The following is a 72,089-nucleotide window of genomic DNA, read 5'->3' as shown; positions in this document are numbered from 1 at the left end:
ATCAATAATCGATCGAGAAATTGATGAGACAAAATCCAAGAATCTAACGCATTAATGATAAAGCTTCCAGAAGAGTGGATTTTTCTTTTAATAATAAATTTGTTGGAGAAATAAGAGAGTTGAATTTTGTTTTTGATCAGTTTATCAATAAGAACTACTCAAAGTTGAGTTTTTCTCTTATATTGCCTCAAACCTTTGATAGAATCTAGGTTTCGAGAAGTGTTGTGAATCTCTTGTTGATTTACTTTGTGATCCACAACGTCACGTTGCATTAGTTGGTATCAGAACCCAAATTACTTTTCATGGTGCCACGAGGATGCGGAAGGGGTAGATGATTTGTAGACCTGAACAACGTGCACGAATGCAAAGAAGCAACACTTAAGGAGAAACATGCGGTACGTTTATAGCAAATCATGGAGGAACACTTAGATGAACGATTTGAGTGGATCGGGGCCAGCAACCACGCCCAGATTAGAGGTCTCGCTGATCAACTTGCCAACATGAACGGCACAAACGATCGTTGCCGTCAACAACCTCCACGTTTCGTGGATGAGGATGGCATGGTTACCTTTCATGAGGTGAAATCTCAACGAAGGAAGATACGATTTGACACACAGAGTCTACGGTGGACCACCTTGACCATTATCCGCGATCCTCAAATTCATCTGCCAAATCCATCTTATATGGAAGAGGAATGTGAAATTGTTGATTAAGAGTTCCAAGAAGACGAGTTCATTGATGAGGAGTTCAAACATGGAGATGTTCGCAAAGATGTTGAGCATGAAGATGTTGAAGATCATTCACAAGGATTCATGGATTGTGATTCTCCACCAACCTATGATAACGATAGCAATGATGACGATCTTATGAGAGGTTCTTTGTCATATGATTAAGATGAAGCATCTGTAGTAGATTGAGTTTCTCCACTAATCTATGGCATCTATTCTAAGAAAGATGAACGGTTGGAAAAGGTAAATCTTTTAGATAATATTAAAAATTTGTTGATGAGAGTTCTATACATCATGTGCTTGATGATAGCCCTATAAGTGAAGTTTTTTATTTGGATGTTAACGAAGTTGATTTTCTTGGGGTATAAAATATTTTATCAAATTCTCTTGATGTTAATGCTTTTGAAGATTTTTACGTGAAGAATAATTTTATGTTTGAAAGTGAAGAGATTGTTGATCCCTTTTGAGAGATATTCATGGCGCATGAACGGGAGAAGATATGTGACAATCGTGTGAAGCTAGACTTCTTTGAATCTAGTGCGAAAAGTTTTCAAGTTGATCGTCGCAATCTTGTGATGATTAGGGAAGTATTATTTCTTGTGGGATGTTACATTGTTTTGATATTGAAGAGAAAGGGATGGAATATATTGATTTGGGCATCCGAAGGATCGAGGCAAGAACCATCAAAATTCGAAAGCGAATTCTCTCCAACTTAGGGAGGATGATGTAGATTGAGACGATTAATCTTACTACTATAAATACACAGCTTGCGTTGTAATAAGGGAGCTGAATTTTGTTTTGATGAGCTGGAAGGAACTTCAAGGTGAGATGCATGGCATCATAGTAGGGAGATTTCTCTAGTTTTCCCGCCAAAAAAGAGCCAAGGTGGTAGGGTAGAACTCTTTACTGGGGAGTGTAGTCTCATTTGCAATAAGGTTCCCTGGTGGTGCTCACCCCACCCATTATCAAGTATATGACTTAATTATAATATAATATAAAGAACTGAGCGAATGAGAATATGTATGGTATTACGATATATGTGTATGATGTTTTATGATGTGATTTATGAAGGATCTCATTCTAAAGGTATTAGTATGCACATGCTACCGGTAGAGGCAAGGGTTTTTCTTATCTTCCTTATTTACTTCATCAATTACAGAAATGTTTTAAAAGTGCTATAAAGCCAAGAGTAACTGTTATTGTAAACTCGAGGTAGGAAAAGATAAGTCGGCTAATTTCGAAAAAGTCATTGGGTTTTACTTGCTGATAATTGTTGACTCACTCATTTTTGCCTATGTTATCATGGGGTTCTACGATTGCATAGATTATGTTGATGTTGCAAGTACCAAAGACGTTGAAGAGGACGCAGAAGTTAAGTACTTGAGTTTTTATGATTGAGGCCTTAGGTCGTCTAGGAGTCTATTTATTGGATTATAGTTGTTAGCCTCCATTTTGTGTATATCATTCTTTGGTATGTTTATAAACACTTACAATGTATATGGCTAGTATCGCATGTGTCACTTTTGTATAGCCACATATATACTATGTAAAAACAGATAGGCTTTATAATCTTGGTGTTTAATGTCAACTGTGGTGCTACTTCATGCATTATGTTAGATATTTTCATTGCTAGAATGTAATTTTCAATATAAAATGTTATTATGATAAGATGAGATAATAGCGGTAGGTATGTGTCAGCGTGTGTATATATATATATATATATATTGAAAGTGTGCTGGTTGCTACAACTTGGGATCGTAACATACCATAACGCTTTCGAATACGACGCCCATGGCAGCCCCACTCTATCGGCATTAACACGATGGTAGCACATTTTCTTTTGGTAACTTCGCTTGTCTATCAATATATCAATATTCAATGACTTAACATTATGCTCATACATAATACCAAGACATTTTAATCTATCCTATAGGCCACCCCCTCATAGACTCGAACTCATAATATGGTATTGCTTTGGTATCAAATGATACAAATCTCAAGTAGAATTTACCATTGAAAACTGGCATGAAAAGGGAGGATACCCAATAGTTTATATGCGTATGGTTAAAATTGCAATTAACGGATGTAAGATACTTAGGATCATAACACCCTTTATATCAAAGGCGAAACTAGACATTTAAGTGTAGGAAAAAAAAAGTGGGGGTTAAAAAGTTAATTTTAGATGGGATATTACATAAAATTTAGGAGCAATTTCAAAATTTTGAGAGGGCTTTTCTGGGGTATGTTAAGCCCATTGGTAGTCCATGGGCTTGGGATTTATGAAGTCGTAATTTGCTTTGAGATTGATGTTATCATGGAATTTATTCTCCTCAAATGGTTTATAGTTTAAGAAAATTTAAGCAGTAGAAGTGTCAGAATGTTTTCGCGCCCATAAATTAATTAGAAATAGAATAGAATATAAATCTGACAATTTATCCCCACCAACGTCAAGACAAAACAAGTGACAAAGCTTCACATGCTTCACAGTCTCATAATTCATTGCAAAAGAAACAGGATGAATATCCACATTATAATATTATTTAATCTCCACAATACATGTTTAAGTTGGGCTTTCATTACAGGCCAGATCAGTTACTGTATTTGTTTTAGTACATGTGCTGCAGTACTTTCAACGTTTTAGATTTATTTCTAAATTTTTTATAAGAAACTGTAAAGTGAAAACATTACAGTTACTGCTGTAGTTTTTTTTTTTTTTTTTACAACTCCTACTCCAAATAAGAAAATAAAAATGAAATGACCAACCATACCGGTAGTCAAGCGTTCTCTACTAAGCTTCGTTGGAAAGCCTTGAATGGCTTTGTCGAGGTAAACTCAGATGCTGCGGTAGATAGAAATAAAATGAAGATGAATATTGATGTTATTATTAAAAACAACATGGATGAAATACTGACTACGCTATCTGAACAAGGACTCTCTCCAATTCAATTGTACTGTAAGGGATCCGGTTGGTTGTATTTTAAAGGCAGAATTATCCTTTCACATTTTAAGGACAATTATGCCCTTTAAATACAACTTACTATTTGTACTGGAGGGGGTTCAATTGCACGCTATCTAAGCCATATGATTACATAATTACATCTGATATTGCAAAATCCACTGCAATATTTGAATTGAATTTCTATAGAGTGATTCTAAAAGGTAATGATTTCCAAATAGTGAATACGCTTAAAATAGATGGGCAAAATTAAAGTAAATATGATTATCTCATTTGAGAACACTCAAAGAAGATAGACTAGACTGCAAAAGTGACATATTAATTATGCTATCCGTAATTTAAATGGTACGGCTCACTGACTTGTTAAGGAAGCATTATATCTTAACGAGAAGCAAAGTTTTCTTGAGAAAACCCCCATGTATTTTAGATGTTATCTTTATGGAGCAACATACTTAATTGGATATTTATAATATGTGCTCGATTAAAAAAGAAAAAAAAGTGTTCTCCACTAATTAGGAACATGAGGTGCCTAATTCTCATTAAAATTAATAAAATACGAACCTTACAGATCTAGATGTACAAAAAGAGAGAAAATAAAAGAGGTGGGGAGAGAGAAAGAGAGAGAGAGAGAGAGAGAGAGATTGCCATAGTCCCATTAGCAACACCACAATACCACCAAAAGGAATCAAAAGTCCACCTTTTACACCAACTAGGAGGGAGAAGAAAAAAACAAAACCTAGGCAAGATTGTCTTTAGACGAACACCTACAAAACAACAGCAGACTCACATGGATAACCACCTGTGGACATTGAAATCCAGCATAATCTCTGACAACCCTACCCCACCACCATCACAGCCACTCCTTTTTTTTCTCTTCAACCCCACCGAAGCATCAAGGCTGTAAACAACAGGGTCATAAAGAAAGAGAAGAAGGTAGTAGTGTCTAAGAGTCTAAGCCCACCGTGACTCTCATCTGTATTGATGCCAGCTCCTGACGGCCCTACACCAATCCCTCCTAGCACTCCATTTGTAGGTGTTGCTGTGTACGGACTGGTTGTTGTGGGCGTAACAGTTGTAGGTGTAGTGGTGGTGGAAGGAGTTGTGGTTGAGGGTGTGGTGGTGGATGGTGTTGTCGTCACGGGAGTCGTGCCGGTGCCGGTGCCGGTGCCAGTGCCGGTACCGGTGCCTGCAGTGCTGTGTGAAGAAAAAAAAGAAAAGAAGCAAGATTCATCAAGTCAACCTCAAGAACCAGAAATCCAGAAGCAAGCACATCCTCAAAACTTCAACAAAAACATAGGTTGAATTGAAAAACATTGAAGAATGTCAAAGACAGAAGCTAAATAAGTATTAAATGCTCATTAGCTCAAAATACTGAACAAAAACGACATGGCAAGTTTGAAATATAAACTAGTTTAAGCTTTGTTAAATCCAACCTTACTAGATGTTGGAAGATTAGATTAACTAATCGGACCTTTTACAAACCAATTGGCTTTTAAGAGGATTAAGGCACATTCTAGTTCATTTCTATAAGAATATGGAACTTGTATTCAATCAACCAAAAACCACCAATTCACCTGGTCTTCAAATGTTTGATACATTTCCTCTAATGCACTGAGAAAATAATACAAAAAATTATGATGAACACAAGGGTTATGTCACATAAATGGGTACCTTTTGTTGGTAAATACATGAAACACCAAATAAGAGGTTTTTTTTTTTTTTTTTTTTCCATGAAACCAGTTTTATCTTTCGGTTTGAAAATAGTTGCAATTCCTCCAACCAGATTCTCATTTGAACTCAACTAAAACACAATTATAGACGTCATGTTTTACTAGCATGTTTCCTGCACATTACATTATTTTCAAAGATCAATAATATACTATTGGCCCCACTTAAAGAGAATTGTACAAAAAGTTAACATGATTGATTTTAGCAACATTATTTTGCTTGCGGTTCAAGATTACCAACACTTTAAAGGAAGAACTCATGGCAAATAGTAAGGTCCGTTCAAGGTTTGTGACTTAATAATAACAATTTTAAAATTTGCAATTTGAAAACGTAATTTTTAAAAAAGCAGTTAAGTGTTTGACAAAATCACAGTTTACCCTTTAAAAAAGTATGTTTTCAAAAAGAAAATACCACATTACCCGTGATTTGAAAAAATAGATTTTGTGCATTTTCAAATCACAATTTTTTTTAAAAGTGCAATTTCAAACAATTCATATTCTGTAAATTGGTTTAAAATTGTTTTTTTTGTCTATAAAATCGCAATGTCAAACGTACCCTAAATAGGTAAATGCATAATCTTCTCCTGGCAAGATTCAAGGTAACTAAATTATCTTAACAATGTCCACCAAATACACGAATTGCACAAGGGGGGCAAAAATTAGCTACAAACTTATTTGTAGCTAATTCAACCAACCAGTTCAATAAAATTACATGTGTTTTTAAAGTATATGAGAAGCACAGGACAAGATATGAAGTTATGTGTATAGATTAAGCTTCTACGAGTGCGTTTGAAATTGCGATTTCGTTGAGAAAAAAGTACGATTTTAAATCAAATCATAGAAAATGAATCGTTTAAAAACTGCGCTTTTAAAAAATTGCAATTTGAAAACGCATAAAAGCGCTTATTTAAATCGCAGGCAATGTGATGCTTTTTCAAAAACGCAGTATTTTAAAATGTTAACCTGCGATTTTAAAGGCCAAACTGCAATTTTGTCAAACACTTAACTGCATTTTTAAAAATCATTTTTTTCAAGTCGCACATTTTTTAAAATCGCTATTTTGAAATCGCAAATTCAAACAAAACCTAACTTGAGATAAATTTGAGGCCATATTGAATTTTATCCAAAAAGGGTTTGATTGAGTTGGGTGAATTTTTAGGAAAGGAGAATGACTACAAGGAGTCCCTCATAAATATGGTGGAGAGGGACAAGACATGCACAACCCACGAGACATGTCAAACTTCAAAAAGTAGGCTCAAATCTCGAAAAAAAATGCCCATCCCAAGCCTATGAAGAAACACCAATCACACAAAATAATTGCCCCGCTATCAAAGGGGAGAGGCAGTAGCACTGTTTTTAAGAATTTACCGTGAAGAGGTGTGTACTAGCAGAGCTTATAGCTGGACACAATCAGCTGTTTTTGATGGCCACAACTTTTGACTCTGGAGGTCCCCTATTATGTTATGGCATCGTAGGTTCGTAGCTTACCCAAGGCCAAAAAGGTCTTTGTCAAAAATGTTACTCTTTACACTGTTTGATTCTTGCAAGATTAAAGTAAAAGGCATTGGATCCCAACCATAGTGGCATCTTTTTGAGAGAGTGAAAAGAAATAGCTACAGTATACTACCACCAATAAATGAGCATCAAGTCAGGAACATCATGATGCACCTAAAGCACTATAGTCAAAGGACAAATAAAAACACCATATTTGTAAAGGAAAAGGAGGGACCTAGTTGCATGCTAAAAACCACCATTTAAGAAGGTATAGAGCGTCTAAAAGAGAAAAAGAAAAAGAAAAAGAAATGAAAGAATGATGGAGACTTGAAATGAAATCTTATCAAAAGCTATCCTTTTCAAAATATTAAAAGGAGAGAGATGCTTATGCGAACGGCTCAAGGCAGAGTAAAGGAAAGGGCTCTATACAATGGAATCTTGATAAGGCAGCAAAGCGATGGGGAAAAAACAAAAAAAAAAAAAAAAAAGCTCAGCTTTAGGCAAGATCAAATTTGTTTTTCTTTTAATCCTGAGTTCTATCTTTGTTTTTTATTCTTTTTGGTTCCCACTGATTAGTTAAACCTAACTTTAAATTTAAAAAAAAAATCAATTATATTCGGTTCGGTCTAATTTAGGAATCACGGTAATTTTAAACGTTTTCTTATGGCTTCTACAAATTTCTTAATCCAGATAGATATTCTTTAACCAAATGTTGACTATGTCACTAAAGTTAGCTTCATAAGGTAGTGAAAATAACGTAGAGATGATGTAAATTTTAAATAATGTCACATCTAACGGTCATCTTTTACAAGGTAAAGGACCCGCCACCACATCCAAACAAGAAAAGGAAAGGGATGAAAGAATAATTAATAACCACATATATACTCAATTGAGTTCATGAAAACTAATCAGAAGACAGGAAAGGACGTGTTTACCTGGCGCTGGAAGGGAAAACACAACCAGTAACACCTGTAAATTTATCAGCAGAAAGAAAATAAGAAGAGTGATTTTCAATTTCTTTTTCTTCTCCTTCGTATGTAGTGTAAAAAAGAAGATTGAGGGCAGCTTAATTACTAGGGTCAGATACAGAAACTGCAGCGGTGCCAGCAAAATCACAGGAGCCTTGAGCTTGACCCTTCTTTTGGAAATAGCTGTTAACAGCATAGGAGCAGTGAGCCCTAACACTGTTGGGGTTGAAACAAGGTCCGTTTTGATGGATAGGGTTGCAGTCAGCCCCAGCTCCACATGCATAGTCCAGTGTCTTCTGGAGGACTGAGTCACTCGTTCCCTCCTTGCAGACACACCATGTAGCACCTGATCAACCCAATCCCCCCCAATATAAAGGAAAAGTAGATCAGCCAGAGAGAGAGAGAGTACAACTGAAAGAAATGGAGCTCATCTGGGTTCTGAAATATATTTCTACAAAAAAAAAAAAAAAAAAATCTGTACTGAAAATTGAGAGATCGATTTAAAGAGAAGAAGAAGAATAAGGTTTGAAGTTCCAAAAAAATTAAAACCGTTTCTGGCCCATATTTTTGTTTACAAACTGAATAGAAACAAAATCTGTAGCTAGTGAGTAGTAATGTGATGAGAGGGAAATAATGTATGCAACCTACATAATAGAGGAATATAATACTTAACAAATGGGCCAATTTTGATCAGAAACTGAATTTACTAGGCGCATTCATAAGGTATAAAAAGGAAAGGAGCTTACTTGAATGGCCAGTCATGGCCAAGAAGAGCACTAGAAAAGCTAAAAGACCCATGTTTAGTTAGAAGAGGCCTGCCTCAATGGTGCTTGCTGTGTTTAGAGAAGAAAGCCTGACTGTCTGCTGATGCAGTCGACACTGAGTGAGTGAGAGACAGAGAGAGAGAGAGAAGGATGGAATGGGCGTGGTGGCAAGAAGTGGCGAGGAGGGGAATATCTAGACAAAAAAATAGTACTGCATGTAAGTGTGATGTAGACGCATGGAGGGTGGGATGACAGTGGCGCTGCTGTGTGTTCGGTGTCGGCTTGTGACTTGTGAGTGCTCTTTTGTTTTTATTTCCTTGCTCTCCCTTACGTATCCGACTGTTTATTTTTCCCGAGCTTCTTTACCCTTTCTCGAGGAGGAAAAACAGTTTGAATGTTTGATTGGGGCCACGCGTGAGCTAAAAATATCTAGAAGTGTGTGAGAGCATTCTCCTCAAATTTATAGCCAAAATATTTAAAATTAATTCTTTTAACTATTATTTTTTTAAAAATATCTACATCAAACTCCTCCGCATTTTAACTATTCTTTATTATTCTATTTAAATAAAAATAATAATAATTTTTAAAAATAATTGCACCACTAATTTTTGAGATTGGTCTAAATTACGAATCATTTCATGTAATACAAAAAGTTCATGGAAAGATCTTGTAGTAAAACTATAATGAAAAATACTAGGGGTACTTACAAACTCTTACAAACAAAAGTTTACAAACTGACATAGCATCTAGGTGGCATTTTATCAATTAAAAAACTTAGTCACGTAAGGTTAATGTTTTATTTATCAAATTAGAAAACTGACGACGTCACAACAGGGATCCCAACCCAGACTCCGACCACCGTCGACGTCGCCGCAGGAATCCCAACCCAGACCTCGACATTTCCCAACCCAAACCCCGAGTTCTCAACAGTTTCCCGACCCAGATCCTAACAACCCATGTTCATCGCCAAGAAAATCAAAAAAAATGAGACATAACAAAAAAGCACACTGGCCGGATCTGAGATCCAACAAACCCACGCTGGTGTGCGTGGGTTTCTGGCCAGAGATCCAGCCGGAAACCCACGCACACTGGCGTGGGTTTCGTTGGTCCGGCCGGAAACCCAAATCCGTCCAAAGATCCAGCCTTCACGAACCCAGTTCCGGTTGAGCATTGAGCGTCCATTCCCGAACCCAGGTTCAGCCGGAAACCCACCCCTATCGTCGTTCCCTTGCTTCATCCTCGCTGACCATTCTTCGTTCTCGCCGGTGAATCTGGGTTCAACCGGATCTACTGGTCGGCCGGTGTGTTGGTTTTACGACGGTGTATGGGCTCAACGGGCCGACAACTGGAGGGGAGAATGGGGACTGTAGGGGAGAATGACATTTTTGTATTTTAACATTTATTTCATGTAAGACGTCACATGAGTTTGTAAACTTCTCTTTGTAAAGGATTGTAAGTACCCCTTGCATTTCTCAACTACAATTACAAATCACTCTCTTAAACCGTTTTCCGTCCACCAAGTTAGTAGAATCCGTTAGTTTGTCACGTCATATTAATAGTAAGACAACATCTAAATACCATTTGTATTGTAATTCACTGACGGTCTTTGTGAATATAAAACGGGTTCAGGAAGTGATTTGTAATTATAGTTTACCACAAAAAGCTTATATAAACTTTTTCTACCATAACGAGTGATTCGTAATTTCGGCTAAACTTAAGGACTAGTTATATAATTATTCCTAATTTTTATAAGAACATAACATAAACCGGAATTTTAATCCCTCTAATAAGAAATAAGCACATAATTTCTTATTCACAATCGACAAAATTTATTATTCCCAAATGTCGTTCCCTCTCCTCCGCCAGCTCCCAGTTCCTGCGCCAAATGCTTCCCTACCTTGAACAAAATGTACCTTCGGCTCTGCAGCACCGGGAAAAACGTAAGAATTTCGATGCTTCGTGGAATATGTTCTGGCCTCAGAGTTTATCTTAAACCTCCCATTAACCCATCACAGCCTTTTGACGTCAATGGTTGCAGGTCCGGTTCAACTGCATTTCTTCCTAGGGAAAAACTTGCCATTTTGAACACTGGAGATAACCTAAAAAGCCGTTAAGTTCATAATTTGGCAGTGCTCAAGGAAGTTTCAACCTCAATTTTTAAAGTAAGCAAATACCCAACGATTTTCTCTAAATTTTGGGAACAAATTACCTTTTACTTCTTTATCTAAAAACACATTATAATAGATTTTCTTAAAATTTCTATATCATTAAAATAATTTTTTTTTTTTTAATTCCATAAACTCTTTCATTTTCTCCCTCTCCTCCATCTTCTTTCTCTCGTCTTTTTTCTTTTCCTCTTCATAAACTCTTTGCTTTTTCTTTGATGGGGTTTGTTATGAAGCTGATTCAAATGCATAAGTTATACCCATGTGTTAGACCCATGTGTTGGACCTATGTGTTGGAACAAGTGGTTTATATTCTCTTTGATATAAAGAATAATATGAGAATACTAGTATAATATTCAGTTAGCGGTGCAGTATTTATAACAAAACCCAATTTTTATTTTATATTTTTTAGTTTTTATTTATTTTAATAATTTTATGAATGGTATTTTTGTCATTAGGGAAATATTGACATTTTTTTTGTTGTTTAAGGGAGACAATGACACAATTAATAGTTTGGGAGAACATTGACAATAAGGTAATAGCTCGAGGGAATTATGTGTACTTTTTTCTATATTATAATATATTTTTTTAAAAGAAAAATTAAAAAAATACCCTCCAAAAATCATTGCCAAAATGAAGCCTAAACTTTAACTCCATTATGTTTTCTTTCTGCCCACACAAAAAATGTTTAAACTTTTTTAGATCCCCTGGAAACTGGAAAGTCCTTCCACATCCTCGGCCTTTCCTCTCTTTCCCTTTAACCAAATAAAAGAGTATCAAATTTTATTTTATTTTTTTTTGTCTATTTCTCTATCCTCCTACCCAAAATATTCTTATTGTATAAACCCAACCGAAAATATCTTTCACATTTAAATATTAATTTTAAAAGTAAGTTTGCCGTGGTTTGATTAGATTTCACATACCTAATGATATATGTGTTATCGTGCGATAAATATATTACCACGTCATTAAAAAAAAAAAAAATTATACGACATAACACTATGAACATCTTTACATGCAGCGAAACAATATCTTAATCATAAAATAATCTATCTCAATATTTACCTATTCTGATTTCTTGGAGTACTTTAATACTCACTATTCAGTTTTATTTATCTACACCAAATGGAATGCAAGAAATTAAAACAATTGAGAAGAATTTGAAGCTACGTCGAATGCGCAGTTGCCCGTTTGGTAAAAGCTACGTCAGACGCGCATGTGCCTAGACAAGATGCAGGAGAGCAGGGTTGCTTGTTCTGAGAAATCTACAGTCATCACTTTCTTAATTTCAATGGTACTGGAGGAGATCTCAACGCAGAGGATTTGTTCAGTGATATTGAGTAGCTGTAACATCCTGAAAAAAAAAAAAAAATTAATTTTAAAAATAGGAAAAACTTCACTTCCAAGTTCCAATGCCTAAACTTTCATCACACTACATTCAACGAGGTTTTGAGAAAAACTTTGTTTTCATTTCGTTTTATTCTTGGAGAAAAGTTTCCTTTACGTGAGAGTAAGAATTTGGTGTATAAAGAGCTTTGAACTCGGGTGATTTTTTCTTATTCTATAATTGATAATGAATTTCTTCATGATCGCTCATGCATGTAGACATACGCCACGTAAAGGGAACTGCGTAAATGTTAGTGTTCTTGTGTGATTGTTTTTCCTTATTTACTTTAATTGTAGTATTTTGTGATTCCATAATTAGAAGAAATCATTTCACACTACATCATGAAAGATAATTGCGCCTGATTGGCATGTCTTTGTATTTAATCATTGTGCTCTCCATCTCTATATAATGTTTTTCCTTTGGTAACTTAATCCTTTGTGGTGTAATATCTTATGCTCGAGAATCTCAACATTTCCTGCAAGAATCTGGGAATCTAGGGATTTACTTGACAACCGCTCGACTGAAGGTCAAACGGTTTCCTCAGTCGAGCTGGACCATAATGGTCCGCTTGACTCCGCTTGACCCTAGGTCGAGCCATATCTTCTGACTCTATAGTGGTGATGTGAACATTCTCTAACAAGAAGTTGATAAAAGACATCCTAATTCTCTTTAATTGTATCAAATAAATTGTTGTATTAGGATCCTCTCCAGAATCGGAGAGTATCTGGTCGTTTATAATGTATGGGCATTTTTTTAAAAAAAAAAACAAATATAAAAAAACAAAAATACTCCTGCATTATAAAGGACTGGATACCAATTTTCTAGAATTGGACAGGATCTGTTTCCTAAATTATTAGAGTTAACTTAATAAACGTCTGATTAATGACTTTTAATAAATTGAAAAAAAGAAAGAAGAAGAAGAAGATAGGTCTCGTAAGTTAAACTGTTTGAGATTAATGATGGTAAATTTCATAAGTGTGACTACATAAAAATACAAGGAATTTAGAAGAAGATAGGTATTATAGTTGATTTGATTTGATTTACTATTAACTCAGAATTTAGAAGTATAAAATAAATTTTCATTTTCAACTAAAATGAAAATATATTTACTTAAATGGTCATGAGGTGTTTTTAATCACATGCACTAACAGCATTTTTATTGGGCTCGCCAAAACGTTTAGCAAAAATGTGTAAAAAATTAGCCCCATCCAGCTGGTCATTTTAGCTAAAAAATAAAAATAAAATTGGTAGCTGCTATGATGCTTAACAAATTTGCTTTGCACCGGGAGCTCAACAATGCATAAATAAATTAATAAAAAAAATCAATCCGATTCTTTTTTTCCTTTTTGAAAATATTGAAAGCAAATAATTAAAATAGAGAATGAAATGCAAGTGCTTTGAAAAAATGGGTAAGTAATATATATATATATATATATATATATATATATATATATATATATATATAAAAAGAAAAAGAAAAAGAAAAAAAAAAAAAGGTGATTATTTAGCTAAAATTTACTGTGCTAAATGTGAATGCTCAAAAAATGCTAAGAATCATATGTATTTTAGACGTATATCAATTTAATAAATTAGATTAATAGTTTGGAGGACTTTTTTTTTTTTTTTTTTGGTTATATATTTTGTGATGCATTTGAAAGCGGTGGATTATTTTTGAGATGATCCTATTAATTTGGTTTAACTCAATCTAACTCCGAGACTGTTGGCAACTTCTAACTAGGGAAGTCCAATTCCAACCCAAATTATTATTATTTTTGTTCTAGAATGAACCCCAACTTTTTTTTTTTTTTTTTTTTGAGTTTATCTTATAGAATTGTCCAAGTCAAATAACATGTTACATGATGAGCAAATTAAATTGTAGTGTGCATTTGACTATTTGAGATTGAGAATGTGGGGTGGAATTTACACATGGACCCGCATCTCAATAGAACATGTCATATTTTTTCATAAGCAATAAAAATATAATTCACCCAAAAGGCATGCTTAGTGGATTATAGTCATTTTCTATCTTTAAAATCCAAAATGAAAAGTATTGTTGTCTTCAAAAAATAGATTCAGTTTTGTTGGTACAGTTTCCGGTATGATGTGAATCTGCACGTTCCTTTGATGTTCTTCACGCTTCTTGATAATTCTGCAAAACAACAAAACCTAGGGACCCTTCCGGGGGTCCCGCTCCGATGCCTAAGTTAGCTTCTGTGAGAAAATAATGCTTTGTGAATAAAATTGAGTCTATTTGTTTATACCTGGGGTATGGGCCTATTTATAGGCATAGAGGTGGAGTCAAACCTGGATTAGGACTCCTGCTCCTTATTGATCTAGAACTGCTGTCCGAGTTCTAATTGGACTTCAATCATTTACTAGACTTCTAATTGGATATCTTCTTAGACTTCCAATCTGATATCTTCTTAGACTTCTGATCTGACATCTTCTTAGACTTCTGATCTGATATCTTCTTAGACCTCTGATGTGATCATTATTCTTATCTTTTTGGACCTATTTGACTTTTGAATCTTCTCTTTGGATCGGGTTGAGTGGGATTTATCCCCAACAGTTACCCCCCAATTCCCTTATCCGAAGCTTGCTTGAATAATGGGAATTCCATGTCTAAGGAAACCCGATCTTTGTCTCCTTCTGAAAACCTGCTAACCTGCAAAACCCGAGGGTTAAATCTTACCCCCTGAGAAGTTTCTTCTTGCTCTCGGCTAGGACTGATCCGGGACTCTCGGCTAGGACTGATCCGGGACTCTCGGCTAGGACTGATCCGGGACTCTCGGCTAGGACTGATCCGGGACTCTCGGCTAGGACTGATCCGAGAGGCTCCTTCTCGGCAAGGACTGATCCGAGAAGTTGTTCTTGCTCTCGGCTAGGACTGATCCGAGAGGCTCCTTCTCGGCAAGGACTGATCCGAGAAGTTGTTCTTGCTCTCGGCTAGGACTGATCCGAGAGGCTCCTTCTCGGCAAGGACTGATCCGAGAAGTTTTTCTTGCTCTCGGCTAGGACTGATCCGAGAGGCTCCTTCTCGGCAAGGACTGATCCGAGAAGTTGTTCTTGCTCTCGGCTAGGACTGATCCGAGAGGCTCCTTCTCGGCAAGGACTGATCCGAGAAGTTGTTCTTGCTCTCGGCTAGGACTGATCCGAGAGGCTCCTTCTCGGCAAGGACTGATCCGAGAAGTTTTTCTTGCTCTCGGCTAGGACTGATCCGAGAGGCTCCTTCTCGGCAAGGACTGATCCGAGAAGTTGTTCTTGCTCTCGGCTAGGACTGATCCGAGAGGCTCCTTCTCGGCAAGGACTGATCCGAGAAGTTTTTCTTGCTCTCGGCTAGGACTGATCCGAGAGGCTCCTTCTCGGCAAGGACTGATCCGAGAAGTTGTTCTTGCTCTCGGCTAGGACTGATCCGAGAGGCTCCTTCTCGGCAAGGACTGATCCGAGAAGTTTTTCTTGCTCTCGGCTAGGACTGATCCGAGAGGCTCCTTCTCGGCAAGGACTGATCCGAGAAGTTGTTCTTACTCTCGGCTAGGACTGATCCGAGACTCTCGGCTAGGACTGATCCGAGAGTTTTTGCCTGCAAAAGAAACAACATCAACGGGTTCCTGGTCCCTAGACCGGGAACACTCCGATGCTGAAGTCAGCTTTATTCATTTATTCTGAAAATACTTATTCCCAAAATCTGGGGAATTTTCTGTCTAGTCTGAATTAAAAATAAAAGTCTAGTTCTTTGCAAATATAAATGCTAAAAAATAAAAGCAAGCCTGAAATTCCTGAGAGTCCTTTTTATGGGATCACGGGCAGATACTGCTGTTGCCTCGGCTCTCTATGCTGTGGGCTTCTGCTTCTTCGGTCTTCTCTTCTTTCTATGTCATCTCGGGGAGCATTCTCTTGATGCCTTTCGTCTAGCTGAGGACGGTCTCGGGGATAATAATCCCGTGGCTGTTGATCTCGGGGCTGATAGTCCTGATGATTTCGAGGCCTGTTATTTCCTGGATGGTTCCGTCGCTCTCCCAATAACCGAACTAGCTTGCCATTCTTTATGAATTCTTCTATTAACAACCTTAGGGTTACGCACCCCTCGGTGTAATGACCTGCTTGTTTATGGAAATCACAATACTTCCCTGCATTCTTATAAGGAGGATCACCTGGTATCTTTTGTGGTTCCCGAAACGCCGGATCTCTCTTGATCTCCATGAGGACTTCTGATATCTCGGCATTGAGAGGTGTAAAGTTGTAATCTTTGAACTTCTTTACCTGCCTCTGCTCTTCCCAATCAGCTTTCTTGAGTTCTTTCCTTTTCTTTTCTGGGGCTGTCTCTCGGGGTAGTCTAGAACTGGCCATAGACTTCAGCGTCTCTTCCTGATTGATGAATTCTTCTACCTTATCCATGAGGCCCTGCAAGGTACTCGGTTGCTTCCGGATCAACTTCTTCATCAAAGGCTCCTCGGGTGAAATTCCCTGATAAATGGCAGCAAAGATCATATCCTCGGTCGGATCTTCGACCGTAGCCTTCTCTCGATTGAACCGAGCCATAAACTCCTTAAGACTCTCATTGCCCTGCTGGTGCAATGATAGCAAATATCCCGAAGGCTTCTTCCTTGTCCGGAAAGCCAAGAACTCCGTTAGGAATATCTTGGACAATTCCTTGAACTGATCAACGGAATTCGGGGGCAGCTTCCTGAACCAGTCTCGGGCATTCCCCGAAAGAGTAAGAGGGAAGGCCCGACATGCTACTTCATCAGGTGTCCCGTGAAGGTCTAGATGAGCTTTGAAATTCTCTAGGTGATCCAAGGGATCTCTGTCTCCTGCATAACTTAGAATTTGGGGTACCTTAAACTTATCGGGAAGCTGATAGTCTGCCACCCGTCTGGTGAAGGGTGAGTCTGTACCCATTTGGAGCTTGTCCACCATTACGGATCTGCCTTTGTCCTTTCTTTCCATCTCCATGTACGTGCACCTTCTCTCCAGCTCGGCAATAATTCTGCTCAGATCTCCTTGGCGGTCATCCTCCCTCCGAGGATTAATGTTGCTATTGTGATCTTCTTCCTCACGCTCATCCCTGTTCATCTCGGGATTGGGCTGTCTCGTCCTCATTCGTAACAATTCTGCATTTAAGTCTTCAATCTGGGCTTCCAACGCTGCTATGCGATCTTGATCTCCACCCCCCGGGGGAGGGTTCGGTGGAGGCTGCAAATTATTCTGAATAGCCGGTTCCTGTGGGGCCACGGGCTGTCGATTGGTCTGGCTTCCGGAACGTGTGTTCATCACCATGCTGGATCTTATTTTTCTTTTATGAGGAACGAATAATCGTTTCCCACAGACGGCGCCAAACTGTTGGTACAGTTTCCGGTATGATGTGAATCTGCACGTTCCTTTGATGTTCTTCACGCTTCTTGATAATTCTGCAAAACAACAAAACCTAGGGACCCTTCCGGGGGTCCCGCTCCGATGCCTAAGTTAGCTTCTGTGAGAAAATAATGCTTTGTGAATAAAATTGAGTCTATTTGTTTATACCTGGGGTATGGGCCTATTTATAGGCATAGAGGTGGAGTCAAACCTGGATTAGGACTCCTGCTCCTTATTGATCTAGAACTGCTGTCCGAGTTCTAATTGGACTTCAATCATTTACTAGACTTCTAATTGGATATCTTCTTAGACTTCCAATCTGATATCTTCTTAGACTTCTGATCTGACATCTTCTTAGACTTCTGATCTGATATCTTCTTAGACCTCTGATGTGATCATTATTCTTATCTTTTTGGACCTATTTGACTTTTGAATCTTCTCTTTGGATCGGGTTGAGTGGGATTTATCCCCAACAAGTTTAAAAATGATGAGAAAAATATAGAGAAGTCCTCAAAAATGAAATTTTAAAGGTTTCGTTTGAGTGTTTAATTTTTGAAATTTAAATTGAATTCTTATTTGATTCGTAAATTTTGAGGCAAATGGGAGAACAATAACATTTTCATTTTTTATACCAATCGTGAACAGTTTCTTTTTTTTGAAAGCACCAAAATCATATATCATTGTCACAATAAAGGAAAAAGAGAGAAGAAAAAAAAGAAAAAAAAAAAAAGAGAGGGAAAATTATATACCCCTCAAATTAACATCAAATTTGTAATATTTTTTCAAACTAAAAATTGCATTAATATTCTCTCAAACTATTAAAAATTTGCAATGTACCTACTTTGTCATGCAAAAAAAGCAAAAATGATCATAAATCTTTTTGAATAAGACAAAAATACCTTTTGTAATTCGAAAAAAAAAAAGAAAGAAAAATGGGAAAAAAAAAAAGAGAGGAGAAAAGCTAAAAATTAAAAATTAAAAAAAGGTAGAAGAGGAGGTGGCTCCTTGGCCAAATGAGGTGGTTCGGCCACCCATGCTAGCCTTTTGAGAGAAATATTAATGCAATCTTCAATTTAGAGAAACATTACAAATAATATGTTAGTTTGAAGAAAAATAAATAGGGAAAAATATAATTTAGCTCCCAAACTACAACTCTTTATTCGGATGGCCCCCCAAACTATCAAGGTTTGTACTCTCGCTCCCCAAACTACCAAAGCCTTTGAAAATGCTCATTTTGGCGAAATATCTTCATAATGCTTTTGCCACATGTTCTTTTTCAATTAAAATTTTTTTAAAAAATTTAAAACTAAAATCTCTCTCTCTCTCTCTCTCTCTCTCTCTCTCTCTTTTTAAAAAAATACAGCAATCGACCGAAGGACGTACTGCTTCTTTCCACCATCGTTGTTGGGCACAATGCATGCTTACAACTTGGCAAACTCGTTCCCGCGTCTCCAAACGTGGACATAGCTAATTTTCTATTATTCGATGTCTATGATATTGATCTTTCGAAGGTTATGAATGATTACAATCTAAATTTTGTTTTGTTACAAACGACGAGCAAGTCTTTCATCGTTGTGGAATACCTTGATTGGTTTCTAACGGATAAATCAACGGTCGTGAGCTTGTTCGTTGATGTTCAGATCCATTTTCCTCTCTGTGATTTTTTGGCATTCAAAACGTTGGGCAATAGTTACCTAGGGCTCAAGGATCGCAAGCTTTCTCTCAGGTGGAGGATATTTTTCAGAGCGGGGTGAGCTTGAGACTGGCTGAGATCTGCGAGCTGATGATTGTGAATGGAGGGGTGCGGGGAAGATCGGGTTGCAGTTGAGAAATAACGCCACCTCAAACACCCATATTTTTTTAAAAACAAAAAAAGAAAAAAGAAAAAAGAATACATAAAATTTTATTTTATTTTATTTATTTGATTTTTTTTTGAATTTTTTATTTTATTTTTTTAATTGGAAAATGACACGTGGCATGAGTATTGTGGAGATATTTCGTCAAAATGTGCATTTTTCAAAGGTTTTGGAGTTTCAGGGGTCAAAATTTAAGTCTTGATGGTTTAGAAGGCCATCCAAAGAATAACTGATAATTTAAGGGACTAAATTATATTTTTTCCAAATAAAAAAATGTGGTGAATTAGTCCAAAATGCTCACGCAAGGATAGTTTGTGCATCATTCTCACAATACCATCCGGCCTAAAATCTGGCATGGCTCCCCCTGCCGAAGCCTATTCTAGTATTCCCTTCCTAGGCCTCAAGGATTTGATCCATCACTCAATGGATCAAAACCTTGATAACATCCCGGATGGGCTTCCACGGCAGTTCTTCTTATACAATCCACACATGAAATTTGATATCCTGCCCAGCCCATCCCAGCCCATCCCTGTGCATCATGAAGGCAGCCCCAAGTAAAGCTAATAATTTTTAATACGACCCGCAAATTCAACACAAATCTAATATGAAATTAAAGAATTAGAGTTGAAAAGTCTGACATGTTTAATTAAATTGGTCAAAATAGGATTGACCTATATAATCTTATGCACATGTTTTGATACGACTCGAACTCGACACACAATATAATATTAGGCAATTTTTGACAAGGCATGTACAAACGGGGCGGTTATAACCGCTCCACAACCGGTAAAAGCTAACCGCTTAGGCGGAGACGATTAACAGTTTTAGGAGTATGTGGAGGCCATTAGTAACTGCTAACTGCCTACTCTTATAATATATATATATTTGTCTGTATTTGGTTATTTGGATTTGTAATGTTTTAGATTTGATTTTGGATTTGTTTGTATTTAGCTATTTGGATTTGTAGTGTTTTGGATTTGTATTTTTTTTTAATATATATTTTGAATTTGTATTTAGATTTGTTAATTTTGTACCAAAGAGTCCAAAAATTATTATTAATATTTTTTTTGAAAAAAAAGAAAACCTGTCTAAAACCCGGCCCAAAGTTGCTCCAAAGCCCAAATTAAAAAGCAGTTTTCAAACCACCGATTATAAACATAATAACTGCTAACTGCCTAGACAGAGGCGGTTGCGGTTATCGGTTTTAGCCAATAACCACTAATTGTAATTGCTTATACAACCATAATTTTTGATATGACTCGTAAATAGGACACGAGCTTAATACAAAATTAGAGGGTTAAGATTAAGAGGTTTGATCCGTTTAATTAAATGAGTTAGGTTAAGATTGATATATATAATCTTATACAGTTATACCAATACTTTGACACAACTCAAATCCGACCTGCAAACATAAATTACCACCTCTAGCCACAAGATGTTCATTATCCAAGCTTCCATCAAACGTTATGCCGTTTCCCTAAAAGCATGTCACCAGCGTTTTACATAAACGGAATGCCTTTGAAAACGTCATGTCGTCTAAGCTTATAGAGTAATTTTAACCCATGGAACTGAATCAACTGATGGAAGAGAACCAGTCTGCCAGACCACTGACTTGTCCTTCAAGCTTTCGCTCCGGTCTGTAGCCTGTGCTCTGTGCCCGCCACAATTCTCTGAGAAGAAACGCTTATAGGGTTTCAGATTAACCTTCACACTCGATCTTCTCCCAGAGGAAACGTTTTAAGGGTTTCAGAAAAAGCTTCACTCAAAATCGGCAAGAATGTTGCTTCAGCTTCCTCGCTTGACCAGCTCTCTGAGAGACCCCTTCGACGTCGACCAGGCCTATCTCCAACGCAAAATCATCCTACAAAATCATAATAGGCCTCGCAAGTAACCATTTCTCCCCGTTAATTTCTCTTCTATTCTCTGTTTGGTTGCTGAGAAATCACAGGGAAGTATGGGAAAGCAGAATTTGGATTTTAGAACTTTCAATAATTAGTATAACGTACTAACAGCGCGGTTTCAATACATTTCTCTGTTCTATTAATTATTGAAAGTTTTAACAATCTGGAAAACGAAATTCTCATATGAAGTGGGGTTACCGTGTTTTTCTTCGGAAAATTTAATCAATTCAAGGAACAGCGTTCAGGTTTTTTTTTTTTTTCCTTTGGTTTCTTAGCAACCAGATGGAGACGTAATCCGTTATAGGGTTTCTGATGTTTGTGCTAGGTTCATTGAAAGCATTTGTTGTTTCCAAATTGCTTTAGTTTCTGCTCAAAATACTACGGAAATAATGATTTGAATTTTTGAACTTTATTATTTAGTTCTGCGAGCTCACTTGATGAGTCAGAGCTAGCGCGGAAGATTGTACCCCGGTGGGAAGAAGGTACTCTAATGTTGTAATGGCTTACCGTATTTCCCTCTTACCTAAACCATTTACTTATCAAAAAAAGTAATGGCTTACCGTATTTAAACTATGCACTCTACACACGCACGCGCACACACTTATTTCATAGAATTTGTTATAATGTTTGTGTTATTGGGATTTTGAGGTGCAGCTTCGGTTGAAGTTCGACAAGCATACAAGCAATTTATTGTGGCAGTAGTGGAGTTGATCGATGGAGAAGTGCCTTCGGAAGAGTTTCGCGTGGTGGCACTCGCTGTTTATCGTCTTTTTGGCAGGCCAGGGGAGGAGGACAATTTTGATAGAAATATTGCCGAGAAGAAGTAAGTATTTAATTTCCCATTGTTTTAAGTTCTTTTTGTTAAGATGCAAAATAAAATTTCAGTAGGACTTGACTTTGGCTATTTGGCACGTTGCATTCATTTTTTTTTTTTAAAGTAATTCAAATTTATTAAAAGTAGAGAGGAGCGCAATCTTAATACATATGAAGTATATAAGAGAACCTTTAATATATAGAGAAAGAAGAGCGAAACTCAAAAAACTTAGTGAAATTAAAAATGGGCAAGCTATTGAACGCTACTATCCATGTGTAAAGGGAACGGAACAACATCTTCTGCTCTCTCCAAATACACCACATTAAACACAAATGAGCCAACCTCCACACTGCCAAAGCAATATGGTGTCCTAATTGTCCTCTCCAACTTTTTTTTTTTTGATAAGTAGAGAATTTTATTAAAGCGTAAAGGCATTGTCCTCTCCAACTTACCACCAACTCTCTCACCCTTCGAGGTATAACCCATGCAACACCAAACAACTAGAAAAGCGAACTCCATTATTCTCTCGCAATCTCACAATGAGGAAGAAGGTGATCAATGGATTCCCCACTTTTTTTTAACACATATAGCACCAATCCATCACAATAACATTCCTCTTTCGTAAATTATCAAAAGTCAAGATTTCTCCTAAAGCCGCCGTCCACCCTAAGAACGCTAGTCTCGAGGGAACCTTAATTTTCCAAATACTCTTCCAAGGAAAAGGGGAACTTAACGGAGTAGATAACACATTATAGTAAGACCTCCCTTCCAACAATTTCCTTTTAGAAGGAATCTTCAAATTTTATCCTCACCTCCTTGCCTTAGTTTTTGAGAATACAACAACTCAAAGAAAGCAGAGACCATTTCCACCTCCCAATCATGCACATCTTGTAAAGAATGTTGCAATGAATATTTCAATTTCAGAATTGCATATGATCCGCCACTCACGCATCATTACAATGTGCAATACTGAATTAATTCCGGATAAGAAAACTTCAAAGGCTGCTCCCCACACCACAAATCATGCAACAACCGCACCGTACATCCATCTTTCACCTCATACTTAACAAATTTAGAAAAACCTTCCACCCCTTCCTAATATATTTCCACGCTCCCACACCATAGGGCTCCGCAACCTCTTTTAATTGTTATATTCACGAGCTATATTAGTGAAGGATTTGCATAATCTGAGATGAAAATTGGCAATGCATTTATTGAAAAAGGTAGCCCAAAAGTTGAAATTCAGAAAACCAGATATGACTTATTGAATACAGACACTGTAGTGCTTGAATAGTGCCCCTCTTCTTGGTTTATCTGTTAGATGTAGAGTGAGAGTGTAACTAGAATTTATATATAAAGTGATTGAAGTTTTAGTAATACTGATATGCAGGTTAGAATTGCAAAAACTTCTTGGTCACGTGGTTTCTGATGCCAATCTGCAGAGAGTTGCCTCCCTAGCTCAAAAACTGTTTGGGTTGACACCTAGTGATCATGGGCCTCCACTTGTGTCAGAGGGGCTTGTAAACGGGAGTGGTAATGATTTAGAATTTGGCGCTGACCTTGTTTTTCAATCACCAGCTCGCTTTCTGGTGAATGTTTCTTTGGAGGATGGAGAATTATTGGGTGAGGAAAGCACTGCACCTTCTTCTTCGTCCCATGAAGGCTGGTATGAACCTAATGAGACTCGGCATTATCCTTCTACTGCTGATGGGGGAAATTTTAATTTGAGTTGGTTAAGAGATGCATGTGATCGGATAGTTAGGGGAAGTACTTCACAGCTTTCCAGGGATGAACTGGCGATGGCCATTTGTCGTGTGCTTGATTCAGACAAGCCTGGTGAGGAGGTATCACTAGTTATTCTTATTTTGGTTTTGTTACTGTAGCTTTTGAGCATGTGCATCATGACAACTAAGTTCTTGGTAATTTTAAATATTTTTATTTTATATCTTTGTGAAGATTGCTGGTGATTTATTGGATCTTGTTGGGGATAGTGCATTCGAGACTGTTCAAGACCTTGTGTCGGTAAGGATATGAATCATTCTCATAGTTTCATGAATTTATCTTGGGTATTTACATTGATTTAGTTACCTTCAAAGCTGTCTTCCAAACTTGCCAATGATTGTTTAGAAGAGTGGGCTGGTTTCTATACTTTTCACACGTGATATTTGATATAATGATCTTATTTCGAGGAATTAGTACTTAGTTGGATTTGAAAGTTGAAATAATACGTTTTTCTTTTCAAAGGAATTGCTTAGTTCCTTTTTGTTAGCACTGTGCAACTACTTTTTGCACTATCTGGTTAACAACCTTCAAGCATCATGTAGATTTTCCAATTGCAGTTTATTTTTAAAAGGAGGCTTTTTGAACCGATTGGGTTGAATTTTAATTGGATAAAGACTAACTTCTTTTCTTCTCCATTCTCCTAATTTGGTAGTTTTCAACATTGGATGGCTTATGGTGTGTTTGACAACAGGGTTGAATCAGGATTCTTCTCTATTCTTCTCTACTTTTTTCAAAAACAAATCATATTTTATTTAACTTTTTCAATTTTTTTTTTAAATTTTATCTCACAAAGTCAAACCTCGAAATTCGCACAGTGAATTAGAATTAAATTCTGATTTCAGAAAATTCAATTCTCAAATGGACCATTAATGTTGCAGAACTCTAATATGGTTTGGAAATTTCTGTTCCTTTTTTCAGCATCGCAAGGAACTTGTTGATGCTATCCATCATGGGTTTCTGGTATTGAAATCTGAAAAAACGGCTACAAATGCTCAATCACGTATGCCAAGTTATGGTACTCAGGTACCATCTTGTTTTTGTATGAAAAGAAAATTTTCTTATTCACTTATAATTCATTAAAGATTACATTTGTCATCAAGTCTCTTCCCACTTTTGTTTTAGGTTACGGTTCAAACAGAGTCTGAAAGGCAAATTGATAAACTTCGGCGCAAGGAGGAAAAACGACATAGACGAGGAACAGAATTTGGGACTGAGAGTGACTTGTCTGCTGCAGATTTTTCTTCTTTACTTCAAGCAAGTGAAAGAAAAAGTCCGTTCGATGATCTGATTGGATCTGGCCCCGGGTCCCAGTCCCTAGCAGTTACTGCTCTTCCTCAAGGAACTGTCAGGAAGCATTATAAGGGGTATGAGGAGGTCATTATCCCCCCAACACCAACTGCACAAATGAAACCTGGAGAGAAACTGGTACCTCTCTTTTGTTGTTATTTACATTCATATTCATCATAATAATTATGAATCTCATTTTATTGACCGATCTCTCACCCTTCGTTCTCAAAATTAATAACTTTGAGACACGTCAATTGATTAGCGAGCAAGATGATGGGTAAAGTAAAAGTGACTTAAGGTGAAACAGAAGATATGATCTTATGTGGCTAATGAGCATTTTGTGTAGCAAATTTCTTAGAGTTGGAACACCTGTTTGGGATATGTTGCTATTAGTGTGTCTGTAAATAATACTGCCAAATGATGTTTGATGTTGAACATCCCACATTGCTAAGGTATACCTGGGTTGTGGGCTTTATAAGCCTTGAGCAAACTTATGATGACCCGTTTTTTTTTTTTTCAAACGTAAAACGAGTCATCACAGTGGTACGACTACGTATTGCTCAGCCAACGTATGGCACATGCCCCATAACATGCACCTGATAAACAGAGTTATATCTACAACGGAATTCATCATGATACCATCTCAATTATAGCGGAAAAGCATAACTATAAATAAACCTGTTGTCTAAACAAAAGTGAGCCATAGCACAAGTCTAACTGTTTAAGGCTTAATAACATATAACTATTACAAAAGAATGGCTTATACAAAAGAATATGTGACGCATACGTCACAAGCCATATACAAAAGTACTCAAAATAAGGACACCATAGTCCATCCTACTACGACTGTCGCTACGGGCTTCAATCGTAGTAACTCAAATATAACGCTATTGGATCATCATCCGCCTCAGAAGTACTTGCAATCATAAGAGCATCATCTACACTGTTGTAGTAGTAGCCACATCCGCATAGGTAAAAGAATGAGTCCACCGTCTCAGTATAAAACATACTAAGATCTCAGTAATATTAAACTAACTGAGTTTTCACAAAGAACCAACCTAACCTTTATTTTTAGTCATGCGAGCACTATATCAGTCGACAATTTACCAATAGCTAATACAGCAAACACCGACTATCCAGAAAACATTTAAGACATATTATATAGCTATGAACATATGTAGAAGTTCCAGTCTACTGCTTGAAAGTTTCTACATATAGGCTTTTCTACAATAATACTTTGATATCAATGGCTCAGACATACATATACGTGATAAAACCGTTGCGGGTATACGCATACATATAGGTCTTAAGCTCTAAAATAATGGTATCTAGTTTACCATACTAAGACACAAGTATTTCCTTGCTATAGTAATATCGGTATCTCGTACATCGATGCTCGAAAGCACATATATATAGGTACTTATATCCCCAAGCTTTGGGTAACGTTGGTCTCGATACAATGAAACTCAATGCATTTTTATTAATTTTAAATCATGCAACCATCCAATAGAAATATACTAAGCTCTTTCTATTTAAGACTTTTATGCATACTAACACGTCTAGTAAAACTACTCATAGCATAAAAACATTACTCATGAACCAAATGCTATATATGCTATGCATGAAACTGGTTACTGTGGGGCTTGGGTCCCCCTGCTACTGTTAAGCTGCTGTTTTACTGTTTACTGCGTTTGCTGCTGTTAAGCTGGTGTTTTACTGTGTTTTGCTTGTTTGTACAGCCAATTGGGTCAGTATTGCTTGCTTTACTAATACTTTTAGGAGTTATTTGTTCATGTTAATCCTTCTCTTACTCATTTTCTGTTAAACTATCATATGTTGTCAGATTGAGATAAAGGAGTTAGATGACTTTGCTCAAGCTGCTTTTCGTGGCTACAAATCTCTGAACCGTATTCAGAGCAGGATATTTCAAACAGTTTATTATACTAATGAGAATATACTAGTGAGTGATCTACTTTTAGTTATGGATTACCATAGCAGTGAAAATGTTGCTTTTAATATTTCTGAAGCATTTTTAATGTACTTGCAGGTTTGTGCTCCGACAGGAGCTGGCAAAACAAATATTGCTATGATTTCTATTCTACATGAGGTGTGCAATCAGTTAGCTGTACCTTAGTTCCTCTGCTGTTTTGGGATTCTGGATTTACTTTTAATTTTATGCACTTTGAGGTGGAAGTCTGACAATTTGGTTTTATAAAAATGTGATTCCCTTGGGCAAATTGTGCAGTCAACTTTCCCATGTGGGAGAGGTTATATGTAATGTTGTGAGCTGGAGAGATTATTACATCCAATGTTGTTTATACATCCTTTTTCATTTTTTATTTTTTCTTTGATATACTGACATCCCTTTTGTTATGTCAAATGCATATGTAAAAGTATATGCTCTCACTTGCTGAATGTCTTTTTAATCATACAAGAATGTATAGAAGATTTTGGCTGTTGAAGATAGTTTTATCTTATTGGTGATATTATTGATATTATTGATATTCATGATTTCTTTTCGGTTGTGAGTACGTAAAATGTTTTTGAACTCAAATTTAACCTTATTATCCACTTAAATGGAGAAAATGATATGGCAGTGCCTGTTATAATCTCTGAAATTCAGATGTATGAGTGAGTGATATGTTTCATGGCAGATTGGACAGCACTTCAAGGACGGTTACTTGCATAAAGATGAGTTTAAGATAGTTTATGTTGCTCCTATGAAGGTACAACCAATCCATAGATTACTCTGTCCCTTTTTCTTTTTTTATATAATTCATTTACCTATTTTTTGAGGGGTGGGAGGGAGGTGGCATGAGCAATGGTGATCAACAGCTTATTTTTGGCCATGTCCTTTCTAGGCATTAGCTGCAGAGGTAACATCAGCATTTAGCCATCGTTTATCTCCATTGAACATGACCGTGAGAGAACTTACTGGAGACATGCAACTTTCTAAGAAAGAACTTGAAGAAACTCAGGTTGCTTTCTATCAAATTAGTCATGCTTAGGTTTCCATGGCAACATGCATAGAGAAATCAGTGGTTTACTTTCTTATTGCTTGTCAATCAGATGATAGTGACAACACCTGAAAAATGGGACGTCATTACGCGGAAGAGCAGTGACATGTCACTTTCAATGCTGGTGAAACTCTTAATTATTGATGAAGTGCATCTCTTGAATGATGATAGAGGCCCTGTAATAGAGGCACTTGTTGCTCGTACCCTCCGTCAGGTAAAGATTTAGTGATGATCATTTCTTCTTATGTTGAAAGTTATCACTTTTATCAATCTAAGTGAGATGAATCTGTTCGATTGAAATCTATGCTTGTAATGGTTAGGTGAGTTATATCAGTCGTTCTCACTCCTAGTCTTCAGCTTTAGCCGCCTGTTTGACATTAATGTATAATTTTCGTGTTCTCATTTCACCTCCGTCTCTTTTACCAGCTTAGAGAATTCAGAGTGTTATATATGTTATTTGGATGCTCTGATCAAGCATTAAATTCTTCTTTCCTTTTGTTATGGTTTTTGTAGTGGAGCTTACAATGTCATTAGTTTTTCCCTCTTAGTTGTGAATTTCATAAATTTTTCACCCAGCTGGTCCTGAGCCTGTGGAGAGTACAAAGGTTTGATAGGTAGACAGCTGTTGTGAATTGCATATATATATATATTTTAAAATTCATAAAAAAAAACTCTTAGTATGTCAATTGACCAGTATCCATAATGAAAAGAATAATTTAGAGACTCTTTCTATAAAATCAGAGCGTGATGGGCCAACTGAGGATTGCTTCCGGATTGTTATGTGGTAGCTGAATGTTGAGTAGATTAAAGTAAAAATTGTATCAGATGGGCTATTTAATAGAAATATTTTGTGGCATAGAATCCTAAAAATGTGTGGAATGAGTGTGGCCTCAAGGGAGGTTTTCAACGGGGTTAGAGGTAGCATAAGATAATATAGAAAAAAAGCGAATGCATTTGAGAGAAGCTAGAGGCAATATTTATATTGGAATGATGAGGGAACAAATTTGTAAATGCTGATTTCCTCAGACAAACACAACAAGGTTTTAATTTAATTAATTATTATTATTATTATTTTTTTTATAAATGTAGTATGGTGTCAATAAACTTGTTTTTCGCTATTTGTAACATTGGCTAACTTTACATAGATTATTGAATCTTGTTGGTGGAAGTGCATTCGAGAAAGTTTTACGCAATGGATTTTGGTACCAAAATAATCTTTGTTGGATATCTAAGAAACCTTTGTTTTGTTGTGTTTAACATTGAATAACTTTTTTGATGATAAGTAATCGAAATATCATTAAAAGCGTAAAACGCCCTCTGTAACACCCTTGTCTCACATTGGAAAGATGGAGAGTAGACAACATAGAGTGTGTGGTTTATAAAGATAGTCATGAGTGGTAAGTCACACATTGCCTAGTTACTAAGTGAAACTAGACTTTATAATGGATTCTAGGGAAGTTCTAAATTGACTAGTCCTTTTGGGGGGATAATGCAGATGTGTTTAGCGTTTTTTCCTAAATCGTTATACCCCAAAGTACACAAGAAGTATATAAGAGAAGCGACCTAGCTAGTAGAGGCAAAAGGAACAAGAAAATCATGATAACTAGTCACCAAAGGAGAAGCAAAAACGCCTGTTCAAAGATATAATATGTTAAAAAATAAAGACTTAATTTTCTCTAAAGTCCTCTCACGGTCTACAAAACTTCTATTATTTATTTCCCTTTATAGACACCACAAAAGATACGAAGGCACCATCTTCCACACAACAACACTTGGAGTGCTGCTATTAGCCCACCAACAAGCATAGAAATTGACTTCTTGTCTAGGCATAACCCAAGAAACCCAAATCGACTGAAGAAAACATTTCAAATGGTACAACCAACCTCACATTGAAGAAGATGGTCCACAGACTTCCCAATCATTTTACACATACAACGCCTATCAACCTCAATGATGTGCTGCTTCCAAAGATTGTCCATGGTAGGGATTTTTTCTAAGGTTGCCGACCAACTGAAAAAGGTCACCTTCAATGATGGAACCTTAGTCCGCCAAACACTCTTCCAAGATAAACATGAACTATCATGACAACCCATGACACTGTAGATGAATTTGACACCAAAGAACCATTTTTTGGAAGAGACCCAACTCAACTTGTCCTCCCATTCCTGTCTCATTCTCGCTAAATACACCACCTGAAGAATGAGGCAAATGCATCCACTTCCCAATCATGAGTCGCTCTAGCAAAACTCACGTTTCACTGAATGACACCTCCAGAAACTTTCATGTGAGTTGCAACTAAAGTATCCTTTGCGCAAGCAATACCAAATAAAACTGGAAAGACTTCCTTAAGGGCCGTATCCTTACATCAAAGATCATGCCAGAATCTAACCTTCGAGTATCTTCCACCTTAAATCTGGTATGACTACAAAACTTCCCCAACCCCTCCTAATATTCTTTCCATAAAAATGAAAAGGCTTCTAACTTTATTCGTGGATCTTGTTGTGAATGGTGCATTTTAGAAGGTTTTGCTACCAAGAAAGCCTTCAAATGCCATATCCTATAAGATAGAGTCAATAGATCTTTCAGGTTATCTACTTATCAAAAAAAAAAGAAAAGATCTTTCAGGTTATCTAGATTTTGCTTTAGTTTTTCCATAAGCCACTGGATAACTTTATTCTTGGATCTTGTTGTGAATGGTGCATTTTAGAAGTTTCTTTACCAAAAAAAGCTTTCAAATGCCATATCCTATAAGATAGCATCAATAATTCTTTCAGGTTATTTAGATTTTTCTTTAGTTTTTCCATTAGCCAGTTGCTTATTGCAGAAGAAAAAATTTCAGTTAGTGCTGTAAAGTTCAGATTTGTATCTTGGGTAACTTGTGTTTGGATGGTTCATTAACTATTCAAAAGTGTTGTATTACTGGAAAAGGGACAATCTGTCTAGCGGTTAAGGACGTAGATATGTATCTGTACTGACATTTCAATTCTTAATGGATGACAAGTTTCATCCAACCTGATGATATGTATTACAAAATTTCAGAGTGTAACAACGATATTTTTCTAAGGGGGCAACTGCTACTTATGTGAAATTTATGTTCGGAACCATTAGGTTTTAAAAAAATCATTTAATTAATTGAAATGATAAATAATAAAATCACACACTTAGGCTTGGTATAAGTATTTTTGCCCATAACCATTCAACCTGTGAGCTTCCCTTTACTATAGCTGCCACCTCTATGCCGGGAATGGCCACCCGAGGCTGCGACTTCTCCTTTTAGGCCATGGCCAGCCCTGTGTAGTCAGTGTTAGCTCAAACTCAACATCATTGGCCTGGTCAATCCGGGCCACTTCCACCCTAGTCTATGGTTCAGCAACTATCCAGTGGTCATTGCTGCCCTTCCCCAACAACTATCGCTGTCAGAATTGCTGGAAAATGCCGCCACTTACCTGAATCTAGCCTGCTCATTTTTAGCCAATTTCTTCGAATCAAGCCTCCATTGGTATGTTTTGGTCTTGATCTTTTATTACTTGAAGTTCTTTTCCCTTGATATTTTTTTTTGATAAATAAGAGAAATATCATTAATGAGCGCAAAGCGCAATCAAATACACATGAAGTATATAAGAAAGGCATCAAGAGGAAGAAGAAAACAAAATAAGGAAATTATTAAAACTAAACATTAAAGGTGCAAGGTACGCAGCCGACCAAGAGTACAAAGAATGAAAAAAGAAGGAAATGAGTTTCTCAATAGTTCTTTCTTTGTCCTCGAACTGTCTCTCATTGCGTTCCCTCCACAAGCACCACAAAAGGAAACAATGGACCATCTTCCACACGACCGCACTCCGCGAGCGACTACCCGTCCACCAGCAAGCGAATAAATCTACCACCCGAAGGGGCATAACCCAAGACAAACTGAAACGACTAAAAATGGCGTTCCATAGAGCACAAGCAACCTCGCAATGAAGAAGAAGGTGGTCCACCGACTTCCCATTCAATTTGCACATACAACGTCTATCAATCACAATAACACCCTTCTTTCTGAGATTGTCCAAGGTGAGGATCTTCCCTTGCGTAGCCGTCTAAGCAAAGAAAGCCACTTTCAAAGGAACCTTGGTCCGCCAAATACTTTTCCAAGGAAAATGAGTAGCCTCTTTGCAAGCAAGAACCTTATAGAAAGATCTAACATCAAATTTCCCTTTGTGGGAAGGAGACCACTAGAGCTGGTCATCCCCATCACAATCCACTCTGGTAGAGTACAACAAAGAGAAAAAAGAGGCCAAAACATCCATCTCCCAGTCGTGGGCCGCTCGAAAGAAACTAACATCCCATTGAAAGGACCCGCTCACCACAACCAAATGGTCTGCAACATGTGCATCCTTAACAGGCGCTATATCATACAAAACTGGGAAAGCTTCCTTAAGGGGCACCTCACCACACCACACATCGTCCCAAAAGCGAATCCTAGATCCATTTCCTAAAATAAGTCTGGTATGGCTGCATAGCAAATTCCACCCATTCCTAATATTCTTCCAAAGCCCCATTCCGTGTGATCTAGGGGGGTTTAAAGAACACCAACCAGCCCAAGTAGAGCCGTACTTTGCATCCACAACAGATTTCCACCAAGCTCCTCTCTCATGGGCATATCGCCACAACCACTTCCCTAAAAGAGCCTTATTGAAAATCCTTAGATTCCGGATGCCCAAACCGCCGTTTGAAATAGGAGAACAAACCTTGGACCAATTAACCAGATGAAATTTAAATTCTTCACCTGTGCCACACCACAAGAAATCTCGATGCAGCTTCTCTATGCGATTAGCAACACTGGAGGGAATAGGAAAAAGAGAAAGAAAGTACGTAGGAAGGTTAGAGAGAGTGCTTTTTATAAGGGTAACTCTACCACCCTTTGACAAATACAACCGCTTCCAGCTAGCCAGCCGCCTCTCAATCTTACCAACTACCTCATCCCAGTTGGACTTAGCCTTAAAAGGGGCCCCCAACGGAAGTCCAAGGTACTTTAATGGAAGAGAAGAAACTCCATAGCCCAAGATACCAGCCAAATCATCCATATTATCCGCATGGCCCACAGGAACCAACATTGACTTATCCAAATTAATCTTCAAACCTGAAACAACTTCAAAAGATAGAAATAACATACGAAGATAGAGGAGATGATCAGAATTAGCCCCGCAAAACACTAAAGTATCGTCTGCGAACAACAGATGAGAAATGTTGATCACTCCATTGCTGCCAGAGCCCACTGAGAAGCTAGAGAGGAAACCTCTCTGAACAGTAATATAGAACAACTTACTAAGGGCCTCCATCACAATGACAAACAAGAGGGGCGACAGAGGGTCACCTTGTCTAAGACTATGGGAGCTGTTGAAGAAACCAGAAGGGGTGCCATTCACCAAGACCGAGAAACGCACCGAAGAGATACAATGCGCTATCCAAGAACACCATCTCTCCCCGAAGCCATATCTTCTCAACTTATACAATAAGAAATCGCAGTTAACATGATCATAAGCCTTCTCAATATCCAGTTTATAGAGTAACCCTGGTTCACCTGACTTGATGCGACTATCCAGACACTCATTAGCTATAAGAACAGAATCAAGAATTTGCCTACCTCTCACAAAAGCATTTTGTGGATTTGAGATAATCTTCTCCACAACCCTTCTCAGTCTATTAGCAAGGACTTTAGCAATGATCTTGTAAACGTTACTTACAAGACTGATAGGTCGAAAAGACAGATTTAATGGTTGTTGACTATAGGGCTTGATTGAACTTATTTGGGGTTTACGATCTCTGAATATGATTTCTTGAAATTGAACCTTAAAATGTTAAATTTGGGACTTGACTTAAATATCGCCAGCGACTATCAAGCTTTTGAAATTGTTGGAATATTGGCCAGTCAGTGGGAAAAGTGAAAAAAAGTTTGCATGATGAGAAATTGGGGTTATAAGAAATTGATTTGTTTTTCACAAAAATGATGCTTCAAATGTATAGTTGGGAACTCCAAATAACGAAGAGCAGCACTGATTGCAGCTAATTTTAATGAAATTTTTACTAATTAAAGATTGAAAATCAAAGGTTAGGTTTAATCCAATTTCAGAATTCTATGGTTGTGGTTGTTATCGTATAAATTCGAAGATCTCCAATTACTAGTTTGAATATTTAATAGAATGATGTGATAGGAAACAGACTAAATATTTAGTGAATCTTATGGACTATGGAGTTAAAGAATTTGTAGTGAATAGTGATTTTGCAGTATCGCACATATGTGGCTAGCACATCTCTCTATCATGATTAATGATATCATAGTCAGTATGGTACCATCATATGGGTTGGGAGCATTGCTGCCCAATGCGGGTTCATTTGATGAGAACGTCAAGAATTTGAGTGTGAAAGATTATGGTACTTCGAGGATTTGGATTGTGATGGCATTGCCCGGGTGTTTGTTGTGTCTTATAATAGGCGTGTACTAGGTCAATTGGGGATTTATAAGCGATTTTGGGGGAGGTCCTAATAGTGATGTGTCTTTTTAGGGCATTGTATAGGTACAGTTAGCGTGTCTTTGACTGACGTGATAATTAGGGTATGTAAATCTATATGTTGGTGTCACCGAAGTGTTTGCTTGTGGCATAGTACTTTAGCATTGATTACTTGTTACCAATGGATATAATTGATTATTATTCTTTTTTACTGTCTTCTAATCTTTTTCTTTTTACAGGTGGAGTCAACACAAACAATGATACGTATTGTGGGGCTTTCGGCTACTCTACCGAATTATTTGGAGGTATTTTGGCCATATAATTGTTGCTTATAATTTCCTTCTAATTAGCCTCTAGATGTCAAATTTGAAGCCTCTTTTGCGCTTAACTTTTTAATGTGGATTGCATCTTTTTCACAAACACCCAGGTGGCACAATTTCTTAGAGTGAATCCGGAGGCAGGACTCTTCTTCTTTGATTCTAGCTATCGTCCTGTGCCTCTTGCTCAACAGTATATTGGAATCAGTGAGCAGAACTTTGCAGCTCGTAACGAATTGTTGAATGACATATGCTATAAAAAGGTTTCTGCTTTACATATTGGTTCATGTGTGTCATTTGTTGGAATGACAATTTATTGGTCTATGATGCTTTTTGTGCCAGATTGTTGATTCATTAAGGCAAGGTCATCAGGCAATGGTGTTTGTTCATTCACGGAAGGACACAGCAAAAACAGCACAGAAATTGGTAAACCCTTTTTCTCATTTGAATATCAATTTGGATGTGTTATTTGCCTTGAAGTCCTTGTGTACAAGTTTCGACTAAAAGGCCTTTATCATCAAAATCTGTCAGCTTGTTATTTAAGTAAGCTTTGGATTGTTGTCAAAGCAGAATCAGCTTTAGCAATATTCAATTATGCACCTATTCAATTTTAACTCATAATGACTGTTCCGTTCATATATGGAATATTTATTTTTACTTGTCTGCATTTTTGTCTGCAAAAAGATGATATTATGATGTCATGTACCCCCCCAAAATATTGATTCCTTCCATTCTCCAACCGATGATATATAAGAAATGTTTTATGCATGTATATATGTATTGTGAAATGACATCTTGTTAAATCTGTGAAACAGAAATGTATGTGTCTATAATCAGGCAGTCTTATTGAATCTTATCATTGCATGCTTTGCTTTCACTAAATAATATACGGCATATTGGACAGGTTGAAATTGGCCGAAAATATGATGATCTCGAGCTCTTTAAGAATGATACGCATCCACAGTTTAGCTTAATCAAGGCAAGGAACTGATTCTTCATTCTCTCTGGTTCTTATGACCATTTATCTATTTTTGTTCATAGATATCCCTTTCTGCTTTTCAGAGGGAAGTAGTTAAGTCCAGAAACAAAGATCTTGTTGAACTTTTTGAATATGGGATTGGTGTTCATCATGCTGGGATGTTACGTACTGATAGAGGTCTGACTGAGCGGCTTTTCTCTGATGGACTCTTGAAGGTAGAGCTCATTCATTTAACTCTTAGCTCAGTACTTTTGGATTTTTTTTCCTGACATTTTTCTGCATTTATGTAATGCACTGCTTTAGGTACTAGTTTGTACAGCAACTTTGGCATGGGGTGTAAATCTTCCTGCTCACACTGTTGTGATTAAGGTTTGTACAATTTTTTTTTTTTTTTTTTGTTTTTTGTTTTTTTTTTGTTTTTTTGTTTTTTTTTTTAATTTTATTTATTTTATATGTTCTGCAGTTTAGCGGTTGCATTAATGCAGATTAAGTTATTAAATTTTCCAATCCCATAGTCAAAGACAAAGTGGATAATAGACTTGTAGGGATAAAGTTTAATATTCCATTATCCAGATTGAGTGTTGTTATTTTGATTTTCTAGATAGGTGCTCTCTCTTCTCTTTGAATTAGGAGTATCGTGTATACATCCTGTGTGCTATGGGGTGTGCCCCCCTGCGCTTTTTGATATATACTTATCAAAAAAAAAAAAAATTGCTTCACTTATAATTCTCTCTATTTTATGCTAGGTCAAACTTATCCAATTCTTTGATGGTTGACATGCTTAGAGTATCTTTTACTCTGTAGAAGAGTAGGGTAGTGTTTTTAACCCTCTACTGAAAAGTTTGAACGCATACTGCAACAATTTTTTTTTTTGAGCCAGCTTGTGTAAAACTTCGGCTCTCCATTTGTTGCAAACAAATTTGTGATTCTGTCTAGCAGAAATCTCATTAGGCAGTGGAAGGCAAACATTATCTGTCTGAGGAAACTAAATTGGATCTCATTTCTAGCAGTGTTGTGCGAAGCTTGTGGGGATGTTGTATTCTTCATCATAAAGTCAAAAAACTCCATCTTTGAGATGTTGTATTCTCAAAGAGTAAGGTGTGACGTCCCACATTGCCTAGGTATGAGAATGAGGATGTGCTTATATGTATATTCGCACCCTTCTTGATGGAACGCATTTTAAAGCCATAATGATCATGAACCTATCAGAACTTTGTAATTAAGTGTACTTATGTGAGAGTAGTATCAGGATGGGTGACCTTCTGGGAAGTCTGATTCGGGGGAGCCAAAAGTGGACAATATTGTGTTGTTGGGGGTAAGTTGTTACATAAGGCATGGAGGCGAGGATGGAGTTGGCTAAATTCCATCTAAAAGGAAAACATTTGAAGTTAAGTCGTATTATCTGATAATGTAAGGTCCAATCTCAATTGGAAGGGTATTTGGAAAGTTAAGGTGCCCCCGAGAGTAGTGTTCTTTGTTTGGATTGTGGTTTTAGGGAAAATCTTAACTTTGGATAATTTACGAAATATGAATGTTATTGTAATGGAGTGGTGTTGTATGTGTAAGAAGTGTAGGGAGTCTATTGATCATTTCTTCCTTCATTGTGAATTTGCAACTGGATTGTAGATTGCGATTTTTCAGTTGTTTGATGTTGATTGGGTTATACCTCGAAGGGTGAGTGATTTATTGGGAAGTTGGAGGGGACTATTTATAACTCGTCAAGCTTTGCAAATCTAGAGGTTGGCTCATTTGTGTTTAATGTGGTGTCTTTGGTGAGAGCGGAACGTTAGGAGTTTTGAAGATTGTGAGAGTGATGCATGGAAATTGGGCTGGAGTAGTGTGCATATCTCTAATTTTTATGAGTTTTTGGAGTTATGTGCTTCTTTTTCTATATCTCCCGTTCTCTTATATACTCTCTGTGTACTAGGGTTACGCCCCTCTGCGGTTTGATTGATACACGTTTCTTATATAAATAAAACATGTGGATTGGTGTTACTCAACGTCAAGAGGGGCATCCGGTAGAATCTTGCTTATGTGGGATAGGAGGGTTGTGGAGAAGATTAAGGAGTGTGTGGGGGAGTTTGTTGTTGCCTGTTCATTTAGAGATGTAGAAGATGGCTTTGATTGGTCTTTTGCAAGGGTTTATGGGCCTAATTCTGATAGCATTAGAAGGTCTCTTTGGGTGGAGTTGGCTAGCCTATTTAGTTGGTGGGATATGCTGTGGTGCATTGGTGGTGATTTCAATGTCACTCGTTTTCTTAGTGAAAGATCGGGGGAAGCTCGTTATTGCCCCGCTATGATGGAGTTTTTTGACTTTATTTTTGAGTAGGACCTCGCGAGTAATTCTAGAAGTCCTTTGTGTCCCTCCAATAATGATGTGGCTTTTAAAATCACAATTTGATTAAAATTCAATAGTGATCAATTAAAAGTCAAATGGTGATTTTAAAAGCTACATCATTATTGGAGGGATACAAGAGGGATATAATAGGGATTTCTAACATTACTCGGGCCTCATGGATCTTCCCCTTGTACGGGGGTCTTTTTACGTGGTCTAATAATCGGGATTCCCTCTCTATCAAGAATGGATAGATTTATTTTTTCTTCGAAATGGGAAGCTAACTATCCTGGTTTGTTCCAAAAGAGGTTGCATAGATTGTGCTCGGATTATTTCCCCATTCTCTTGGATTGTGGTGGTATTCAGGGGGGCAAAAGACCTTTTAAGTTTGAGAATATGGTTAAAGGCTGATAGTTTTGTGGATAGGGTGAGGCAATTGTGGTCGTCGTATCGCTTTCAAGGCTCTGCTAGCTTCATCGCTCAAAAGTTTAAGGCCTTGAAGGTTGATTTAAAAAGCTGGAACGAGCAAGTGTTTGATAATGTGGAGGCCCATAAAAAAGCTCTTTTGGAAAAGTTGTGCGCTCTTGATAGTTTGGAGGAAGAGAGAGTGTTAGTTGCTAAAGAGAAGTTGAGGAAAAGCTAGGTTATTAGTGAGTTGAGAAAACTACTTTTTTGGAGGAGATCAGTTGCAGACAAAAGCAAAGGTTTTTTTTTTTTTTTTTTTTTTTTTTTTTTTGTTGTTGCTAAAATAGGGTGAGCCAACTCGAATAGAAGGTTGCAACTGCATCGAGTCGTTGTCTGTAAACGACTCAGTTTCTTCTGACCAACCCTTTATCAGGGATCATATTGTTCACTACTTGAGAGTTTATTTTTAGAATCGTTCAGTTGGCAGCCCAAGCTGGATGGCCTTGCTTTCAACTCTATAGATGTGGAGGAGGCCACTTGGTTAGAGCATCCGTTTGAGGAGAGGGAGGTCTTAGAGGTGGTGAAAGGTATGAATGTACTAAATTCTTCCATTCCATAGCCAATTCGAACAGAAGGTACAACTCTATTGATTCCTTATTGATTGGTGATTCTATTTCTTCTAATTCGGCTGAGATAGGTGAGCATGTAGTTTAGTTCTATCAAGATCTCTTCTCTGAGAAGCACAGATGGAGGCCTCGGTTGGATGATCTTTCCTTTGATGCTATTCTAGAGTCAGAAGCAAGTTGGTTGGAGAGAGCCTTTGAGGAGGAGGAGGTTAGGAAGGTAGTGTTTGCTATGAATGGTGACAAAGCGCCGGGTCCTGATGGTTTTACTATGGCTTTCTTCCAAGCTTGTTGGGAGGTTTTGCGCTTGGACATTATGGAGGTTTTTTCTGACTTTCATGCTAGAGAAGTGTTTGAGAAGAGTCTGAATGTTTCTTTTATTGTTCTTATTCCCAAGCTTCCTGGTGCTATCTCTCTCAAAGATTTCCGGCCCATAAGCCTTGTGGGAGGTATCTACAAGATTATTGCTAAAGTTTTGGCTAACAGATTGAAGACAGTTTTGGAAAAGGTTATTTCCAAATCTTAGAGTGCCTTCATCAAAGGGAGGTAGATTCTCGATCCGATCCTTGTTGCTAATGAGTGCATTGATAGTCGAATTAGATCAAGGGAGCCGGGCGTCATTTGCAAAATGGATTTAGAAAAAGCTTATGATCATGTTAATTGGGATTTTCTTTTGTATGTGTTGAGGAGATGCGGTTTCGGGGGCAAATGGTGTTCGTGGATAGATCGATGCATTTCTTCTGCGAAATTTTCGGTGCTAGTTAATGGGTCGCCTAATGGCTTTTTTAGTAGTTCTTGAGGCTTGAGGCAAGGGGATCCTTTGTCCCCTCTTTTGTTTGTGTTTGTTATGGAGGCTTTGAGTCGTATGATCACAGCGGCAGTCAGTGGGGGTTTGTTGGATGGCTTCAAAGTGGGTAATGCTTCCTTCTTTCATCTTTTGTTTGCTGATGACACTTTGATTCTTTGTGATGCTAGCTCCTCTAAATTGTGGTATTTGCGGAGTCTCTTTCTCTTATTTGAGGCTGTTTCGAGTTTGAAGGTAAACTTGGCTAAATCCAGTCTTATTCCAGTGGGGGATGTTGTTCAAGTGGAAAGCTTAGCCGACATTTTAGGGTGTGAAGTTGCTTCTTTGCCAGTGAAGTATCTGGGTCTTCCTTTGGGGGCTTCCTACAAGTCCACTCGTATTTGGGATGGAGTTATCGAGAAGGTTGAAAATCGGCTGGCTAGTTGGAAAAGGTTATACCTCTCTAAGGGTGGAAGGGTGACCCTTATCAAGAGTACTCTCTCCAACTTACCTACTTACTACATGTCTCTGTTCCCTATTCCAGTGTGTGTTGCTGCACGCATTGAGAAGCTACAACGAGATTTTCTTTGGGGGGGTATGGGAGTAGAATTTAAATACCATTTGGTGAGTTGGGCAAGGGTTTGTACCCCAATTTCAAAAGGGGGGCTTGGCATTAGGAGTTTGGTGTTGTTCAATCGCGCATTGTTAGGCAATTGGTTATGGCGTTTTGGCATGGAAAGAGATGCTTGGTGGAGAGTTGCGGTGGACTCCAAGTTTGGTAGTTTGTGGGGTGGGTGGTGCTCCCGTGAGTTTGCAGGGACTTTTGGAGTAGGGTTGTGGAAGTACATAAGGAAAGGATGGGAAACTTTTTCCAGATTTCTTAGATATGAGGTGGAGGATGGGAGTAGGACTAGATTTTGGCATGACTTGTGGTGCGGAGATACGGTTCTAAAAGAAATGTTTCCTGATCTCTATGGTATTGCTCGGGTGAAGGATGCGTCAGTGGCTAACAATATGGAGATTTGGGCGGGTCCTTTCAGTGGAACGTGAGCTTTGTTAGAGAGGCGCATGATTGGGAAGTAGATGTTTTTGCCTCCTCCTCCCAGATTTTGCACTCTACCAGGGTGAATAGTGATCGGGCAGACTGCCTTAGATGGGTCTCCTGGAAGAAAGGTGTGTTCAGGGTTAAATCTTATTTTGGTTCCCTGTCGTGTTCTGGAGGAACTCGGTTCCCTTGAAAGAGTGTGTGGCGGTCTCAGGCACCCCCGAGGGCGGCTTTCTTCACATGGGCTGCAGTTCTAGGTAGAATCCTTACTTTGGACAATCTCAGGAAGAGGCACATAATCATTGTAGATAGATGCTGCCTATGCAAGCGAGATGGGGAATCAGTGGACCATATACTTCTGCATTGTGATGTGGCCTCCACTATGTGGAATAACATTTTTTCTTGCTTTGGTATTTCTTGGGTCATGCCTAGGAGTGTGCTAGACCTCCTTGCTTGTTGGTGGAAGTCTGGGAGTTCAAGGAGCGCTACAACATGGAAGATGGTGCCTATATGCATTTTTTGGTGTATTTGGAGAGAAAGAAACCTTAGGTGTTTTGAGAACCTAGAGAACTCCCTAGAGGAAGTGTTAGAGCTTATTACTTATCAAAAAAAAAAAAAAAAAAAGGAAGTGTTAGAGCTGTTTCTCCACACGCTGTATCTCTGGTCGATGCCTTTTTTGTACCCTTTATCCATCAGCTTTACTGATTTTCTTGCTTATTTTTCCTTTTCTAGTTAGGTGTTTCCTGTTGTATACTTCCAGTGTACGTAGAGGCGCTTTACGCTTTCAATAAAACTAAATTTACTTATCAAAATAAAAATAAGGCTCTAGGTCCTGATGGTTTTTCTATGGCTTTCTTTCAAGCTTGATGGGATGTGATCAAGACATGCATTATGGGGGTGTTCCATGACTTTCATGCTTGTAGTAAGTTTGAAAGAAGCCTTAATGCCATGTTCATTGCTCGCATCTTGAATAAATATGGGGCTATTGATCTTAAGGATTTTTGGCCTGTTTGTCTTGTGAGTGGAGTTTATAAGATCATCGTTGAAGTTCTTGCCAATAGGTTGAGAAGGGGTCTTGGAGAATATTATTTTGAAGCCCCAGGATGCCTTTGTTAAAGGTAGACAAATCCTTGATTCAGTCCTTATAGCAAATGAATGTCTGGATATTAGGATCAGATCTGGTGAACCAAGGGTGATTTGCAAGCTAGATATTGAGAAGACCTATAATCATGTCAATTGAGAGTTCTTACTGTATTTGTTGAGAAGGTGTGGATTCGGGGAGAAATAGTGCTCTTGGATAGCTCAATGTATCTCTTTGGTGCGCTTCTCCGTTTTGGTGAATGGCAATCCATCCAATATCTTCAGTAGCTCCCGTGGGTTGAGGCAGGGAGACCCTTTGTCTCCCTTTCAGTTCATTATTGTCATGGAGGCTTTAAGTAAAATGCTTATTGCAACTGTTGGTGGGGGTCTTCTCTGTGGGGTCTAGGCACTTTAGTGTGGTTAATATATCACACTTGTTGTTCGCGGACGAGACTTTGTTTTTTTGTGGGGCTAATCATGATCACCTTTGCTATCTGTATGCTTTATTTTTATATTTTGAAGCTGTCTTCGGTTTGAAGATTAATTTGGCTAAATCAGAATTGGTTCTTGTGGGTAATGTAGATTGGCTAGCTAGCATTTTGGTTTGTGGGGTTTCCTCTTTGCCTTTGAGGTATCTTGGTCTTCCGCTGGGAGCCTCTTACAAGGCCAAGTCTATTTGGGATGGTGTAGTTGAAAAGATTGAGTGTCGGTTGGCTAATTGGAAAAAGATATATTTGTCCAAGGGTGGAAGGGTTACCCTCATAAAGAGTACTCTTTTCAATTTACCTACGTACTTCATGCCTTTTTCCCCTTTTCTTGCTGGTGTAGCAAGTTGCATTGAGAAGCTCCAACGAGATTTCTTGTGGGGTTGGGATTGGTGAGGAGTTCAAATATCATCTGGTTAGTTAGTTTAAGGTTTGTTCTCCAATTTTTGAGGGAGGGTTGGGGGTTCAGAACGTGAAGATGTTCAGTCGTGCTCTTTCTAGGAAAATGGTTGTGGCGCTATTTGCATGAGAGAGAGGCTTGATGGAGAGTTATGGTAGATTCTAAAGTTGGTAGTTCTTGGGGTGGGTGGTGTTTTATTGGGCTAGTTTGGCAAATACTTTCATTTTTTCCCAAAAAAATTAACTTCAAACATTCCACATTTTATATCACATCAACCACTTTTAACAATTTTTTTTTTTTCCACTTTTTATATCACATCAATTATTATTTTTTTTTGATAAGATCACATCAATTATTTTTTAACGACTTTTTTTTTTCTTTTCCTTAAATTCAAAACTTTTTTTTGTTTTTTTTTTGTTTATATCATATCAATCACTTCTTATTACTATTTTAAAAAATAAAATTCAACTAAAAAACCTTTACCACCCATTGATCCCTTGGGCTGTACGTGGTGGGGTTATAGAAGAATATTAGGAGGGGTTGGAAGACGTTTTCTAGTCATACCAGATTTGAGCTGGGAGATGGCTCCTAGATCAGATTTTAGGATGATTTGTGGTGTGGGGAGATGACGCTTAAGAAAGCCTTTTTGGATTTATATAGCATTGCTTGTGTGAAGGATGCTTCTGTTGCAGTTCAGTTGGATCTTTCTAATGTTTCCCTTTAGTAGAATATAAGCTGTATTAGAGCGGCTCATGATTAGGAGGTGGATGTCTTGGCCTCATTCTTCACTTTGTTGTATTCATATAGAGTGAGACGGGAAGGGAAAGATAAGCTTTGGTGTACCCCTTCAAACAAACGGATGTTCGATGTTAGATCCTTTTATAGGGCCTTGCATGCAATGATGGCATTCCTTTTCCTTGGAAGAGTATTTGACGGACCAAGATTCCTTTGATAGTAACTTTTTTCACTTGGTTGGCGACTCTAGGAAAGATCTTTACCATGGACAATCTTAGGAAAAGGCATGTCATTGTGGTTGGTAGGTGCTGCATGTATAAGAGGAATAGAGAATCCGTGGACCATCTTCTTCTCCATTTTGAGGCTGCCTGCGCCTTATGAAATTATTTCTTTAGTCGCTTTAGGCTGTCCTAAGTTATGTTTAGCTTGGTGGTTGATTTGTTTGCTTGTTGGTTGACGGGTGGTAGCTCTTAGAGTGCTGTGATGTAGAAGATGGCGCCTCTTTCCTTTTGTGGTTCCTTTGGAGGGAAAGAAATGATCGAAATTTCGAGGACCGAGAGATGATGTTAGATGAGCTTTTATGTCCTTTTTTTATTCTCTTTATACTTGGACAGCTGCGAGATCTCTCACAAGACGTGGCATGACCCAAACTAAACCAAATAACCCGAAAATAATGTTCTATAGCACTAGCTATCTCGCAATGGAGCAAGAGGTAGTCAACGGATTCCCCACTCTTGAACCACTCTACAACAATTATTTTCGCTTCCTTAAGCTGTCCAAAGTGAGAATCTTACTTGAAGCAGCCGACCAAGTGAAGAAAGCCATTCTCAAAGGGGCCTTGCTCTGCCAAATACACCTCAAAGGGAAGGGAGTGCTGTCATGGGGGATTAAGACATTAAAGAACAATCTTATATCAAATTACCCTCTCTTGGAAGGATCCCAACAAAACTTGTCTACCGTCTTGTTTAAATTTATTGCACTTATAAATATATTAGCCTTTGTAGTATCTTATAGCTTTCGTTTTATGGTCCTCTTACATTTTTGTGTTCCTGGTGTGATTCTTCAGGGGACACAATTATATGATCCGAAGGCTGGTGGTTGGCGAGATCTTGGCATGCTAGATGTTATGCAGGTAAGACCTAAATTTTTTTCTGAGAAATAGATCTTAAAACAAGTTGATTTACTGTATAGCTAGTTTGACTGTTCACATTGATATCTCTGTTTTAGATCTTTGGACGAGCTGGTAGACCTCAGTTTGACAAAAGTGGTGAAGGCATCATAATCACATCTCATGAAAAACTAGCCTACTATTTGCGGTTGCTGACAAGTCAACTCCCTATTGAAAGTCAGGTACTACTAATATGTCGCTCGAATGATTTTGGTAGCTCAAAAAATTTGTTGGAGATTTATGTTTTGTGTGTGTAATGTCTGTATCACTTGTGGAAGAATTGTCTCTTAAACCATAACTCAAGATCCTAATTAAATTCAAAAGACTCTACTTGGATGTTTAAAACTTGATGCCTTTAGTTATTGAAAAGAAGATAATGTATAAAACAATTGGGACGCCTTCATGCAAACATTTGGACCCTGTTTAACTTGGATTTTCAGAGCCTGCTCCCTTATCATGTGTAACATATTGTGAGTATATGGCTTGCTTGTTAAAAGTGGGCTCACTTTCTGTAAGCATTTTTATATTTTCTTAGTGATGGGAACTGTTCACATAGGCCTTTTGGTTACCGTGTGGGTAGAATATACACACGGAAATTTGTAGAAGTTCAGAGCAATTAAAACTTACATTGATTTAGTACTGTTGTTGGTCCAAATTTTGTGTATGGGACAAGCTTTACTCACTTTCGAGGTAGGATCAATTTTTTGGGGGCTGGAAATTCCCAGAATTATTTTTCATTTATTTTTTGATTTGTATATTGGGGGATCCATGAAGTGCAATGAAACTCAACCGTATGTCATCCATGTTGGTATAAATTTGTATGACAACTTATGGTCAAGAAAGGGGGGAAAACAAAGAAAAGGAAGGCACCTTTTACTTGTTAAAATAAACTCTGGTGGGTTCTTAACTTTCAAGTTTCTTGGACTCAGCGATGTCCAAGTGGACATCTTATGTCATACTTGAATGGGTTGGAAACAACCACAACAACAACTGCAAAATAATTTATTGGGTTGAGAACACTGTTTCATTCAAGTTAATAGGATGAAATGTAATTTTTTTTTTTTTGATAACTGGGTATCCGGGGCTTCGCCCCGACTAGCCCCAGGATGCCGTGCAAAGCACCCCCTCCACTAATAAAATATACTTGATAGAAGGGTCGGGCTTTATGCTGTTAGGTATTTAAGTTTTAAGGTGTTAATCAGACTGGAAACTTCACATTCTATTTTTTTTTTTTTTTTGATAATTAATAAAATTCAATAAAAAACGCAGAGAGGCGCAACCCTAGTACACATGAAGTATAAAAAATTGCCCATAATCAGAGGAAACAAAAGAACATGAATGTAAAAACTCAGCAAACATAATACGACTCGGGCTATGCGCCGAGACCCAAACATATAACATATTAAGCACATTTCGACACAAGTCTACAATCGGTAAATCCACATCTTCAAATAACCTTGCATTCCTCTCACGCCAAAGACCCCACATAACACACAAGGGAACCTGCTTCCAAAGACGTGTAACATAACCATGACCCAACGAAGTGCCCCAACCACTCAACAAATCCAGCACTCTTCTTGGCATGACCCACTCCACCCCGAACAAACTATAGAAAGAGCTCCAAACAATCCGTGCCTCATCACAATGAAGTAGAAGGTGATCAATGGATTTCTCATTCTTCTATTTAAACTATATTTATCATCAACCCCTATTTTTTGCCAAGCGAGTGCAACATGTTAAGTTCATATGTTGCTTGTCAGATTAGGAATTAAAAAGAGATAGATAATCCATTTGGTGCTTTGTGGTTTAAATTAATTATATGGTGAAGTTGCTATTCATATGTACTTTTCCTCTGCTGCTAGTTTTTTCTTTTTAGCATCATCCTATAAATCCTACTATTATATTGTTAATTATTGGTTTGCCTTATACTTATCAAAAAATTATTGGTTTGCCTTATGTTTTGTGATTTCTTTCTTCATGTTTGCAGTTCATTAGCTCCTTGAAAGATAATTTAAATGCCGAAGTAGCATTGGGTACAGTCACCAATGTTAAGGAAGCTTGTGCGTGGCTTGGATATACATATCTTTTTATAAGGATGAGGTTGAATCCTTTGGCATATGGTATTGGATGGGATGAGGTACTGTGCATTCTGTTCATACCAATTTATTTTCTGATGCATATGTGATGTTGGGAACTTACATAACCTAGCTCCTGATAATGTCTGGTTTGACAAATAGATATAGAGACATCAACGTGGTTGAATATCTTTTTACCGATTTTTTTGCTTCTTTTTTTCCCTAGTTTTGTTGGGCTTTTTGACTTTTTCTTCATACCTATCTGTTATCACACATTTGAATAAATTCCTCCCTCGTACGTAAATTCTGATAATATGTACTGAGTAATCCATAAAAACATCTACTGAGTGTGATCTTGGAATAATAACACAGAACTTTACATAGAAAGATGGTGACATATAACAAGGCTAAATGCAAATTCAAATAAGATCGATCCAGAATGAATGAAATAATCTACAAGCTTTAGTCCTAGGGAGTAGAACTGCTGATAATCAGTCCAGTGAGAGGAATGTCTCCCACCATTAGATATTCATCAACTTTTGGTCTTTCCAGCTTTTTAGCTCTTCTATGGGCATGCTCTCTCCTCTTCGGTGGAACATCTAAATAATGCATTTACTATGAAACTTAGCTAGGAAGAGATGTCTGACATTTTACCTTCCCCTCACACTTGTTGAACACATTCTTCAATATTGGCCTGAACTTGATTCTAAAATGTCGCTTTTAATGAACGGTTGTTTGACTGCAGGGGAACTTACACATTGTTGTTTACTCGTGTTTGGCAGGTTATTGCAGATCCTTCTTTAAGTTCAAAGCAAAGAGCTCTTGTAACAGATGCTGCACGGGCACTTGACAAAGCAAAAATGATGCGGTTTGATGAGAAAAGTGGCAATTTTTACTGTACTGAGCTTGGTCGCATTGCAAGCCACTTTTATATTCAATACTCTAGTGTTGAAACTTACAACGAAATGTTGAGACGCCACATGAATGATAGCGAGGTTTTTAAATACAACCTATTGTGTTTTGCAACATGTTTCTTCCTCTCACTTGATGTTTTAGTTCTTTTGGGTTACTTTACCATATGTTATTTAATTATTCTGTATACAAAACATTGATTCCAGCACAATTATCTAGTGTACGAGGGCCAATTACCAATTTTTTGTGTGATCAGTCTTCTTTTGTTTTGTGTTAATTCTCTTGATGCTGAGCCCTATGATCTGCTTATCTCTAGTTTCTTATCTTAAGGTATTTTTTTGGATACATTTAACATTTTATTTCTCTGTGTTGGTTCCAATCTGTTGTTTCTGTAGGTAATTGACATGGTTGCCCACTCTTCTGAATTTGAAAATATTGCTGTTCGAGAAGAGGAACAGAATGAGCTAGAGATGTTGGTGCGTACATCATGCCCGTTAGAAATTAAGGGTGGTCCTTCGAATAAACATGGAAAAATTTCCATTCTCATTCAGGTTTACATTTTTTTTTTCCTTATTTTGTTTTTGGGCAGTTGATACCATTCGCTAGTTGCAAAGTGAAAGAAAAAAAAAAGGAGATAGTTAATGGCCAACATATTGGTTATTTTACTTGCAGCTGTACATATCTCGAGGCTGGATTGATACCTTCTCATTGGTTTCTGATGCTTCATATATAAGTGCGAGCTTAGCTCGTATTATGAGGGCTTTATTTGAAATTTGTTTGCGAAGAGGCTGGTGTGAGATGTCTTTGTTTATGTTAGAATATTGCAAGGCTGTGGATCGGCAAATTTGGCCTCATCAACATCCCCTTCGACAATTTGACAAGGATATTTCCGCAGAAGTTTGTCTGAAATACCTTTATCCTACTTTCTGCTCAACCTATACATTTGTTGCCTTGTTTAGTAATCTATCTTGGTTGGTCCAGATATGTCGGAAGCTTGAAGAACGAGGGGCTGACCTAGATCGCCTGCAGGAGATGGAGGAAAAGGACATCGGAGCACTGATTCGTTATGCTCATGGAGGAAAGGTATACTCATTTCATAGACTGGTACTTTAAAATTTTAAAGGTATTGGATTCAGGTAAGAATCAGATCCTAGTTCACCCTCTTTTTCTTTTCTTTGGGTGATGGCAGTTGGTTAAGCAATATTTAGGATATTTCCCGTGGATCCAGTTATCAGCAACTGTAAGTCCAATCACCAGAACTGTTTTGAAGGTAATTCTATGGTGAATTCTTTCTTTTTCAAAATTAAATCTTTCATCTAATCATGTGAAATTTAATGCAAGTATCCTTTTTTATGTAATCGGTTGTACTTTTCAGGTGGATCTGCTCATAACGCCAGACTTTACATGGAAAGATCGTTATCATGGTACTGCAGAGCGTTGGTGGATTCTAGTTGAGGTGTTGACTTGACAAGTATTTTCTTGTTAAATTTTTAGAATGAGCACCTAGATAACTAGCTGATAAATTATCTTGAAGAATTACTATGCTCAAAAGGTTGAAGTATTATTTGTGGGAAAATACTTGTTGACTAGTATAGTATACAATTTCGACTCTCATGTGCACATGAAAGTACCTTTACTCCAATGGACTACTTTTGTGAAACTTCAAAATTGATGAGTTCAGATTCTTATTAACCTCTGTCATCTCTAACTTGTATTATAGTGGCTAATGTTATGAGACAAAACTGGTTGTACAACATCTTTAGAAAATGTCACTTTGCAGGGTTTTCTCTGGATTGGTCATATCAGTCTTAACTTTATTTGAATCTAAACTCATTTCTTTATTAGTTACACCAAGGGTAGTTTCAAACTTTTGGTGGAAAAATATGTTCTTACTAGGTTTTACTTTCAGTCCCTGTGGGTCAAAACTGCTTACATGTTCTACTTGGTAATAGTTAGGCATCCATATTTTACAACATCTGCATTGGATGCCTGATCAATCTTTTAAACAGGATTCGGAGAATGATCATATCTACCACTCAGAACTTTTCACTCTGACAAAGCGGGTGGCTAGAGGGCAACCTCAGAAGCTTTCCTTCACTGTACCAATATTTGAACCACATCCACCCCAATACTACATTCGTGCTGTTTCTGATTCTTGGTTGCATGCAGAGGCTTTCTACACCATTTCTTTCCAGAATCTACAACTGCCAGAGGTATTTATATCTTATTTTTTGAATTTAAGTTGCATTCAAATTATGACAGTTATGGAAACTTGCTCCTGCCAGAGCTGTCTCATATAAAGATTGCTTTATTCAGGCTGGTACTTCGCACACAGAACTTCTAGATTTAAAACCTCTCCCTTTGACTTCACTGGGAAACAGTACTTATGAAGCCTTGTACAAGTTTTCACATTTTAATCCTATACAAACACAGGTTTGGTTAAAAAATTATACTGCAAGTTTTCTTTTTAAATGCTTAATGGTTTCTACAGTTGCAATTTGAATTTGTAATTTGATGCTTGTGCTGGAATTTGGCAGACTTTCCATGTCCTGTATCACTCAGATAACAATGTGCTCTTAGGAGCTCCCACTGGAAGTGGGAAAACCATATCTGCTGAGCTTGCCATGCTTCGCCTTTTTAATACTCAGCCGGATATGAAGGTATATGTTTTGAATTTCTCCATGCATTATAGAAGAAGACCGCCTCTGTAAATCTAATTTTTTTTTTTTTTTTTAAGGAAGGACAAGGGTTTGTTTCAGTGGATAGCACTGCTTGCTGTTCGCTGGCTGGTCAATTTTTTATTTTTATAAGTTATTTATTTCATTAAAAAGTACAGAGGGGCCCAACCCTAGTACACAGGATGTATACAAAGATAGTCTCCATTAAAGCACGGAGGGGCGCAATTCTTTTTTTAAGCGAAATATCATTAATGTGAAAAGCGTAACTCAGGTACATATGAAGTATATAAGAGAAACACCTAACTAGAAAAGGAAAAAAGAATAAGGAAATTATGAAAACTAAGCACCAAAAGAGTTACAAACACAGCTGTCCAAATATAAAGATATTAAAGAAAAAGGACTTAAGCTCCACCAACGTCCTCAAAACTTCTATCATTTCTTTCCCTCCAGAGGCACCGCAAAATTCTTTTGATAGGCAAGGCAGTATTGCAAGATATACTCTTCTAGAACTATGTCAAAACATATGAATTCTTGGTTATTGGGTGTAAGATTAGGAAACATAAAAAAGATGTTTTGATATATGCATTAGATACATTCTCACCTTACCAATGGTGACCAAATTAGTGTCTCGGGGACGGAATGGGCTATCTTGGCTATTGTTATGTAGACTTGAAGTCTTTTGAATTCCGGTCGGACGTTAGTGGCGGGGTTAGACTGGCAGAGAGGAGTAGATGTGTGTTCCGAGCGGTCATTTTGGGATGGTCCTGCCTGGTTTGGTTGATGCAAGCAGTGGAACGATTATTCAAGGGAGAGGAAGATAATGACAAGTGGAGAACGTTCCGGATGGGTAGCACTGTCTATGTGGTGCTGCGCAGAAAAAACAAGCATGGCCAGTTCATTGAACTGTCAAAATATGGTGGAGGAGGATGGCGGAGTTACGTTGTGATTCCGGAAGGCAGCGATGGGAAGGGGTGGATGGACATCTGGGTGCAACTCCAAAAGTTGACAACCTACCATGCAAAGCAACAGGCCGGCGGGACAGTTGTTGGAAGGAATACCGTGACAGCACCGAAAGCAGCATCGACGGTCCTTGGTTTACGTCGGGAGGGTCAGTCCTATGCGGCGGTGTTAGGAGGAAAATTGCTGGAAGGTGGTGGAGTTCTAGCGGAAGGCAGGGGCAGTAAGGTCATTTGCAAGGAGCCAAAAAAGGAAGAATCTTTAATTGTGGCCGACGATCACGCAGAAGGAAGGGGAGTTACGTTTTCAAACTGGCCAGCTGGTTCTATTATGGGAAACGATTTGAAGCAAAATTTGGACGAGGCGAAGAATCTGGAGGGGTTGAAGACTTTCCTTCGGCAGTTTAAGGAAGAAGCTGAGAGACACCACACAATCTTTTTCTTTCCCCTCCGCTACAAGCTCAGACCTTGTAACAGTGTGTGTTTCCTATCCAGCCAGTGAACTCGACCCTGTGGGGCACAGGCTGAACATGTTCAAAATTTGAGGTGTACCATTTTATGTTTTGAAGCGGTGTCAGGGTTGAGGATTAATCTTGGAAAATCCGAATTGGTCCCTATTGGTGAGGTGGATGATGTGGAGTCTTTGGCACATATTTTGGGTTGTAGAATTGGGTCTATGCCGATGACATATTTGGGTCTGGCGTTAGGGGCATCGTTTAAATCTCTTCCTATTTGGAATGAGGTTATTGAGAAGGTTGAGCGAAGGTTGGCTAGTTGGAAAAAGCTTTATTTATCCAAGGGTGGTAGGGTGACGTAGATTCATAGTACACTGTCCAGCATTCATACCTATAATTTATCTCTGTTTCCCATTCCTGTGAGTGTAGCCAAGAAATTGGAGCGGCTTCAAAGAGAGTTCCTATGGAATGGTATGGGGGATGAGACTAAATTTCATTTAGTCAATTGGCATTGGGTTTGTTCTCCAATCAAGGTTGGTGGTTTGGGAGTTCGTAATATTATTAAATTTAACCAAGCCTTTTTGGGGAAGTGGATATGGAGGTTTTTGCAGGAACGTGATGCGTTATGGAGATCGGTGATTGAGGTGAAGTATGGGAGTGTGAGGGGAGGTTGGAGTTCTTTACCGGTGACAAGGTCTTATGGTGTGAGTGTTTGGAAGTTTATCCGAAGGGAGTGGGATACTGTAGCCAAATACTTGCGTTTTGAGGTGGGTGAGGGGTCTCATATTCGCATTTGGCATGATTTATGGTGTGGGAACAGGCCTCTCAAGTTGTGCTATCCGACTTTGTGCTCTATTACTCGTTTTCCGGATGCTTGGGTGGTGGATAATTTGTCTGTGGTAGGAGGTGTGGCTCATTGGAATGTACTCTTTACGCGATATGCTTAGGATTGGGAAGTGGAGATGGTGATATCCTTCTATGAACAGTTATACTCTAGTCGGATTCGGCTCAGAGAGGTCGATAGGTGGTGTGGAATCTTTCTAAGAAGATGATTTTTGAAGTGAAGACTTTTTACAAAGCATTAGTTTGTCACGAGGCGGCCTATTTTCCTTGGAAGGTTATTTGACGTGTTAAAGCTTCGAAGCGGGTAGCATTCTTTGTTTGGACAGCTGCTTTAGGAAAGATTTTAACTCATGACAATTTACGTCGGTGTGGTATTGTGGTGGTAGAGTGGTGTTATGTGCAAGAAGTATGGGGAATTCGTTGATCACCTTCTTCTACATTGTGACGTGGCACGGGTTGTTTGGAGTTATTTCTATAGCTTATTCGGGGTGGAGTGGGTTATGCCTAGTAGTGTTTTGGATTTATTGAGTGGCTGGGGCACTTTGCGAGGTCGTGGTCCTACTATCTGTATTTGGAAGCAGGTTCCTTTATGTGTCTTGTGGGGTTTGTGGCGTGAGAAATTCTAGGCTTTTTGAGGATGTGGAGATTACGGTTGGGGCTCTTTGTAGAAATGTGCTTAATATGTTATATCTGTGGGTGTCAGCGCATAGCTGGGGTCGTATGTTGTTTGCTGATTTTTTAGTTTCATGTTCGTTTATCTCCTTTGATTAGAGGCTCTTTTGTATACTTCCTGTGTACTAGGGTTGCACCTTTTTGCGCTTTTTAATGAAATTTTTACTTATATAAAAAAAAACCAATGGTGACCAAATTCGCTCAACTAGTGACCAAATTTGCTCAACTAGTAACCAATCACTTCCTGTATTTGGTTCATGTTGATATAGTACTATTACGTAGTCATAAACCAAATTATATCGTTTGAAAAAGAAAAAAGGGCAAACTAGGTTCCTTATTATACAGGTGCAAATGGTTTCATAATATGTGTTTCAGTTTAATAACATCTGTTAGGTGCTTCATTTCATAATGTGCAGTATGCTTAAATTGGTTTCAAATGCAGGTTATTTATATAGCGCCATTGAAGGCCATTGTTCGGGAAAGAATGAACGATTGGAAAAAGCGTCTTGTCTCTCAGCTTGGGAAGAAGATGGTGACAATATTTATTTTATAGTCAATTAATAAAATTTAACATATGGTACTAGTATTGACAAGAATTTTTTATCAGGTTGAAATGACTGGCGATTACACTCCAGATTTGATGGCTCTCTTGTCAGCTGATATCATAATATCTACTCCTGAGAAGTGGGATGGTATCAGTCGTAATTGGCATAGTCGAAGCTATGTCATGAAGGTGCATCTCTATTTCTTGTTTTTTTTTCCTAATGGGATTAGTTTTTCTTTCATATATTATCTATTTTTTTAAATTATTGCAATACTGAATTGGTAGGCCATTTGCACGCTTCTCCCAGCTAGGTTTTAATGTGTGGTATTTAATCAATAGGTTGGACTTATGATTTTGGATGAGATTCACTTATTGGGAGCTGATCGTGGTCCTATCCTTGAGGTACTACTTAAAACTGCTGTAACCTTTTTCTGAGCACTGTTAGTTACGATAGAATCTAATTTCTGTGAATTTCATTCTTTTTGTGGTGTCTTCTTGATGGTTTTCTTAATGAAGAACTAATTCCTTATTGTCTTGTATAACCCTTGTTTTCTCAAATATAACACATTTCCTAGGTCTTTTGTTGGTAGCCTCTTATAAGGCAAAGTCTATTTATGATGGTGTTATTGAGAAGATAGAGCGGCGGCTGGCTAGTTGAAAAAACATGTACTTGTCTAAGGGTGATAGGGTTACCCTTATCAAGAGTACCCTTTTCACTCTGCCTATGTATTTCATGTCCCTTTTTCATCTCCTTGTGGATGTTGCAAACCGTATTGAGAAGTTTCAACGAGATTTCTTATGGGGTGGACTAGATGAAGAGTTCAAATTTCACCCTAGTAAGCTAGTACAAGGTTTGCTCTCCAATTTTTTAGGGAGAGCTGATGGTTCGGAATTTGTTATTTAATCATGCTCTCTTAGGAAAATGGCTATGGCACTATGTGCATGAGATAGAGACTTGGTGGAGAGCTATGGTGGATTCTAAATTTGAAAGTTCGTGGGGGTGGGTGGTGTTTTAGTGAGCCTCTTGGAGCGTATGAGGTGGGGTTATGGAAGAATATTGGGAGGGGTTGGGGGAAGTTTTCAAGTCATACTAGATTTAAGATTTTAGGTGGAAAATGGCTCTAAGGTTAGATTCTTACGGGATCGGTGGTGTGGGGACAAGGCCCTAAAGGAAGCCTTTTCAGATTTATATGGTATTGCTTGTACGAAGGATGCTTTTGTAGCGGCTCACTTGGAGCTTTATAGTGGCTTTAATATGTGAACATAAGCTTTGTTAGAGCGTCTCATGATTGAGAGGTGGACGTCTTTGCCTCTTTCTTCAGTTTGTTGTATTCAGTTATAGGGAGACGGGTAGGTGAAGACAAGCTTCAATGGGCTCCCTCCAAAAGAGGTACAGTGTCCTGGTTTGCAATGATGTCTTTCTTTTCGCTTGGAAGAGTATTTGACAGATTAAAGTTCCTTTGAGGCCGGCTTTTTTTGCTTGGTTGGCGGCCTTAGAAAAGATTCTTACCATGGATAATCTTAGGAAGTGGTATGGCATTGTAGTTGATAGGTATTGGGTGATTTGGAGTTGTGGGTATGGATGTTTGTGGCTGGCTTTTGGTTTTGGCAAGCCAGGACTGTAGCTGTGGCAGCTGCCTGTGTGTCTGGATGTGTTGGACTGTGGTTGTGGGATGGTGATGGGTTTTGGGCTTTGGGTGTGGGGCAGTGAAGGCTGACCGGCTGTAGGTATTGTAGTTGGTGGTGGGCTTTGGTTTTTGGGCGATTCAGAGAGGAGGTGCAGTGGCCAGCAGCGGGTCTGGGTCTTTTGGACTGTGTATGTGGGGTGGTGAAGGGTTGCAGGATACGGTATGGGACAGTAATGGCTGGCTGATAAGTTGTGGTTTTGCGAATTTTGAAGGGTGGCATAGGCTTTTTTTTTTGCTAGGTTTTTCAGTTTGCATTTTTTGGGCATCTTGGTGGAGATGTACGGTTGTCGTTTTGGGTGAGTGTTGTGTTGGTGGTGTGGGTGTTTGGGGGCTTCGAGTTGGATGGTGTTCGGCAGGGTGGGTGTTTGGACATGGGGTGGTGATATGGAGGTTCTTCTTTCAGCCCCCCATGTTTAATGTGGCCTTTCATTGGAGCAGTGTGGGTTTTTGGGTGTTTAGCGCCGTTTCAGTGGAGCACATGACCATGCTTAATGTGCCTTTTAGAAACCGTACAAAATTGGAAAATTATCGAAACATCATCGTTTTATACACTTAAGGGCTAGCATTTGTTGAATTCAGATGGAAGGGCTACACTGACTGCAAAACCAAAGTTTAGAGAGTTAATTGCTCAAATTGAGACTTTGGGGACCAAATTGGTAGTAACACGAAAGTTTGAGGGACTACATTGTATTTTAGCCTAAAAGAAATCTGTTTGCTCAAAATATCCAAAGCCACTGCTATATTAGATTCCGGTTACTGTGAAGAGTAGCTAGATTTTGTACGTTAGAGTGGTTCACATTCACATCTGTGGCAAATAAATTTCTCTTCTGCTTTTCAAGAGGTATACAGGAAGTTTTTGCTGGCAAAAGGGCAAGAGGATTATCCAACTTCCTTAATGGACTGGAAAAATATATGGCAGAAAATAGAAAATAAATTTCTCAGTTTATTTGAATAGATCTTTTGTTTTCTTTCTTGTTTCATTAGCCTAAAAATGCATCTCCTAAATTTAATTATCTTGAAATTTCAACCACGGAACTTAATGTTTCCAGGTTATCGTTTCGAGGATGAGATACATATCATCACAAACAGAGCGTGCAGTACGGTTTGTAGGCCTGTCTACAGCTTTAGCAAATGCAGGGTACGTTTATGCATTTATAATGTCCTAGAATTATTATTATTATTTTGTGTTTCATTTCTCAACTAGTTGGTCTCAGCAGAGGATAGTTTTTGTTTTGGTCCATTTTTGTGTACCTATAATATTATCTCGTGAAAGAATTATTTGTATAAAATGAATTTCATGAAATCATTTTATTAGTTTCATGTGTATACAAAAAGTTCACCAGCTACTTTCATAGAATTGCATGTTTCTGCACCCACTATGCTCAATGCTCTCACTTTGTAATTTTCTTATGCAATTCTTTTGAGGATGGTGGAAAAGAGGAAAGGTTTTTCTGGGTTTGTTCTGTTAAGCTCGCGATGCACCGTGTGGCTGGTTTCAATGGTGGAAGAGGCGTTGCGCACCACTGTTTCGGAGGATTTTGTTAAATCCTTCAGGGAAGACTCGAAGGTGACAATTGTATGGAGTGGTGGGAATAGATGTGGTTGTTTTTAGGAGGTGGCGATCTACACTGTGGGCGGTTGGAGAGGGATGACCATGTTTCCTGAAGGCTAGGATGGGCAGGGCTGAAGTCGTGTTTCCGGGGAGTGGGCCCTCTGTCGTTCGCGGAGGTAGTGCATTCGAAGCCTACCTTCCCATTTCATCGGTGGTGGGCTTCTGGTACAATCATCGGAGGTGGCTTGGTGTGAGATGGAGAAGCTTCTTCCACTAAGTCTGGAGCAGGTGACGGTCCGGCAGGTGACGGTCCGGCAGGCGATGGACTGTTCCACCTTGGAGACGTCCCCAATTGTTCCTTTGTGTATTGTCTATCATGCTAATGGCTCCTTGGATCGAAGCAACAGCAGAGATTCCAGGTTTCAAAGCAGCATCAAAGGCTCCAGCAAAGGCAGGCGTAATGTCATGTGTGCAGGTGAAGCTCAGGGGTAAGAGGGGAAAGGGATTTTCAGGAAGCTTCTCGAGGTCTTTGGTGTCTGGGTGGATTGGGTTTGTGGATCCAAACCTAATTTGGATAGGTCTTTTCCTGTTGGGCTGAAACGCTTCTTAGGTAGTAGGGGCTTGGGCCGGATTTTTAAGAGAGCTTGTTTTGTGGTTAGAGGGGCCCGGTTACCGGTTGGATCCAAGAAATGGGGCTTTAGGCCCAGCGTTAAGAAGGCCAATAAGTCGGGTATTGTTCCGGGTCTTGGTTCCGATTCTCTCTCAGCGGGTATGGGTTTTGATCTCTCGGGTCAGGGCGTCTCCTCGCCTTCAGCGGCCTTTTCTCCGGTGTCGAAAGCGGTGGGTTCTCCTGGTCAATGGTGTGGTGCGCCTGTGGCTTCTCCGGTGGTTGTTGAGCTGCTCCTAGTCGGGTTTGCTTCAGTGGGGTCTGGTTTCTCATCCCAGCTAGCATCCTCTAGGCGGGTGTCTTCTCCGATGTCTCCAGATTCCGCAAGTGGTGCTTCTGGTCTGGCTGGGTCTCTATCCAAGCCGGGTGAGGTCTGTACTATATCGGGTCCAGCACCTTCTTCACTGGTCCCTCCCCTCTCTTCTCCGGAGTTGCTGAGCCAGGGCCTTGGTTCACTTGCCCCGGATCTAGTTTCTCCGTGACTTCTCAAGGGTCTTGTGTTCTTCGTAGCAAGCTTCTTCTACTTCTCCCCAAGCTTGGAAAGCAGGCTGTGGGTCAGCTTTTCCTGGTGTTTCCACAGGGGTAGAAGAGTTGGGTGAATGGCTTCGTGTCTTGCTTCCTGTGATGTTGGAGTCTGGGGCGCCTATCTATCCTTCGGAGTCTAAGTCGGTGATGAGGTATTCTTAGAAGCGAAAGGGTGCGCAGCTGAACAAGTTTTTGTTAGCTAAGTCTTTGGCGGCGATCATTGCCTCTCCTTCTCCGCTGGGCCATCATCCTTCGCCACCTTTGGAGTCCGTGGCAGTTAGGGAGCCTCCGGTCAACTTTTGTCAGCGTGGGTTCCTTCTTCCGCGCAACCGTTCTTCCCCGACAGTTGAGGTGGGTGAATCTTCGAGGGAAGGTGTTTCCCAAGAAGTTGTAGGTTCTCCTAGGGCAGTGTTCGACGCTGTGCTGTGCCTTCAAACTGTGAGAATTTCCTTTGAGGAGAACGTAAAGGGTTTTTTGGATGTCATGACTCAAGTGGTAGAGGGGCAGCATCTTGAGGTCCCAGTCTCCACTTCTAAGGTTAAAGGGAATAAAGAAAACTTCTTAACCTTGAGTGTGAAATCAATTATGATGCTAGGAGTCTTGGTTCGACTTGGGGAAAAAGCAAGAGGGTTGCTGTGACGTAATGTTGTAGAGGGTTTTGGATTTTTGTTGGGGTGCTTTGGGTTTTCTGCTGTGGTTGGGTCTTTATGGGTGTTTTTTTTTCTTGTTTCTCTTGTCTTTTTTGCTCACTTTGTTTTTGAATCCTTTTTGTATATTCCTTGTATCCTCAGGGCGCTTTCATCTTTTATAAATTTTCTCTTATAAAAATAAAAATTCTTTTAATGTAGTGATTTGGCTGATTGGTTGGGTGTTGGGGAAATCGGACTCTTCAATTTCAAGCCAAGTGTGAGGCCTGTTCCTCTTGAAGTTCATATTCAGGCAAGTTGATGCCATGCTTCACCTGGATTATAGTTCTTTGCTTTCCTACTTATTCTGATGTTTCGTGTTCTGTTGTTCAAGTATATTGAGTATTCTCTGATATATCTCTGTCTTAAATAGCGTGTTCTTTGAAAAAATACACATTTTTTAAGAGAAAAAATTAATGCAGTAACACTTCATACGTCAGTTGTCATCCTTCAAAAGTAATGTTTTAACTTTTGAAATGGACGTTTTGGGACAAAAAAAAAAAGAAAAAAAATAGAGAAAAGAAAGTGGAGGAGGACACTCATTATGATGGAGGGAGTATTTTACTTTTTATCTTATTTTCGAGTAAACGGGGGTATCTAGCAAGTAATGGGCCTTTATTTTCCCTTCAAAGTTAAAACAAGAGGATATGGACAGTATTTATTGGATTTGGAACTATAGAATTAATGATGGGTGTAGTATCTATTCTTTCTTATAAAGTCAACATGAGTTTTTGTATATTTTTTTTAATTAATTTTCGTGTATATTCTTAACTAACATGACAAACATATTAGGCATATTTTCTTGCAAAATTTTATTTTCAAGTCTTCATTAGCTAAAGATGTTTCTGGAAAGTAGTTTGTTATTGTTGACTCATTTCTTTAATGAAGTGAGCGTAATAATTTTGCTACTTGAAGTATGCCTGCTTCACTGTTTCCATATTTTATACTCGAAACATAAAGCCTTTCTTATGATTAGAAGTGTTGATCAAATTCTATGGTTTTGAGGTATCGTATAACCATGTAAGTACAAGTAGTTCTTGAAGTACAGTATTGAAAATGACATGCCTCGTCACCTGATTCACTGCCACCATTTGCCATTTATTTGTTAGAATAGATGAGTAAGAGGCATAGAGGCGCCTACACTTCTCTTGCCTCTAATGTCAAACCATCATGAGGTTATCTGGAAATTACTTCGACTATAACTGCTATGACAAAAATGAGAATCTTTTGCTCTGGATTTATTCATGTTAATTTGTTTGAATTGCAATGTTGGTCTTGATGGACACTAAATTATTTTGTGACCAATCCTTTGTTCATGATCACTTTTTCTGGTAGATATAAAAGTCAATTGAGGGCTTATATATCTGCATGTTACAATTATAATATGCCAGTTTCTATGAACAGGGATATCCTGGAAAGTTCTACTGCCCAAGGATGAATAGCATGAATAAACCAGCATATGCTGCAATATGCACCCATTCACCGACAAAACCAGTTCTTATATTTGTTTCATCTCGTCGTCAGACAAGGCTAACTGCTCTGGACCTCATTCAGGTGAGATCCCTTTCATGCCTTGAATATGAATTATTTAATTGCGAGTACCATTTAATGGTTCTGTTTTTGTATAAATAAAGTTTGCAGCTTCGGATGAACATCCAATTCAGTTTCTTAATATGCCAGAAGAAGCGCTTCAGATGGTTCTTTCTCAGGTCACTGATCAGAACCTAAGGCACACCTTGCAATTTGGCATTGGGTTACACCACGCGGGTCTAAATGACAAGGACAGATCTCTGGTTGAGGAACTTTTTGCAAACAACAAGATTCAGGCACTACTCTATCATCTGAATATTATTTCACTTCTTTCCTGGTAAAAAAAAAAAGTGTTCTAATTTCATGCTGACGAGGTACTTCATCCAATTGTAGGTATTGGTTTGTACCAGCACATTGGCATGGGGTGTGAACCTTCCAGCTCATCTGGTTATTATCAAGGTGAGTAAAAATTAAATATGATGTTTGTCTATATGGTTTGTTGTTTTAAATAATTACTTCATATATACAAATTTTAATGGCAGTGGGTGTTTTTTTGTAAGTTTGAGCTTTCTTATTTTTTATATTTCTCATATAAAAAAGTATTGCAAGCATTAAAAAGTGACAGAAAAATTCTTTTGAGATAAATTTTCAAGAATTTGGTTTGTTTATCTGGTTACAAATTAAGCTCCCTTAGCTTTGCTCTTCATGAGCAAGTCCAAAAACCTATCAATTGGCTCAAAAAGATTCCTTCTGAAATCAAGTGCACTTGTTTTGTAACCCTGCGTGTATTGAGATAGCTTTTAGCGGTTATATATATTGTGCTTGTTCCAAACTTCGATTGACCATCAGTGAAAAACCAAAATGAGCTGAACCAGTTGCTGTTGGTTGGTTTCGGTTCATTTGGTTGGCTGACTTGAGTTTCGGGTTTTCTGGTTCAGCTGGTCACTGCTACACACTCCCAACACCATACACAACTCAAATTGGGGCCCTCTACCACCGCCCACAAACCCAAAAGGCATTCATCCTCATGCGATCTAAATGGCCAAAACCGTTGTACCCACGAACATAATATCCCCAATTCCACAATGATGCTGCTGTTGGCCACCCCGCCAGTACCAATGGACCTAAAAGAAAGCACACCCACCACTGGCATCAATGCTGCTCGAAAACAGCAAAAAGACCCACCCATGACCAATCAATACTCCCAAAAAAAAAATTGAAGAAATTGAAATAAAAAGAAAAATAAATTCATCTTGGAGAGAGAAACAACCAGGATCACCAGCTAAGGCTCCTAAATGACCACTCAGTCCCTTCCCTTTTTGGTCAATTATTGGCAAGGAGGGATTTGAACCCTGGACACCATGGTTCATTGCCACATGCTCTAATCCTCTGAGCTACAGGCTCTATTCCGTCTCCATTGGATCTGCTCCTGGAAGTATTAATGGTGAGAAATCGGAGATATCGGTGCCAATCTGGAATGGAAGGAAACAATATCTTGGATTAAGTATACAAGATATCACTAGCTACTTATAAAAGCATGATTTTATGTCAGTAATTTAGGAGTAGGGGGTGAATAAGTGGGGCTTTGACTATTTATTTGCATGCAAGATGCAAGATGCAAGATAAGTGAGACCACCACTTAATGTTTAATTCTTCAATGCGTTTTCTGTTGTCAATTGGGTTGGCAAGACAGAACTGCCTGTCAAATTCTTGGTTTTCTGGTAGATTTGAATGATTCCCTCTTTCCATTGTAAGATCCATTTTTTCCATCCCATGGATGCCATATGTTTGAAACTGTTTTTCTATTTCAGGGAACAGAATATTATGATGGAAAGGCAAAGAGATATGTTGATTTTCCAATCACAGATATATTGCAAATGATGGGCCGAGCTGGCCGCCCACAGTTTGATCAACATGGGAAAGCAGTCATTCTTGTTCATGAACCCAAAAAGAGCTTCTATAAAAAGGTTAGACTTAATATTGTAACAGATTTGTCATTTAAATGGTCCTTTTTTTGGCAAACTAGGGTAACCTCGGTGTTTCCATATGCAGTTTTTGTACGAACCATTTCCAGTTGAGAGTAGTCTGAGAGAGCAGTTGCATGTGCACATCAATGCGGAGATAGTTTCTGGCACTATTTGCCATATGGAGGATGCAGTGCATTACCTTACCTGGACCTACTTATTCCGTAGACTGGTATAGTTAACCTCTTTCATATAATAGATTCACAACATGATTGATTAAATATGTAAAGAAAATAAGATATTTGCAGATCATAAGTTCCTACCATTTTTTTTTTTTGTTGCAGACAGTTAATCCTGCTTATTATGGCTTGGAGAGTACAGGTCCTGAAATTCTTAGTTCATATTTATCTAGGTAACAACTTAATTTCCGGATCTCGTGGAATTTCTTGTTAGAATGTGCCCTTTTCTCTTACAATGCTATGTTGGATAATTTTTGCAGGTTAGTGCAAAACACATTTGAGGATCTGGAAGACAGTGGATGTATCAAGATGAGTGATGACAGTGTGGAGCCTATGATGTTGGGTTCAATAGCATCCCAGTATTACCTCAGCTACATGACTGTATCTATGTTTGGTTCGAATATAGGTCCTGACACGTCACTTGAAGTAAGTTGTGCTTCCAGTATTTTCATTTTTACTATTATTAATCATGAACCTTAGAAAGATTCTACATTGCAGGTGTTTCTGCATATTCTCTCTGCTGCTTCTGAGTATGATGAACTTCCTGTGCGGCATAATGAGGTAATTCTGACAATGAGTAGCCCATACTTGCTTCCTAACTGTCGTTTTTATATGAATTTAGATTAACAAGCTTGAAAGGAATAGATTATGCATAATCTTATGCGAGTCTTTGGCCACATTATTTGGTAACAGATGTTGCATTCAGATTTGACAAATTTTTGAGATGACGTTGTGTTCTTTGCTGAGAATTATATATTTGTATTTCCAAAAAAAATACCATAATTTGTTCTAAATGTTAAGAGGGAATATGTGATGGATGGCTTCAGGTTAGAATTTTAGAAAGAGATACAAAGATAGACTCCCATTGTGGAATACTTTGAGCAATCTGTAGAGAATTGAGAATTTTCTTGCATCTCTTTTGATGAAATTATACAAATGCTCCAGATGTCATTTATTTATTTATTTATTTTTTTTATGATAAATAATTCAAATTCATTCAAAACGCAGAGGGGCACAATCCTAGTATACATGAAGTATACAAGAGAATTCCTAAAGTATAGAAAAAGAAAGAACATAACTGCAAAAACTCAAAAAAATTGGAAACAGACAAACTATTCCACGCTATTAGCCATGTATAAAAGGATTGGAACATCATTTTCTTCAACTCTAACATCACAATCTTACGACATTCAAAGCTCCTTGCATTCTGCTCTTTCCAAATACACAACATTAAACACAAAGGAGCCAACCTCCACATATTCAAAGCAGTATAGTGTCCCAACTCCCAATTGTCCCATTCAATTCACCAACAACTCTATCACCATTCGAGGCATAGCTCACGCAACACTAAATTGGGAAAGCGAACTCCATAATTCTGTTAAAACCTACAATGAAGGAGGTTATCAACAGACTCCCCACTTTGCTTACACTTTCAACCCTAATCTACCACAATAACATTCCTCTTTCATAAATTATCTAAAGTTAAGATTTTTCTTAAAGCCGCCGTCCACACAAAGAACGCCTCTCGAGGGAGCCTTAACTTTCCAAATACTCTTCTAAGGAAAAGGGGAACTTACCGGAGTAGATAACATATGATAGTAAGACTTTACTTTAAACAATTTCCTTTTAGAAGGAATTCATCAAATTTTATCCTCACCTCCTTGCCTTAGTCTTTGAGAATACAGCTCCTCAAAGAACCGATAAACCATTTTCACCTCCTAATCATGCACAGGTTTTGTAAAGAAAATATTCATGAATGTTTCCATTCCGGAATTGCATACTATCCTCATCCACACATCCTTACAATGAGCAATAGTGAATAATTCAGGAAAAGAGAACTTCAAAGGCTGCTCCCCACACCATAAATCATGCCAAAACCACACTGTAGATCCATCTCCCACCTCATTCCTCACAAATTTAGAAAATTTTCCCACCCCCTCCTTATACATTTCCACACTCCCACACCATAGGGCCCCCCAACCTCCTTAGAACACCAATGGTTGGATATGTGTAAACATTCTAATGGTTGAGGACTTGCTGAATTGTCAGAAACTACTTTCTTCTGAAGCTGTATAGCACTTGATACTTTGTTTACTAGGAAGACAATTAGAAGAAGGGGGAAGCAAAAAGGAAGTTAATGAGTTATTTGAAACTGATAATCTTTATTCCTGTTGTCAGATCTACCCTCGAGATAGTTTTTTATATGGCATGTAAAATTATTATATTGATAATGTTTCTAAGGTTCAGACCCCGAAAAAAAAATGATTGATGTTATTATTTATTGAGTTTTAAAACTTTCTGTTCATCATAAGCTCATCCTTTTAAAATAGTCATGAGCTTTTGCTATTGTTTCTTGAATTTTTGACACTTCAATTCTAACATTCATGTTATCCATTGCCTGCATGGGTGCACCTTAATTGTTCGTTTTAGTGATGCATATAATATTTTTTCTTTGAATCTGTATCATCTCTTCTTTTTGATAGGAAAATTATAATGAAGCATTGTCCGAGAGAGTTCAATATGCGGTGGATAAGAATCGCCTTGATGATCCACACGTCAAAGCAAATCTGCTATTTCAGGTAAGAGCTGCCTTTGACATCAATTTTTAATGCACGTCTTTCTGTTTAACTTCCCCTTTTTCTAGTTATTTTACTTGTTTACCATGCATGTTTTTGGGATTCAGGCACATTTTTCTCAATTAGAATTACCAATCAGCGACTATGTCACAGACTTAAAGTCAGTGTTAGATCAAAGTATACGTATCATCCAGGCCATGATAGATATATGTGGAAACAGCGGATGGCTTTCAAGCTCAATAACTTGCATGCATCTTTTGCAAATGGTCATGCAGGTATCGTCTTTATCAGCCGCATATGTGACTCTTTTAAATAAATGAAAGATTTAATAAACCTACATGGATCATGCAGATCATATTAATCACATGACGATCTTCTCTCGTTGTTGTGGCCATGGTTGAGCATTCAACGAGATCTGTCTCCTGAGTTTGTTTTACATCTGTTGTTACTGTGATGAGAGCTCCTGTTTCTGTATTTATCTTTTCTTTTAATAATGATTTTCCTATTTGAAAATGTTTTCTTAAAAGGCATAATCTTAGACAAAAAGACATACCTACTGAAGGTGGGAGTTTTAACCAAAAGCAGATTAGGGATGGATCTTGAGTTTAAAATACTACCCTTGAATTTTTTTTTTGGCCTTCAGAGTTTGATTACCCGCTATAATAATCATACCTGTTTTGTTCTTTTAATGCCGGTCTGTGAATGATTGGCATAAGAGAAATGAAGCTTTCTCAACAATGACCCTTTATATTTGGTTCATATTTGTAGATTTCTTTGGTCTGGTTAACAGTTAGAAGGATTTAGGTTTATCAATCATTGGTTACCTTAAATATGAGAAAAAAAAAAGGATCAACAGCAGGGGTGGAACCAGGATTTTTGGTGAGGGGGACGAATTTTTTTTTTATTGGGGAGATGGACTTGCATAAATACAAAAGTATATAGATATTTAAAATCTTCATAGATTTGTGTTTGTGCATATTGTTATTAAATAAAAGCATTGTAGTCTTATATTTAATCTCATGGCATCACAAACATACGGTGGTATAAACAACTAACAAAATAACTTATCTAAAGAATAAAAAAAAATCTAGCAAAATAGCTTAGAAAAAAAAAAAACTAGCAAAAAAAACTAAACATAATTTATAAGGTCTAATAAAAACGATACTTATAATCGTTGATTTTTTCTCCTAACAGTCCTTTAAAGCCCCAAATAACAATGCTATAAGTCGAGCCAAACAATGGTGAAATCATAAATGATTAAACCATTTAACTTGGTTGCCAAAACAAATATTGTGAACCCAAATGATTGCAAAATAACCACTCAAAAAATTGATTATTGGTTAGAAGTCACTTAGAATAACCACTCAAAAAACCAAACCATTTAACTTTTTTTTTTTCGCATCTTCGGAGTCTTAAACCAAATTGAGTTTCTAGTTAGAAGCCAACTAGAATATGGAAGGAAATTAAATGAATGGGGTATTTTAGATTTTGTGTTAAAAGATGGGGCAAAAAAAAAAAAAAAAAAGTTAAAAGGGGACACAAATATTATTTTGGGGGGACAAAAGTATAATTTTGGGAGGAAAAAATTATTTTTTTGGTATATTTAAGGTTATTTTTAAAAAATTTGGGGGGACATTCGTCCCCCCCACCCAACACGTGGGTCCGCCCCTGATCAACAGAGATGGACTGCTTCGAGGGGGCTGACCTCCAACAGAGTCGAAGGGCAAATACTTTTCTGCCTTTTTAGTGAAAGTTAACAGTGTTAAGTACTAAAAGTTACAAATCTCTTCCTGATTGTCTGTGGACATAGGCCTTCCAGCTGAATTATGTAAATCTTTGTCTTGTGCAATTTGCTTGTTTGATTCCTTTTTTTTCCTACTACTTTGTAATCCAAAATTATCAATTTTTGTCACAGCAAATGCATGTCATAAGTTGTCAGTTCTACAGCATTGAATTCCTTAGTCATTGAAGTTTTCCCCTAAAAGTAGAAATTCCAAAATTTTACTATATGTCACCAGAAAACAGAAGTCACATTTGCATAGGTTTAGTATATTACGGGTGAATGTACCCTAATTGTTCTGAAGTTATATATCAAATTTGCATAAATTCCAACTTTTGAGATTTTAGCAAGTTCTCACTCTCTCTTTTTTTTTTTCTTTTTTTTTTTTTTTAATAAAAATATCACTTTTCCCCTCCATGCCTCTGATATCTTTTCAATTGTTTTCAGGGTTTATGGTTTGATAAGGATTCCAGCTTGTGGATGTTACCATCCATGAATGATGATCTTGCAAGTTTGTTGAACAAAAAAGGAATTTTCACTGTGCAGCAACTGTTGGATCTTCCTAAAGCAAATTTGCAGACTGTAATTGGAACCTTTCCTGCTTCAAGATTATATCAGGTGTGGATTTCCCTCTAAAATGGTTTGTGTTTCATTGGCTTCTAACAAATTTGTCTTTGAATCTACGCAAGGAGGCCTTTTTTTTTTTTTTTTTTTTTTTGGTTTTGTACTGTTTAATGTTCATTTTCTCTCACATTCTTCATATGTCAATTGATTTCTGTAGTTGCTAATCTTTTATATTTCATTTTACCAGGATTTGCAGATTTTTCCCCGTGTTCAAGTGAAATTAAAACTTCAGAGAAGGGACATTGATGGTGGAAAGGCTTCCACTTTGAACATCAGATTGGAGAAGATCAATTCCAAGTGGAGCACAACAAGAGCTTTTGCCCCCCGATTTCCTAAGGTAATTCTCCTCGTTATAGATTAGTAGTGAGTAACACAAACTGAGCATGGCGTTGTTTTAACAGGTAAAAGATGAAGCATGGTGGTTGCTTCTTGGTAACACCTTCACCTCCGAGCTATATGCTCTGAAGAGAGTTTCTTTCTCTGATCGCTTGATCACCCACATGGAGTTACCATCGAATCTGACGAGTCTCCAGGTCAAATTTGATTGCCTCTTTCTAAATCAGTCCTCCACCCTCATTGCTTCTTTATTTAGTTTCTTGCTTTCTGAATATTCTTTTTCCATGCTAAAGCTGGGGATGGCAACTGGTCTGCTTTGGGATGGGAAAGCCCAATTGAAATCCAAAGCTGATTAGAATGTATAATCCTGAAACCCGTCTCTGCGTCTCATATCTGATTGGGGTTAGGCTATAAATTGCAAACCTGTCCCATCCAATAACAAAAAAAAATCCCTGAAACCCGTAACATAAACCTAATCTGCCAACTAACAAAAACAACAACAACAACAACGGTAGGAGCTCTGAGATAGCGAAGAGATAACCTTAGGAGCTCTGAGATAGAGAAGAGATAACCTTACCATTTTACAACAAAGATATGGGCTTCTATTAGAGAAAGATAGAGAGAATGATAACAAATGCAGATGATGGATATAGCCCAAGTAATCTTGTAACTCGGGTTCGGCTTCATGTGTCTGACGCTCAGAAACAGAAACTCATCCCAAACCTGATCTGGTTTCAAAAAGTTCTAACAAATTATACCATAAAGACCCACACCCACTCTAATAGGGACAGGACTGATAGGGTACCCTAAAATTCGGGTTCCATTGCCATCCCTATTCATGAAAGGGGTGTTTCATACTTTTTTCATATTCTCATACAAGTGAAGGAATTATCAGTTAACAGGAAATGTTGGGTTATGTAAAGGGAGCAAGAAAATATGTGTACATGGGTGTACTTCAATGCACTTTTAGAGGATGATCACTTCTAGTGAAGCTCTTATGAAAAGTACATATATATTAAATGTTTTGTGACTTGATGAAGTACTAATGCTGTGTGCGTAACAATGATGCTCTTCTGATTCAGTAGCTTCTGTTTTTCCAGGGGATCAAATTGATTTTAGTGTCAGATTGTTATCTTGGTTTCGAACAAGAACATCCCATCGAACACCTTACCGAATTTCAGCAACCAGACGGAATGTGAATACTTGATATTTTGGATCCAAGGTGTTCACGAATCAGAGTTCTATACAGGTTTTCAGAAATACATTATTTCATGTCCTTTCCAAAGCAAACACATGCAAAGCGGTGCCTTGCTGATTGAAACTCCAAAGAGATCTGTCGTGCACCACATTTTTTACATCAGCTGACAAGCTTTTAACATTTCTTGCTGGTTAGATGCTTCTATTATGTATATTTAAGATGGCTTCATAAATGGAAAGAAAAAAAATATGTAGTACCATAAATATTAGAGATGCTTATGTTACAGTTCGATGCATTTATTTATTCTGAGAGTAGATACTTTAAAACATGGCGTTTATTTGAGAGCAATCTTTTAGGATTATTGAGAATCAAAGGGCTGATTGGTTTGCGGAATAGCTAGGCTCCCGAAAAGGGTAGGGGCTTTTTCCTTTTCCCTTACGAAGATGAATGCTTACTCTTTTAAAAATGTGAAAAATAGCTATTCCTAATGGAATAGACAACGTTAAAGTAAACATACATTCTTTACACTACCATTTTATTGTCAATTTCTTTATCAAACTATTAATTGTGTCAATGTCTTTCTTTAACTACTAAAACAATGTTAAAGTATTCTCAAGGCTAACATAATCATAAAATTGATCTTAAAAAAGTTTCAATAAGACAAAATTATAATTATAAATTAGAAAAATAATTAAAATTACAAATTTTAAAAAACCTTTTTTTTTTAAAATTAATCATTTAAAAAACGAAAATAAAAATATTAAACTGACGCCATTGGTTTTTCATTTTTATTCTTTTAATTATTTTAAAGGAAATTGGGTTTTTTTTATTAAAAAAAAATTGAAAAGAAAAATTAATTGTTTAAAAAATTAGAAAAAAATTTTAAAATTGGACAATGACATTGGGATGGTAGTTTGAGTGAGGTACTTTTTCAAAAAAAAAAAAAAAAAAAAAAAAAATACCATATATATATATATAGATATTTTTTTTAAAAAAATTCTTTCAATTTTTTTTTTTTTTTTAAAAAAAATCTAAAACAATTAATTTGTAGGCCCATAGCAAAACCTGATGGTGGCCGCACAATCTCAAAGGTGCTTTGAGGATGGTGTAACCACCCTTTAATGAAGATAATAAAAGTATTATGAAAGATAATTTAAGATAATGATTTAGCAAAATAATTCAAAAACATAATATAAAGGAGAATCATTAAGTGAAGATAAAGAGAAAGTAATAAACATTCTTACTTGATATATTGATTCAAAGTGGAAGTAGATACAAGATTCAAAAGCCTTCAATGCAGAGGCTAAAAGATACAAGGGAAAGGAAAAGGAAAGATAATACTGGATACAAGTTAAAAAAGGATAGAAAGGTAGGCGAGATAGGCACTCAAGATGGCTTACAAGTTTCTCTCAAATGGCTTCTGCCTTCTAACATATGATACAGGCTTTTTATAGGCAAAAATAAAAGGAAAACTACAAATATGAACAATAGTAAATATTCTGCATATCTTTTTTGAACAGTAAAGGTAGCAATAATTCAATATTTCGCATCTCTTCTTAATAGTAAGGCTGCAATAATTCTGATTCTTTGGCAGCAATAATTCTGAGTCTTCTGAGCAACATTTGTCTTTTGCGTCGGCTGATACAGGAAAGCTGATAATGATTCATAAAGTCTTCATTTTGTCTTTTGTGTCGTCTAGTAGCTGATAATTCATAAAGTCTGATGCATTTGGGGTGGTCATGATGCTCATCTTGGGTAGTTTTTTTTTTTTTTTTAAAAAAAAAAAATGCCTCCACATCACATGCAACTTTGTTACGAGAATTCGTAATCGATCGTGTTACTCATCTTTCAACCGAGAATGGAGCTGGATCCAGCCTCTTCTTCTTCCCTATGATTGATAATTAGAAGATAGCAATAGGATTTTTCAGAGGATCCTTAGCCTCTATCAAACACTAGGTTTGAGAAATAAACTTTGCTGGCCTTGATTTACCCCAAACATGGTTACAATATAAAGACTAATCCTCATAGTACTCCAATTACTAATACTTCCCATACTAGGAGAAGATTTCCTTATACTACTCAAACTTGCTAGGAGAATCTAAGAGAATCTCCTTGCTAACCCAACACAGCAATGGAGTAAAATAACACTACTTATTGAAAGAGAAATACACTACTACTAGCTACTAGCACTTCTTTATTAGGGACTTCATATTCCTGTAACATTTCTCCTTCGTTGAAATAGTCATTGTCCTTAAGAGCAAAATCTGGGAAGCGAACTTTCATCACGAAGAAGCTTGCTGGACTGAATCCCTGCCGTTGAACAAGAACTTCCACGGTTGTTGATGCTGCCCATCTTCTGTTTAAGCAATGATATATGAAAAACTAGCTGTATTTTAGACCCAGCTAGTAATTCTTGCCTATAAGGTTAAAGACAAACATAAACATAATCTCCCGGTTGGAAGATACGTTCTTGATGCCCACGATTATAAATTTGTTTCATTCTATTCTGTGCCACTTGCAGCTTGAATCGCACATCCTTGAGTTGAG

At 37.8% G+C, this 72,089-nt stretch overlaps 2 protein-coding genes across 2 annotated transcripts; one reads left to right on the top strand and one right to left on the bottom strand.

The window, feature by feature from the left end:
- Positions 1-4,196: 4,196 nt before the first annotated feature.
- On the bottom strand, positions 4,197-8,971 carry LOC133875358 (PLASMODESMATA CALLOSE-BINDING PROTEIN 3-like). The gene is made up of 4 exons (XM_062313470.1): positions 8,620-8,971; positions 7,980-8,219; positions 7,841-7,874; positions 4,197-4,878 (listed from the first exon to the last, which is right to left on the bottom strand). Exons 1-4 carry the CDS (start codon positions 8,669-8,671, stop codon positions 4,560-4,562), a joined length of 645 nt encoding a protein of 214 aa, XP_062169454.1. The 5' UTR covers positions 8,672-8,971; the 3' UTR covers positions 4,197-4,559.
- Positions 8,972-20,994: 12,023 nt separating this feature from the next.
- Positions 20,995-69,973, top strand: LOC133874707 (DExH-box ATP-dependent RNA helicase DExH14). Its single transcript, XM_062312587.1, has 49 exons — positions 20,995-21,284; positions 21,719-21,780; positions 21,953-22,121; positions 23,503-23,956; positions 24,069-24,134; positions 24,813-24,917; positions 25,017-25,319; positions 27,025-27,141; positions 27,229-27,288; positions 27,836-27,907; positions 28,043-28,159; positions 28,251-28,412; positions 34,926-34,991; positions 35,114-35,266; positions 35,346-35,429; positions 35,908-35,982; positions 36,066-36,197; positions 36,286-36,351; positions 44,941-45,006; positions 45,102-45,224; positions 47,030-47,179; positions 47,900-48,112; positions 48,425-48,580; positions 48,702-48,926; positions 49,011-49,112; positions 49,219-49,299; positions 49,405-49,485; positions 50,039-50,242; positions 50,346-50,462; positions 50,567-50,689; positions 54,076-54,165; positions 54,241-54,366; positions 54,517-54,579; positions 56,915-57,003; positions 59,458-59,548; positions 60,700-60,849; positions 60,930-61,121; positions 61,219-61,284; positions 62,637-62,792; positions 62,878-63,021; positions 63,134-63,201; positions 63,289-63,454; positions 63,527-63,589; positions 65,512-65,607; positions 65,712-65,879; positions 67,832-68,002; positions 68,196-68,345; positions 68,410-68,541; positions 69,445-69,973. Exons 1-49 carry the CDS (start codon positions 21,175-21,177, stop codon positions 69,541-69,543), a joined length of 6,294 nt encoding a protein of 2,097 aa, XP_062168571.1. The 5' UTR covers positions 20,995-21,174; the 3' UTR covers positions 69,544-69,973.
- The last annotated feature ends 2,116 nt before the right edge of the window (positions 69,974-72,089 follow it).

This window comes from Alnus glutinosa, chromosome 8 (genome assembly GCF_958979055.1).
Source record: "Alnus glutinosa chromosome 8, dhAlnGlut1.1, whole genome shotgun sequence".
Classification (NCBI taxonomy): domain Eukaryota; kingdom Viridiplantae; phylum Streptophyta; class Magnoliopsida; order Fagales; family Betulaceae; genus Alnus; species Alnus glutinosa.
Note: the sequence above shows the minus strand (reverse complement) of the source record. Positions and strands in the feature narration are given on the sequence as shown.

Coding starts and splice junctions, on each gene's coding strand:
- LOC133875358 (XM_062313470.1), bottom strand. CDS start 8,671: ATGGGTCTTTTAGCTTTTCTAGTGCTCTTCTTGGCCATGACTGGCCAT. Junction 8,220..8,619: donor GGCCATGACTGGCCATTCAA/GTAAGCTCCTTT, acceptor TGGGTTGATCAG/GTGCTACATGGTGTGTCTGC. Junction 7,875..7,979: donor AGTTTCTGTATCTGACCCTA/GTAATTAAGCTG, acceptor ATAAATTTACAG/GTGTTACTGGTTGTGTTTTC.
- LOC133874707 (XM_062312587.1), top strand. CDS start 21,175: ATGTTGCTTCAGCTTCCTCGCTTGACCAGCTCTCTGAGAGACCCCTTC. Junction 23,957..24,068: donor CAGACAAGCCTGGTGAGGAG/GTATCACTAGTT, acceptor ATCTTTGTGAAG/ATTGCTGGTGATTTATTGGA. Junction 60,850..60,929: donor CTGCTCTGGACCTCATTCAG/GTGAGATCCCTT, acceptor GTATAAATAAAG/TTTGCAGCTTCGGATGAACA.